This window comes from Brachyistius frenatus, unplaced genomic scaffold (assembly GCF_029030835.1).
Source record: "Brachyistius frenatus isolate BFR_SWC_R1_liver_20210118 unplaced genomic scaffold, ASM2903083v1 Contig_40, whole genome shotgun sequence".
NCBI lineage: Eukaryota > Metazoa > Chordata > Actinopteri > Embiotocidae > Brachyistius > Brachyistius frenatus.
Window position 1 is genome coordinate 3,361,787 of NW_027210639.1, and position 53,450 is coordinate 3,415,236.

General features: G+C 41.8%; 1 protein-coding gene across 1 annotated transcript; it reads left to right on the plus strand.

Moving 5' to 3' along the window:
- The first annotated feature begins 33,160 nt into the window (after positions 1-33,160).
- On the plus strand, positions 33,161-38,020 carry LOC138622987 (enolase-phosphatase E1-like). The gene is made up of 2 exons (XM_069702197.1): positions 33,161-33,547; positions 33,702-38,020. The coding sequence occupies exon 2, from the start codon at positions 33,737-33,739 to the stop codon at positions 37,688-37,690; it is 3,954 nt and encodes a 1,317-aa protein (XP_069558298.1). The 5' UTR covers positions 33,161-33,547; positions 33,702-33,736; the 3' UTR covers positions 37,691-38,020.
- Positions 38,021-53,450: the final 15,430 nt, after the last annotated feature.

Consider the following 53,450-nt stretch of genomic DNA (forward strand, 5'->3'; position numbering starts at 1 on the left):
TTGTGTGTGTCTTTTTTCTTGTAAGCCTTCTTTAAAAACAAATTCCCAAGAAGCACTGAGAGAGCGGCTGCCGCAGCCACTTCCAAGAACTGCACACTTCAAAACACACTCCAGAAAACACACATAAACACACACGCATACATATGCACACATGATTGAATTCTCCTTGACAGTGCAGAACAGCAAGACTTCCATTTTCCCCACTGCCAAAAATGTGTCAGTCATTTCTACCAGACGTCCTTTATTATGTACAAGAGGCCGTACAAGAGCTGAATTAAATAATAGCTCTGCAACAAGGCAGCCTGCTGTCTGAGCTGAGACGGAGTCTAACTGATTATTAGTGGATGGATTGATTTGCCATTATTTGTTTTGTTTTGATTTTATTTGGTACACTCTAATCCATTTCCTGCAGCTTTAACCGCAGGCTGTGACACTGGGTACAAGCAGGGCTTCCTTGGTGAGGCTTGATCAGAGTTTGATGTAAAAGCTTACTTGTAAGTCAGCCCAGATAGATAGTTCTGAATTTATTCACAGGAGGCACAGCTTGTTTGATGACAGAGCCAAAGTTGCCATCAGTCCCATTCTGATATCAAAAGCTTTTCACCAGTTTTGGGGAAATAATTAATGCCTTGAGTACAATGCATTTGGCTCTATCTGCAGTAGATTTGTTATTTGGAACACATTCCCACAGATGGAAATGTTTTTGTCTCCCTACTGGGAATATCTGGTGTTGTCTCCTGTAGTTCTACATTTTCTCATTGAGGAAAAAAAATTGGCTGACTAGCAGCGTTTAATGAAATTGCTTTCTGCCTGAGATATATTGAATATACCCAGTGACCACTGCAGGAGGAATCACTGCCCCCTTTATTACATTTTTAGCATGCCAGCAGATATGAAATTGTACAACCAGCCCTCATTCCCATTCTTTGGGTACAGGTTTGTATAACGGTGGGCAAACAACTTCAGTTTACATGGATAAAGTATGATTTGTATTTTCTATTTAACTAACAAGCATGTCTGAAATGCCTGTGGAGGTCACCTTTATATTGGAGTTGCTGCTCATTCCACCTTTAGGTAAGGCAGCATTAAATCTTTAATCCGTAATATTCTATTCGTATCCCCATAGATTTATTAATTTACTGTCCTGCAGAATATTTTTTGTTGCTATAGTATACTGTCACAGAAATACAAACTCTGTTTAATATATCTGGTAGATGTGGAATTAGTGCTAAACTAGTTTGTTCAGGAATTAAAGAAACAGTTGTTCGATATCTTCGTGTGTTTTTTGTTGGTCTGTGTAAGCAGCACGTTCATCTTGGGAATTACTGCAGGGATCTGGGCGTGGTGCAGGGATTCTGTTTCTCTGCATTGACACACACACACACACACACACACACACACACACACACACACACACACACACACACACACACACACACACACACACACACACACACACACTTGCTTCCTCTCGCTCTGCTCTCTGTTTATCTACATCCTCTACAAACTCTTTCCTAATGTTATCCTCTCAGAGCGGGGTGATTGATTGGCAGATAATCTACTCTGCGTGCTGATTGGCTGGTTTGCGGCTAAGCAGGTAGTTGCCTCGGTGACTAGCTGAGTTTGCAGTACAGTGACTGACTGAAAAGCCAGTTTAAGGTGAAAGAGGAGGTGGAGGAAGAAGAGGTGGGACCATGGGAGGAGCTTTGAACTGTGCGTGCCTGTACACACGAGTGTGACTGAAAATGAGTGTGTATGTGTGCACATGGTGTATCACAGGAACCAAAACAGAGGCGAGTCTCGGTCAGCGGACCTGCAGTGGCAGTCAGAGAAGGAAAGTGATCCAAGAGGGACAGAAAATACTCAGCACTACTAAAACTTCAGACACAGGAATCTTCTCAGACAAGGCATCAGTCCCGTCATCATTTGAGGGGAACGAGGCAAAAACTTTTGAATCTTCCTCAACATTTACAACAATCATTATCATCATTCTTCACAAGGAGGCTAAAAAGTGACAATGGACAACCCCAGGTCTATCCAAAATGAGATTACTTCTCTAAAAGGTATTTTATATTTTGCTTTTGAATTACAGACAAATGCACAGACATGGAATTAACAGGCCAAACAGCAAAGAACAGGGGGACATTTTACAGCGTTATTGTGTCTCTAAAGGAGGGAGGGGTGTCCGACAGTCATTGTTTGAACAGCAGTGGAAGCTCAGAATATCCCCCAGTTCAGACAATTTTTAATTCAGCGTTCACAATTATATTTCAAACTGAAAAGTAACATTTAGGTGGACACAAGCAGAGAATGAGCTGCTCTTGCCTGTTTTACTGTTTTAGATTTCTGTCTGCTACTTTTGGTCTGTTGACAGAAAAGCATGTCACTGTATGCCGCATATGTAAACGGACACATAATGAGGGCGTAAAAGCGTTTTGGTATTTGATGGACGTACATGTGAATCTCGCATTTGCCATGCAAACCTGCCATGCAAAGCTGGAACATTATCTTACCCCTCAAATTTTTTAGAAATTGTGCTAAATGACTGTGCAGCTTGTTGTTCAGTCATCTGTAACTCAACAGAAAAGCGGTGAGTTGTCGTAGGAAGTCATTTTATGAGCACATAATCCAGAGAGTGGAAAGACTGATGCGCAACAATAAGGTGGACTTATTGTTCTTGATGCTCTCGTTAGCAAACATGTTTTGTTTTAGTTTTTTTTGCAATCAGTAGTTTTTTCTCCTTTCGTCACATTGAATATTCTTATAGTTGCGTCTTTTCAAAGTGCGGAGCGTCCGGTTTTACCTTTGAGAACCGGTTATGCGTATGTGCTGCTTCTAGTCTCTGTTGGCATGATGGGTGACATACATGTAGCTCTAGGACCTTAGGAGAGGTAGTTCAAACAAACAGGCTCATTGTGCATTAAAAAAAACAAATATAAAGGAAGCACAATAATGTTTAGCACGCAGACAAAATGCAAGATGCAGCTTTTTTGCAACTTGATTGACAGAAATTAACCAGCAACTATTTGGTATTTATTAATTAAGTTTTTTTTTTTCAAGCTAAAATGGCCAAAATATTCCTGGAAAATACAATTATAATTATTTTAGATTTTTTTTATTTTTTTAAAAAAAAATTTATGGTTCACAAATATCACAATTTTCTGTGTTTCCTCATTACACTATAGTTCATTGTGGGTGACCTTGGTCTTGAGGTTATTGTGACTGGCATTTTTCTCTGTTTCCTAATGTTTCATAACCCAAACAATGAGAAAAAATAATCTGCGCATTGACCTTAAGTCTTTGTTTGCATCCCTTATTAAATATACTTCCAGGGTCCCAAGGCAGAATGAAATGTGATCTGATGGTGAGGTGATGCCACTCCCCAGGTGTAGGGGGTGGAGTAATGTTGGGGGACTGAGGTGGTCACCTTGATTTTTCTGTTGTTAAATGAAGCCGGAAATCATTCACCCACTTGTTTTTTTTAGGCGGCATGTTTTTTACTGAATTAACACTTCGTGATTAAATCATTAGAAATGATTGCATCAAACAAACTTGATGCTCTCGGGTTTGTCAGTGTCCCAGATTAAATCTTAACATCTTAACATTACAGCTTTGTCACTGTCTGACACTTTGGTTCTTTGTGTAGACGGTGTGTGTGTCTTCACACAGTTACACTAATAGGAAACCCTTTATTGGATCTCACTACAGTGCAAACGTTTAAAGAGGAACTCTGCGAGACTTCTGTGGAGATAACCTCAGTGTGTGATACTCATTCATCAGACTTTTTAATACTTAGAACTGTGAGCTCACACGGTTGTACAGAAAGCAGACTTGCTCATATACAGTATCTGAACAAGTGAGTGCAGAGGGAGGCTGTGATTCCAGGAAGCTGTCAGATGTACAGGTGTGTAATTAATGTGATCTCCCCTGTAGCCTCTGCGTGCGTCTCCGTCTCATCTCTGGATCGATTTCAGTCTTGGTTGCACTTCCTGAGGGAAAATCAGCAGCTGTATAAAATCCTCTGTTCTAACTCATGAGCGATGACCACAGACAGCTACTGTGTGCATTAGGATGAGAGCTACAGTTTCCTGCTGTCATCTTATCCCCTTATCATGGCAAATATAGTGTAGCAGCTGGCTTATATAGAGGAGAGGAAGGAGAGGAAGTTCGGTTGTGGACGTGTATTCTATGTCTGGTCCGGCAAACATCTGGTGAATTAAATTCCATTATATATGTGATATTGTGACTTCAAAAGTTTAAGATAAACTGTATTTAAAGACTGCAGTTAATCCTGGTGTGTGTGCAGTTGCACTGTTCGGTCAACATAAGCTGCTTATGCTTCCTCCGACCAATTTCCAATGTCAGAGGTGACTATTAGTGAAGACAACATGAAGCGAGTTGAGGACAAACAACGTTTTCAGTAAAGTGCATCTAGATAAGCCATCTGCCCTCCAAACCTTCTGGTTACCGGGATCACTGCTTCCTATCACAGTAAATAAAACGGTAATGAGAAGAGGGGAATTTGATATTACCGGAGTGCAACCCCAGTTCTGTAAGTTGATGCACGGTCCATTGTTGTGCTTTAAAGAGTGAGGTGAAACAGTTACTGTGAAATATGTCATATAATTAAAACATGATATGGCTGGATTTGATATAGTTAGTGCGTTTAGTGTTGCTATCAAAATCTGATGCAGAACTGCAACGCAACACTGGTGCAGTTGATATTCTTTGCAGCAAGGATGTTAACTACTTCCTTTACATTTAAATCCTCCAAACAAGCCAGTGATGCTGCTGATGGAGGTTTACAGTGCAACATACTGTTTCTCAGGCTAATCTAGCAACACACCAGGCTTTGAAAAAGCAAATGTAATTTTAATTTAGAAACAAGTGTAATAATAATCGTTGCAAACTTGTACCTATATAGTGCAATTTGTATAGAAAGATGACATACATCCGGTTTCAATAGGAATCACATAAAAGATGCAAACAGACATTTATTTGAACAAAAATGATGCACAATATGATGTATTTGACAATTACATTTCTAACAATGACTTATACATTTAAACTAGCTGCTTTGCTTATTGGTCCTCAGCTAAATAAAGTTAAATAGTTTCTCATACACGGATGTATGATCGACTTCCTCTCTGATCAAAAGCAAAGTCACAGTCAAAAACCTAAATGCTTTTATTGCCAATTAGTCAAGTGAGACCTGCGACACAGTAAAGTTAGAAACTGGGTGAAGTCCTTGCGTGCTGCGACCTCCTCTGCTCTATTGTCTGAAGGAAATAACTTTTAGTTTATAAAATGTTTTTCAGATTATAAATGTATTTCCATTTTATTCCAGCATGTTTGGGTAAAGAGGAAATTCAGTCAGTTTTATATTTAAACTTGCTAAACCATGTAGTGTAGGCTTATGACAGTTGTTCAGAAATGAAATATTTATTTGTGTCAATCTATGTTCTCACCTTAAATGAATAATAATAAGCTTCTGGAGGGATGGAAAAGATGCCCTTCCCCTTCCTATTTTCATAGTGAGAGGGAGTATAATCTTGACAGTGTCTGGATGTCCCCGCACTCAGGCATGCACACGCACAGACATTCATTATGCTTTGTACAGACACTAATCAGAGTCAGAGGGAATCCCCTGACCTGTTTATATGTATTCTGGAAATTACTCCACACAAAGACCCCTGCTCTCATTTCCTCGTCTCTGTGCCACGGGCAAAAAAATATATTTTTCCACCGACCCGTCTGACGGACTGAACCCTCATTTCCGACGACGCTTGCGTAGATTTAGTTTCCTCCCGTCGCAGTTTGCCAAACCTCTATTTCCTGGCCAGAGAAGCTGGTGGCAAAGGTGACATTCTGCACTCTGTCATGTCTGATGTGAGGTAGAGTAAACGGAGATGTAGTGCCAGTGGGCTTTCATTTTATGGTGGAATGGATAAATGGCAAACGGACCTCCATCGGGAGGTTTTCCAGCCCTCCTTTAGTTGTTTACCTCAAACCTCTGCGAGATGATTTGTCACCATATCCTGACATTTCTGTTGAGGTTTATTTGGATTTTATGCCCTACTTTAAACCACACAAGAAAAGATGTTTTGTAGCAGACTTTGTAAAGAACACAGCACCTGAGGTGTTGTCCGTGGTGTTTTGGGATACTATTTTCCCATAATCACATGTTGTAGTGTCAGTGTTTACAGGTCTGGGTGAGCTCTCTTTTGAAGTGTGTCTCTATGCTTCATGTGAACACCGTGCAGTGCCAGTTTGCTGATTACAGAAAACACTGTTTGCATTCAGGACAGTTTCAGGTCTGTGTTTACTGCCAGACATGCGGAGGTGCAGCAGCATGGGATCAGAGTGAAGGCATCCTTATTTGACAGCACAGTGAGAGGCAGCACATCCCTCTGCGTGTGTTTACCTTGCCATGCTGCACTTTATAGTGGCGCGAAAAGTGTGTACGTGTGAGGGAGGTGCATACACACCCGCTGCTGTACCTGAGTGTTTGTATACGTGTTTGTTGTGAGACTCATGTCCTGAGATTTGCTAACACTGCAGTGATACTTTCCATGTTGTCTTCACCAGTCTCTGCTTCTGTTTTTTGCCTCATGAGGTCTGCACTGAGGAACGCCTTTAGGTTGAGATGACATCAGTTCACACCTGGCATTAGAATGCGTCATAGTGACCGCACATTATCGTATATCACTCTCTCACTCAATGTAAATGAACACACAGATCAGGTAAATGAACAAGTTAATAAAGGTGTGAACAGGCACAGAAGTACGAGGCTTTTAACAAAATGATATGTTTTGATGTTCTGTCAGTTTGAAATTTATGACATATTTCACATTTGTAAATGTCTGGACACTCGAGTTTGTAATTTACAACCCGAACTGTCTGGCTCGACCCGATAATGTTGCTTCAGGCTCCGATTATTGAATTTTTCCAGCAGGTTTGAGAGGGTCAGACTCTGTGCTGCGGTGGGTAAATGAACTGTGTAAGCAAGATGGAGCTCTTCCACATCTGTGTCGGAAAAAAACCTAAACTCAGGGGAGACTTCAGTGAAACAAGTGTCAGGTAATATTGGATATTTGTATTTCTTTTTCAGAGGCAATCAGTTGAGTAGTTGGCCCAGAACACATTTACATTCACATTGCTGAGAGAATGTGGTCAAATGCATCCAAGACCAGCCCTGATTGTGGTCTGAGTAGGGTTCGGGGTTAGATTTCAATTTGTTGTCAGTGTTGTTTTGGTGCATTCACACCTGCACTTTTAGCTGACCACTTGTTTTCTGATCAACCAGGACATATGTCAATGCCGTTGGGAACAGGACTTATGGCTGAGTGTCACTAATAAGTTGGTCGCCACATGACTGAAGCATCTCAATACCAGTGAAGTAATGCCAGCACAACTATAATGTTCTGCCTGAACTAACACACATCATTAGCTGTCATTTAGCTTTGTCCACCAATGAGCTAAAACATTATAACCATTCACAGAGGAATCGAATGATGAAAGAGAACAGTTGGTTCTTATACAGGAGAAATATAATAACTAGGCTCTGGGGATGCTGCTGCTCAGCAGTGGTGAGTCAACAGTATCAACGGTGGTCTGGGGTGGGAATTGCTTCAACATGTGATTGCAGTGACTCTAACTGGTAACTAACATCTTAGCATGGAATACCGAAGGGCACCTTCAGAGGTCCTGTAGAGTTTTTTTGGTGGCACGCAGAAGCCCGACAACATATTAAACAGGGGTGAAAGTAATGTTTTGGCTCATCACTATATTCTGCATCCTCATACATGAGACACAAGGCTACAGAATAAACACTAATCATACTAATGTCAGGGAATTATTAGGTTGTAAAAAAAATATCCTTAAGCTAATTTTTCTCTCAAGTCTAATGGCAGTTTTTATCTGTCTTTTAGTTTCAGTGCCATCATACCACTTCAGCTTCTCTTTGAATAACATCACTCCCTGATGCTGTAGTGAAAGTTGCTTCTTTAATTTGCTCTCTCAGTAGCAATACTGTTTGTAAGTGCTGCTGTATTGGATCCATGTCTCACATCTCGCTGATAGAACAGAGCACAAAGACGGGAAGCAAACATTTTAAGAGGTTTTTAAAGTTTCAGGAAGTTTTAGCTGCTTTGAAGGAGACTGTTGATGTGATGTAATACATTTTTTTTTTTTTTACCCTGTTTCTGTTGTGCTGCTGTGCAGCCTTTCTCCTTTGTGTTTAAACGGATATATTTGCTTGTCCAGTATTACAGTAGCTTGGATAAAGTCAGTGTAATCCATCCTGGCTGCAGTTCTAAATCCAGGCATGGTGTTACTTTGGCCACAAACATGTAGTCTTTGATGAGATGTAGCCAGCTGCCAAAAATGCCAAAAAAGGCAACAAGCTGTTTGACAAAAGCTGCATGTCAGAGGAATGGAATGAGACTCCGGTTCATTAAAGCTTTCATAGACATAAGACAACATGTTGAGAAAACAGGAAAAGGATTTCTTGCAGTTTGGCAAAGAAAATCTGCTTTTGGACTCTGAACATGAAGGAATGAGCAGCAGCAGGTTCTTTGAACTTGAAGTGTGAAGATAAGTCATAGGTAATGAAGTCAGTATTTCATTTTCCTACAGCTGGCTGATAGCAAAAAGACTGATGACTAAACAGCAGCTTCTTAAACTACAGTAGATGTTAGTCCAGACAGGAAGTGACTCACTGCCGATCTGGGTTTATTTATTTGAATATCTTTGTTGTAAAAGATCAACAAATGACTCGTCGTCGGCCAAATTTCTGACCACAAACAAATGACTTATCTTCTGGGACCTCATGTGACCTGGCAGCTCTCAGCCAACATGAATGTCCTGCTGAATTTCCCTGGTTTGATAACAAACAAAGATTATGATCAGCGATTACAACTTCTGTATTCTGTCAAACCTGTAATGGAGGATAAAAAGAAGGTCAGAGGTCAATCGTAACTCTGACAGACTGGAGATATTTGTTGTTTGTCCCTTGCAGTCGTTTCCAGAAGCTTTTTAGACTCCACAGTAATAACAATAAACGTGTAATGTCACAGTTTAAACAACAAACATTTTGGCAGTAGATATACTGTAGGCAGGGCTATATTACCTCTTATAACCATCTGACAGAGAAACTGAAACATCTTTACAATGAAGTCAGACATGAAATACTGACTAAATTAATCACTTTGTGGACAATTAGTAAACAGCTGTTAAATTTCAGTCAAACTGGAATTGTCCTTTAAAGCAGGCGTCTCCAACCAGTTGCTACTGTTTGAGTATGTGTGTGTTGAGTTTCAATTTGTTATTGTTTACAAAAAATAATCTTATTCAGCTGGTTTGGTGGAGCTCAGCTATGTGAATATACTGTATGCTACAGTGTCAGAGAGCTACGTGAGTTACTCCCAGACACTTCAATTTGATCAAAGTAGCTCATGAAAAAAGATTGGAGATCCCTCCCTTAAAAGCACAATAGTCTCTTTGTGATTTAACAAACTGGAACTAAACAAAGGATACACATGTTCACTTCAGCTTTTCCCGTTTATTTGTGAAACCGTACATTTGCCCTACTTTATATCAAGAATAATTGCTTGTGGCAAATCTTGCAAGTGCAGATAAGTAAAGTTTGATTCATGAACCATTGTTAATGTCCTTCCACATCTCCACACCCACCAAACATTAAGACCAAGCCACAGACATGCAGAGCAGCAGTCCAGCTGAGTTATGATCCCCTCCTTCGCGTTGTAATGGGAGGATCAGCGGTCTGATGTTTATAATGTTTCAATCAGGGACACACAATTCTGCTTGACGGGGTCTGATTATAACCAAACTGTGGAGGTGTGTTGGTTAATGTGTGGTCTCTTCTGTGTGGTCTGTTTTAAAGGACAGGACAGGACAGGACAATAGATGGTGTGACTCTTGTTATTGTTGACTTTCTGCCACTGCATCCTTTCCTCCCAGTTTCCCTCGTATTCCACCTCATGGGAATTATCAAATTCCTCGACTGTTTAGTGCGTGTCAGGCTCTGTGTAGTATGTTACAGCTGTCGGACAACACTACTGACTTCACAATCTCTCTCTCCAAGTGGTATTTATCCTGACATGCTTTTTTTTATTGCACATAAAACGTATACGTTGTCATTGTCTCTTCTGTAATCTGACGCATCAGCACTGTTTGATCTACTTTCACACATAGCCTCATGGCAATTTGGACACAATTCATGACATTCCCGTGACATAGCTAGCCCTGCATCCCAGCTAGGAAATGCATCATGGGTAGTTTCCCCTCTCTGTTGTTGAGCTATTTTTGGTGATGGGGAGGCCCAGGGGAAAGACCTTACTGTATAGTGAGGCAGATCCACAGCTGGGGTTTGACTTAGTGTCTCCCTCACGGTAAACATGACCAGATAGAAGCCAAATGACAGAAACACCCACGCTGCATTATTCACTTCCTCATATTGACTGGATCGGCTCCAGAGGTGAAAGCTGTGTTTGTGTTTGTGTGTGAGCATGTAGCTCTGCGTCCTGAGTGGGTACGGCGATGTGAAATGGGTGGGTGTTTAATGGAACAGGGTTGGATGTGGAGGAGTTTTATTAGTGCAGCATAACACGCTATACATTACTATCACCTTGTAAAGTTGATATAGCAAACATGTCAGCAACATATTTATGAAGACATCCAGCAGATACATGGTCACATAGGCATTCATTCTGTGTTGTGATTCTGGCCAAATTTATTGCTTCTTTTCTGTTTTGGTCTCCACTGAATTCTTCGGGATTTTTTATTTCACCTTTATTTAACCAGGAAAGTTCCCATTAAGATTAAAAATCTATTTTTCAAGCGAGTCCTGGCCAACACAGAGAGGAGGACACATTTTTCACAAGACAAACAGAAAAACAATATATCACATCCCAAGACGTAAAACTGCAATCCATCCACCAACATCAGTCAAAGTATTGTCACCCCAACAACCCCATCTCCTGGTCTCCCAAATATGAATTTAAAAACATCCAACAAAATCAAATCAGTTTTAAACTTGCTGTAATAGCTTCCAGTCTGAAGGAGTGGAGTACCTAAACAGCTTTTTCCAAATCTGAACAAATAACAAAAAGTCAGTTGACCCCAAATAACACAGTCCATCACACTTCTGCTAGCTAGAAGTACATAGATAAGATTGAAGCAACCCAAGAACTGCATTGTATGTAAAAGTACATTAATGTGAGCGCAGGCGGGGTGCCAGAGCAGGAGTAAAGCTCACAGTGGCGAGTCAAGGCTTTAGAGTTTGTGATGAATCGAAGGGAAACATAATCAAGCACATGTAGGTATAAAGTGGCAGCGACAAGTCTCTCTTTCAAATTAAAAGAAAAACACAACTTGTTTCTAAAGAAGAAACTTCATTTAAACCTCAGTTTATTCACCAAGCATTGTTCAATGTTCCTCCATGTTCATCAGCTGGTCGCTAATTGAACTTAACTTAATGCTACAAGTTGCACCTTCTGCATAGAAATCCACTCCTGTTAATCCATTGTTTTTATATAAAAATAATCATGACTGCCACTTTAAATGTATACTATTTACATCACGACTGATATTTAAAGGTTTTTTTTAAACGATATTACTAATATTAAACATGAAACCACTGATTATTACAATGATTTTCTTTCTTTAAGTTGTGTGTGTATTACTACCCTATTTTCTATGGGTAAAGTAAGTATCCAACTTTGTGTGGATTTCTGCAGAACCTTTTGTAATGATTGAAGGACGCATCTATGTATGAAGACTTGGTTTTACTTGAGACAACAGTGTTATCGAGAAAAGGAAGAAAGAACTGGTAGAAAAGGATATTCCAAAATATGTTTTCTCTACATAAATTGAAGTAATCTTTCAGATAGTGGAAGACTATCTTGGTCAACAAAGTGTGTTAGCTGTCCGCATCTGCAACACCATCAGTTTCCTTAGCGAGACAATGCGGAGGCAGAAACTAAACACAGGGGAGTGCATTGAATTGAAAAAAAAAAAAAAAAAAGTATTTATGTGGCACTTAAGGAAAACATGAAAAACAATTGAAACATCAAGTGCAAACAGGCAGGGTAATAACAGACACAACAACATAAAATGTACTCAGTAATAATAGAAGACAAAACAGCAAAAGCACCATTGAAACGAAGCTAATTTATGCCTGGCTCTGGGGACAAGCATGAATAATTCAGACTTTGGATACAACAACTGGAAAATGTGCTCAGAGTCTTTACAATGTAAAGATATATTCTAACATTTTCTATCTGTTTATAAACAATCGCTGCAGTTGTAAATCTCAGAGGAAACAGGAAGGAATCAAACCTAATTTTTTTATATTTTGTGTGATTAATGGTCAGAAGACTCTTCATCGTCTGATTAAACTTTCATGTCCAGTTAACTGCTACTTAAAATAGCTGCAATTTGAAGAGAGCTTATTCGTATCCAGATGCCATTCCTCATCTTTAATAAAGCAATTAGCAAAAACAAACAAAAAAGCCTTTCTAGTCACTTGTAACTGAAACTTTATGGTTGAGATTCATCCACTCCCCTCCCTTCGGTCCACTTTATATCTCCATATTGGGTTAATGTGTGTGAGGCTGCGCTGCAATTTAAGAATACGTGTTAATCATTAACCCCTTGGCTGTGAACACACAGCTTCACACACACACACACACACACCACATTGCAGTATACTGTAACTGAATGCAGGATATAAATCATTGAACACGCTGGACTTTTAGTAGCTTTAATGCTGCCACCTGCAGCGACTCCATCATTACAAGGCGGATGAATTTTAGTGGATGTAGTTAAAAGGCCCAGTTGCATATATATGCTGTATATAACTTTGACACTCTTTAGCCTCACTGACACACACACACACACACACACACACACACACACACACACACACACACACACACACACACACACACACACACACACACACACACACACACACACACACACACACCCTCTCCCGCTCTCTTTGCGGTATATTACACAATGTCATTCCTTCTCTGATGGCTATGCCAGTGAGACTGCAGTATGTGGCAACGGCCCAGTACATTTAAAAGCCGCCGCCGCCCCTCCTCTGTGGGACTCTGACTGTGGTGTTGTGTCTCTTTGATCAGAAAAGACTGCTGTTTTTTGACTACTTGTCACCCAGTATTTTTGTCCCTGCGCTAGATTCTGTTGACACCCTATCACATCCCCAACACATGAGATGGTGAAAATGCCTTTTTATCCTACTCAAAGCTACATGAAAACATAGCATTTAATCCGTAAGAATACTCCTAATGTGACATTAATTATCGAATCAAACGCTGAATCTGTCGATCCAGCAGGGACACCGAACGTCTGTGCCTTGCTTTAATTTGATCCTTCCCCTCGTGCTTCTTTGTTGCCTTTTGGCTTTTTTTTTTTTTTTTTTTTTTTTTTTTTTTAGCTCTTTCTCAAACACTTCAGCTAAACACACACACACACACACACACACACACACACACACACACACACACACACACACATTATGGACGGACAGAGGTGATATTATGGAAGTAGGTGGATCTGTGAAGTAGGTGGAGGTGGTGGAGGGGGGGGAGGGGGGGACTCCCATTCTGTTGATAACAGCGTGACGTGTTTGACAGAGAGAGCGGAGAAAGAAGACAGATAGCGAGAGAAAGCCAAAGATTCAGCGTGACACACTGAGATCAAAAAGGAGAGAGACACTGTTAGCTGTTCAGGAAAGCTGCCTGGGAAAGTCGCCGTAGTAACCCTTGAGGTTCCAAAGTTCTTTGGACTGTAAATCTCCAGCATGGAGTCCTTCTCCTCGAGCAAAGGTAAGCGTCTGAAATGACCAAAAATGCAGCAGAAAGGAGAGAAAGGAGACGGGTAGCAGAGCCATGAGGTAAAGTGATACAGGTGGGGAGCAGACGGAGGGAGGATTTCTGTGGGTGGGACTGCACATGTCAGACTATAACACATAAAGGGTGTCTGTCACTCACATTATGCAGGAACTTCCTGCAATCAGCTAATCTTTTATCATCAACTTCACAAGCACGTGCTAATTCAACTTAAAACTCATTGTCACTCCATTTTCAGAACTCGTTTACATGAGTTTACCTGACTTTGATTAGTTTATTAAACTCATACAATTAAGTTTGCAAATAAACATTATCAACATATTGGAAGAAGTCCTTCCCAGCATGCAGTTTTCCAGAATAAAAACTCCCCAGAGAGCCCACTGTAAATATTTGTAGGTGTATTGAACCATTGCAGGTAGCGTGGCAAGTCAAAGAGCCCAGCTGTTTTATGGCAACATCGGATTTACACATTGGCTTTTTCCTTGATTTCTCAAAGTACACCAATATACTGAACCTTTTGTACACAAGAACCCTTTCCTTCCTCTGTGTTTGTCTCTGGATCAGTGTGTCATCCATATTTTGTGGCCTATTTGCTGTTTTTGTCCATGCTTGCAGGGAACAGAGGACAACATGCTTTAAATCTGGTAATGAGTGTGTAGCATCGAGGAGACTCCACTTTTATTGTCCTCATAACAATCCTTGAAGCAACGTGTCATTTTGTTTTTCTTGTCAGGGGTTTGTTTGTTTTACTCTTCTGGCATTTCATTTAATGAAGAAAAATCACAGTAATAACGTGCGGTTTGAAAAACAGTCCCACACTATTTTTCCTCTCGTTGTTTGGTATAAGTTCCTCTAAAGGTGAATGTTTGAATCTTTTAATTGTCCGTAACATCTTTCACACATGGATTGTTAATTTTTGACAAAAAAAAGTCTGAAACGCTAGCCAGTATAGCTTTATATTAGGATGTTAAGGTACATTTAGGTTCCTTATAGATTTTATACATCATCATTTTATTATGGTTTAATGTAAAGACTATAAATAATCTGCATGTGTCTGTCCCATTCATTAGAATTTGGACAAAGCACATTTAGTTGTAAAAGTGAATGAACTGACCATTCCAGACATTGTTCTTGCTCTGGCTTCAAGTCCTCAATATTTGCTGGTGTTGCTGCAACTGTTTGTATTGCTTCACTTAGCTCTACCTCTGCTGCCATTGTTGGAAACACATTTCGAAACACACAAAATGTAGTTGTTTGCACTTAGTCACTCCCTCTGGTCACTTCTTGGTGGCCTTTCAGAGTGGCTGAGCCAACGTTTATGTGAACGAGGTTTCCAGACTATAATCACAGCAAATACTGAAGCTGTGAGCACGAGGCAGGTGGAGCCAGGTTAAGGCAGCGTGGACCACCGTGGCTGAACAGAAAACAAGTACAGAACCAAGTACAGAAACTTGAAAATCATCAACAAAAAGATGTTACAGTACTTTACTCACCGTTTGACTGACAAGTGATCTTTTCTAAGTGCAGTGCTAAAACAGCACAGACACCATTAATACATGATGCACAAGCACTTCTCAAAGTACCAACAGAGAAGTTTCAGTTCAACCCTCTGGTCTCATTATGAAGCATCAAAGATGTGTCAAACCTCTGGAGGTGTAACCCAGGAGTAAATGGATGCTGACCGGGACCATGTGGTCCAGCACAGATTTACTACCTTGTCTTTACTAGCAGCTCCCTAATTTGCCAGTTTATGTCCCTGTTTCAGCAGCCTGAGCAGTATATTACTCTGCGTGTGCTCTGCTGAGTGCGAGGCTGCTGTGCTGCTGACTCTTAGCCCAGAGCCCACAGAGGAGGAATTTTTCTCAAAGGCCTTTTTTTTTTCTTTTTTTTTTTTTTTGCTTTCACCGTCTCTGGGATTACCGAGGGGAAAAAAAAAAAAAGTCCCCACTGAGCTTCCATCAGGCCGCGGCACGATTCAAATACCTCCCACAGAGTAAGAAGAAGTGCTGCACTGTATGTGTACGTCTGAGTCTTTGGCTGACGGAGGTTTGTCTGTCTGGCAGCGACCAGTGTTCCCAACACTGCAGAACAGAGTTAAAGCCAAGGCCAAGTTCCTGAGGTTGTGTTCACTGATGGAAATGTTTTGGGGTGCTGTTGTTGTATGACAGGGATTCAGTCGGTTGTAGTAACCACCACCTGGTGGCCAGTGGGAGACTATGACTAAACCTGTTATTTTTTCTGTTGCTTAACATTCTGTCCACTAATGACATTGCCAATAAAGGTTAGTTTAGTTTTATAGGTTGTTTTATTCATCCTGTGAAAGCAGTTGTATATTATGCCTCATGGGGAACTTCCTAAAGCATAAGAATGCATCACTGATGATGTCATTAAGGTTACCTTGAAATACTGGTGAGTGACTTGGGATGTCAAGTAGACGCCTAGTGACCCAACTCCATTGTGTTGCATTATGGGAATAGTTTGAACCAGCGTTTTTGGGTCTTGACTCAGGCTAGTTACTGAACTTAGGATTTTTTTGTTTTGTTTTATGGCACCGACTACCAATTGGTTCAGTAGTTTCTAGCATCAAAAAATGTCTGATCATTCTGTACCAAATTTTGATTCCTACTGTACAACCACACCAATGCGCTTTCATTTTAAAATGCGTAACTTTTGCTGTTTACACAGGAGTGATCTCATTGGGTTTAGTGAGCCACTGCAGTTAACGTATGCAGCCTCCACTCGGGTCGCCCGCCCACATCGATAAAATCACTCGGTTTTAACTTATGTAGCTTAAATCTTTCACAAAAATGCCTTATATCACTCTTTTCAAAATGACGTTAGCCCATAAACCTTTGTTTTAGTTGTGTGTGCTGCATTAACAGGAAGCTTCTCTGTATGCAGCCAGAAAGCTCACGTCCACAGTTAGCACGGGACGTTTGTTAATTGTAGCATCTAGCGATAACTTGCGGTGTTAAAGGTACATCGGATGTATTGTAGCTAAAGAAAACAACCTGGGTTACACTCTGCCGAACTAAAATGCATGCAAACTAAACATTTGTAGTGTGTAATGTAATTTTCTTTTTCTTAAAATGGATTTTAAAAAGTGGTATCGAAAGAAGTACTGGTATTGAAGTCAAGGTATCAGTGGTGTACTAGTAGTACTAGTATGGATGTTTTCTTAATGATACCCAGCCCTTTCCTTGAGTTTTTTGAGGCAGAAAGTGTGGATATTTTGGCCTTGTCTGCTTAAAATTTAAGTCTTGTTTTTTTTTTTTTTTTTGTATCGTGTTTACTTCAAGTGCCCCAACTTTATTTAAGTGCAGTACTACATTTCTGGAGTAATACAAGGCCCTCTTACCAGATTTCTCTACAGCTTTCAAGCCCATCTCCTGGTCTTTACTAGCAGATGGAGCATGCTTAGCACTGATTAAACTCCCTCAGCTGATAAGATGCAGTTCAACGCTCTGAACAAGTGCACTTTTTGTTAAGATCAGTTTGTCAAATTGTTGTTTCCAGCTTCCAACATTCTCAACTTTGGTGTCAGCTATTTTTTTGTTTTTGTTTTATTAAGTCATAAGTCCAGTTATGATTATATTGTACTCATTCAGGTTAATTGTTTAGATCTTGGGACACTGTGACCTCTAAACAAAGGTCAAGTGAGTCTATAATCAGCAGTCACAGACACAGGTGATACATACATGCTATGACAGATTCAGTCTTTTCCACTGACTGGATGACATCCACAGGTGACAAATGGAGTGAATAGGAGAGAGTATAATTCAGTAATGCTTCCTTGGCCCATGATGTTGTCCTTTTTACATCACTGTCTGGCAGCAGACTGTTTATCCAGGAAATGTGACCATGTGATGCTCCAGAGGATTCTGACTGCTCTCAGGATGCTTCCTCTCACATCCTGTTGTTCTGTGTTTGAGGGTTTTTGAAATTAGTTTCTCTTTGGTTTGCACATTTATTTCCAACCATAAACCATATGTGACAGAATTTAATGTCATCACATATGATGCAAATACGGTTCTTCAGGTCAAAAGGATTGGATTCTCAGTAAAGCTGAGACGATTATCCAACTATTGAAATGACAGAAAATGAATTGCCCCCAAAAATGCTAAAATACTGTGGTTACGTCATCAGCACCATCTTCAACATGAATATGTGGTGGTTTCATACAGTTGACTGTACAATTTTAAACTTTTAAACGGTCAAATAATGAATCTAAGGGTTTGTGAAAATATGTCTTTTCATATATTTACAAACATTTTTAAACCAAGTTATTTAAATAAATAAGATCATAATTCAAAGAAAAATAGTTAAAAAAAATAACGGTTTGGTCCATGTCGACTTTTATCATCTGCTGTAACATCAACTGAATAAATATTGTATTTTCGCAGAAGACTCAATATCTGGCATCTCTGTCAGCTGATGTTTTGTTTATTTTTTTATCTTGTAAAAGACATGAGCCTGTAAACTGAGCAGCAGGATGTAAATCCATTAAGTCTTAAAACCTGCCCAGTCAAAAGTTACAATCCTTATCAAAACATAGTAGTAATTTACGTTATGTAAAATATTTACTATAAACATTCACCATAAGCAGTCAGCTGTTGAAAACCATACCAGAAGTTGGACAGGTCCTATTTTAGAGTGACATATTTCCCTGACGGTCGATGTCAGAAGGTAATGATTTAACGCGGTGTTGGTTGCACGAGATACACCAGCAGGTCTGATGATTGGTAGCCAGTGCTCGTATGTTAGTCATACACACAGGAGATCGTGCTGCACAGGAGCAGGGCGACGTGGGTGGTGATCAGAGTGGGATGACCTCAGTGTAAAAGACAGTTGTCGAGCTTCAGGCTTCCATTTTAAATAGTCGCTTTGCTGACGAGGCCTGGAATACTTTTTGAGCTGAGAGAGAGAGACCGTGTTTACAGTGATATTTTACTTGCAGTGATACATGAAGTTGTCTGATCCATTAGTTTATTTAAAATATAACTATGGCAAAATGAAAGTCCTGCATATAATTAGTAATAAAGTAATAATTACGTTTTACCAGAAAAAAATTAAAAGAAGTAAAAGTGAAAAAAATATTCATGTTAGATTGCCCTAGAATTATATTACATTATGATGTGTATTATTTTAGTCTATTATTATTATTACTATTATTATTATTATTATTATTATTATTATTATTATTATTATTATTATTATTATTATTATTAGTAGTAGTAGTAGCAGTTGTAGCAGTAGTAGTAGTAGCAGCAGTAGTATTAGCAGCAGTAGTAGTAGCAGTAGTAGTAGTAGTAGTAGTTGTAGCAGTAGTAGTAGTAGCAGCAGCAGTAGTAGCAGTAGTAGTAGTAGTAGCAGTAGTAGCAGTAGTAGTAGTAGTAGTAGTAGTAGTAGTAGTAGCAGCAGTAGTAGTAGTAGTAGCAGTAGCAGTTGTATGATTGATTTTACTGTTGTAGCTGGTTGAGGAAGAACCTATTCAAACAGCTTTATATTTGGAGTAATTTATTCAGTTTTATAACTTAAAAATAAAAATAATTTGTGTATGTAAAATCTGATCCTGTGAATTACATTATAAGCATATTAAAATCCCTTTGAATGTGTCTGAGTATCAGTTGTCCTTATGTTCACTGGCTGCTTGTGTCCTGTCCCTCCAGTAGATGGAGATATTAGCCTGTAAACCTGAGTTTCTTCTCTTATTGTGCCACTCGTTTCCAGTGAAACGCTCTTCTTTAATACTCAGTGCAACAGGATCCACAACATCATGATGTTCTCTTTCTCTCATGCAAAAGTGAGGAGATAAAGCTGCCTGAAATCTGATACATGATAGTATGACTCTAGTCTTTGCCAGGCTGACTATTAAAACCCAAATGTTTCAGCATGCAGAGCAAAATTCCATCTGTTTGTTTGAAGTGTCAGAGGCCATATTCACAACTTGACGTGCACTCTTAATGCAGCACACACGGCAAATCAGTTCCTCCTGTTTAATTCTGATGATTAAAGCCTAACTGATGTGTCTATTAGAAACGTAGTGGAGCATAAATGTACCCACTGTTCTCCTCTGTAATGTAGCTTATCACAACTCTGATTATATTGTTTGTGTCTTTTTGTTTTTCAGGTGAGTGCCCCTCCTCTTCTTCTGTGGTATCTCTGTTGTCGGAGTACGGTGCGGAACATCTGAAGCTCTCAACCAATAAGTACTCTGATTAAATTAATCCAAGAGTAGCATCATGGGAATTCAATAATATGCAGGAAATGCATGTCAATATGTTTATGATGACTGACAGGAAGACTTGTGATGTTTGTTTGTGATGTTTGCTTGTGTCTCGTTTTTGGGTCTGTTTGCCTGACGGGTGAATAAAAGCTTTGTTTTTTTGGGGTGCTAGTGGAGAATAGATGGATGGACATGAGTTCAGTGATATTCTCCATGACACACTTATATCACATACTTTTTCTCCAGGGGTTTGGTTGTTTTTGTGTAAAAAACGTTGAATTACCTTTGATTTATGTGAAAGGGGCTATAAATTCAGTTTGACTTCTACGCTCAGTTTAGGACAGGTTTTATGACGACTTAACTGACTCATAACTCTCGTGAATCAGAGGGTATGGGTCGAGATCTGCCATCTGCTGAAGTACATTTGGAATGTTTTACACCCGCTTTGATCAAACCAGTGGACCGGGGCTGCAACACCTGGACGTAGCCCGGCCTCCGCAATGGAGAGGGTCACTTTATAGTAGCAGCTCAAGGTGTGTCCTGGAAAGGATGACCTGCTTGGAGGCCTCTTTAGTGAAGGAGGAGAAATGCCTTCAAATGAATGTATGGGTGTGTCATTGAAGCTTGGGTGCGGGAAAACAATGCATGCTCAGTTACTCTGAACGTCACTCATAAGGCAAAAATGCCAAGAACGTGTGTGCGTGCATTTGTGTCTGGCGGACGGAAGACAGTTTGAGCTCCACACACACACATTTTTTTCCTGATGTGATGTTTGGATGTGTCTCTCCGGTAGCTTTTGAGTAGTGCACACTGGTTCACATTTCTTTAACCTGAGGGTGAGCGATTTCTCCGATCACACCTCACATGTAAGCCATGGCAGCTCTACAAAGCGAAGTGTGATTGTTAAAGGTGACTCAGCAGGTTTGTATTTCTCTGTAAAGGGCACGCTGGTATTAAGTTAATTTGATATGCTGGTATCCATCACTCCCCTGCAGCCTTCAGCACAGTTTCTGTTTCACCACAAGAGTGTACTGTTAATACAGCGCCGTGTGCAGCGCTGTGTCCAAGCTCCACAAGTGGCCCTCACACCTCTGTCACAGTATATTAATGCATTGGTTAACCACAGTAAACCATTTAAAAGCTCATCATGTGGTTTAGTTGCACAATACTGTTCCATAAGAGGCGGCTTCATAGACATTAAATCATCTCCGAGTTGTCAGGGGAGGAAACTGACAGGCTGTTGGCTGGAGTTAGTTTAGTCCCCACATGAGCCACACACCCTCAAGGACCAACTGTTACCATACTTTAACTAACTGTTGTTGCTGTGGACCTTTTTTTTGTTGTTGTTGGTGTTAAACAAATCTATTGTATTGTTCAGTGTTAGAGCAGCTCCTCCTCCGCTGGTGTTATATTACAGTTGAGGAAGGGGAAGATGTCCCATTGTTTAGAATGTCATCCTGTCTTTAAAGGCAGGAGCTGTAGTCGTAGGTGTCTCAGTGGAAAACAGGATGTGTGTAACCAAACTAGCCCTGCTGATAAGAACGGGCAGTAAAGGAAAGGAGAAATGCCATCTCCTGCAGGAGTGAGGACAACGTGAACTGCGGGCGGGGTCGCAGCCTGCCCCTCATGATTGGTCTAGATACCAAAGCCAAAGAGAAATTGAATATTGCTGTTTATTATTGCGTCCATTGTGTTGTACTTTGAAAGTGATCACCTGAAACCAGCAGCAGTGGAGGTCTGGGTGTGGCGTGGTGACAAAACAAGAACCCTAAGGGCATTATTAGAACTTTACATAAAGGATTAATGCAAAGTAATCAAGTTGCATCTCTCACCCCACCCACTGGGCAAAGCGCTCTAGCTGCATCTGACATTATAATCTTGCTGTTAATGTTGTATAGACACAGGCACAGACATAGTGCTGTGTTTGTGACATGTGTGCCAGACTGAGTTGCTTCATTTCCTCACATCGCTGCATGAGAGAACATGTTGGGAACATTTTTAGCTCCAGAAATTACACTGCGCTGCTTTTACGCCAGACAACCAGAGCATTCCTGAAGCGGAGGTGAAAACTCCACTGGCAGTTTTGTTCTCATCACTTATGGAAGTGTTATCCTTGCAGATTTGTCTGTCGCATTCATTTCTCTCACCAGAGAATGTGTGACTGGCTTCATACCTGCTTGTTGTGCTGCAGGGGTGGAGATCTGTCTTCACCTTCCAGCGCTGGAATGACAGGATTTCAGGAAGTGAAGTGAGATGACCCGAGAGCACAATTCAAACTTCACAAGGGTGCTTTGAGTCTCTCTACTTTCCATCTTTCAGAAATACATTGAAAAAAGCAGCAGCCTGAATTTAAAAATGTCACATTGAACCCCCCCCGGCCATTATTTCCTACATGAAAGAGTTTTCACAGCCCTCTTGTGGGTGCTTCGGCACAGTGAAAGAAAGTTTTTTTTAAAGTTCCAGAGACAATAATGATGGTGAGTCACCGCCGTCTGTAACTGGACTCTAAACTGGACTCTAAAGCTGTGTCAGCTGTGTGCTCGCACACCAAGTAAGTTTACTGCAAGTCTTTCTTTTGTGAAAGGAGCAGCTCATGCAGTCACTTTTTCTCTCCGATCTGAGGAAAGAAAGAATGCAACTGATTCACTCTCCCCGGATTGGAGGGGGTTTATGGGAGTGAGGACAATAAATCACCTTTCAGTGTGTGTGTGTGTGTGTGTGTGTGTGTGTGTGTGTGTGTGTGTGTGTGTGTGTGTGTGTGTGTGTGTGTGTGTGTGTGTGTGTGTGTGTGTGTGTGTGTGTGTGTGTGTGTGTATTGTGTCTGTCAGTATTTTATTAGATGCTGATCGTCATGATGTCTGTCTAAAAATAAGCCCAGCCTCTTCAGGTTACAAGCAAATCTACACATTGTGGCAGACAATCAGGAAGGCCAGAGTACGGATCCTGTGTCGGGTTGTGTTGTTTGATAGCGGGTTGCCCATGGCAACAGCAGCAGCAGCAGCAGTAACAGCAGCCAGTTCCCCGGGATCTCAACGGACAGCACATGGTATTTGCCTAACCTGTGGGCTGTGTTGCTACAGCAACCAAAGTCCAGCAGTGCCACTCCTATATGCGGTTGGCAGACGCTGAGTCAGGCAGAAAATATTCAACAGTTTTTTTTCTTTCTTCCTTTGATTGAAAGAAAATGTGACTTTGTTGCATTGTTTGGGGACATGTTTTTCATATTCTCTCAGATGTTTCCTCTTTTGTTGGTTTTTGCTTTGTTTTGTATTTCATGAATGAGCGTCTGTGTCTCTGAGTGACACAAAGAGACCGGTTGCTGCTGGCTGGCACTGCCAGACCTGGCGCTGCCCTCGGCCATTTTATACCCTCCTCACCCACCAGACTCCAGCTCCATTTTGTCATCGCCAGCTTCCATTTAAACAGGGTTTAAAATACTCACACTCTATGTAAATATTATTTTGTGTTCATACAATACTCACATGCCCATACATACTTTGTGCAAAGAACATTTTAATGTTTTCTTATGTACATTCAAATTTAGTTGAAGCTCTGAGGAGGCCAATAGAGCAGGTAGTCAAAGTTAGTCTTGTGAGACCAAATGTGTCCCAGAACCTTACTGAACCTCGGTGCCTCGAAAACTTCATATTAGTTTTCACATTAACTCCAGAATGCTAATTTTATCCCTTTTCTGAGATCAATTCACAGGCACTGTGGGCAGGATGTATGATCAAAGTGACTAAGAAGTTTTTCAGTATATGTATAGCAGAGTCCGACTGATATTTGGGATGGGAGATTTTTATCGGCCGATAGTGGCCTATTCAGATATCGCAATATTGGCGTATATGTTGACTGATATGAAACCTTTTTTACAGAACTTAATGCTGAAATAGATGCATGGGTTGAATTAGAAATTGTTATTTTTGTGGGTTTTGTTTTTAATTTATTGTAATTTATAATTATTAGAGTCCCAGTGAAGTTTACTATTTCAGTGCACTGATATCAGTGTGGACAATAAGGACGTTTTTCCTTCTCAGTGTCGGAGGGTTTCTTCCTGCTAAAAGAGAGTTTTTCCTTCCCCCTATAGCTCGTGGGAATTGTTGAATTGTTGTGTTCCCCTCTGTGATGTTGGCAGGTTCTGTCGTAAGGACTTTACTATATTAAGCGTCCTGAGATAACTTGTGTTGTGCTTGTATGTCTATATACAGTCAATACTGTATCCCTTTATTGCCTAATACCTGTATTGGACCCCAAAAATCCAGCACCAGTCGGGTCTAATCCTAACATATAGTTCTGCAGGGATCATGAGAACAAATCATTTTAGGATTCAGAGTGTGTGTTTGAATACTTAGTCCTTTGCTGAAAATCTTCACTCAGTTTCAGTACCTTGTCATGTATGTCGAGCCCTATTTAATCGAAAATGAAGGAAGAGTTCAGAGTATAATTGTATCATACCCATCAAATTTTATTAAAAAGCAGGATTCTGTTTTGACAGGTTGAGCAGCTCGCAGATTAGTCTGAACAAAATGATGTTGCAGCGTAATCCTGCTCAGCTCCATCTCAATGTCTTTATTTTACCTTGCAGGATTAACAGCAACCACTGGAAACAAGCCAGAACTAATAAAGACCTAAAATTGTTAGTGGTTCTCTGCTGTGATCTCCCACGTCTTGAATTACTGTTCAACCAGTCGGTTGTCTGCAGGTTGAGAGATAATTTACCTTGCAGCACTACATGGTTGGACTGTTTCCTCCTTTGGTTTGCTACTATCTGAATCCAGTCCTAAGATTAACTCTCTGCTTTTTAACAATTTACAAAAGGCTCAATTGCTCCCCATAAACCAAAGAATAAGTAAGCAGGAGACACAGACTGAGTTGCTGTTGGGTGTATTTTGGGTGCCTCGGTGTTGCTTTTTGTAGACTGACTTTTTTTTTGTTTTCTGTTCTTCTCTGTGAACTTTCCTTGTCCTATGTTTTATTTTTTTCCTTTGTCCACCGTTCATCTTAATCTCTGGAGCTGTAATTTGCTTGGTGTCTTAAACAAGGCGTCCAGTGTGTATCTGGAATAAAGCGTGGGTTGCTTTTCAGATGTATGTGACATGGGGCCGGGTATCCAGGGCAGCAGAGAGGGATGTGTCCAGCTTGGCTTGGCCCTCAGATTTATGGTGTAGATGTTCCACTGCATCTACGGGACACAGATGAAAAGATTCCCTTGTTCTTTTCTTTTTTTTTCTTTTCTCACCAACACCCTCCCTACCCCGAAGGTTCCCCTCCACTCCCATTCCTTCTATTTTTTAGCCCCATCTTGCGTGCCATGTTGATCCGCTGGACGGCCAGTGGGTCTCATCAGGGTGAAAAGGAGTAGCAGCAGTGTGGTTGTGACTGTGGCGCAAGCAGAAAGAAACTGTTTTGTTGGAGGCCTTTGTCTAATATCTCAGATCAAAGCGGTATGGAGAGAGGAGATCCTCTTGGAGATCGGTTCTGGCTCAGCCCGAAAAAAGGTAAGTGCTTAGAATATACAGCACAGGAATCTGAGGACGGCGGCAGCAAGGGAGTGATTGTTGGCATTGGTCAGATGAAAGCCTATGTCACAAAGAGGTGTGGCCACGAGCAGGCAACAAGTCATTTTTCACGTTTTGGAATGGGAATGGACTCATCTTGGACAACACTTAAGCTCCTAAATGGTGTAACACATCTCCTGCATGCTGATTCTGATCCTTGGCTGCCGTTTTTGCTGAGCTGGCATACGACTCTCACAGGAGAAGCAAACAAAAGAGTCGAGATCTGGTTCAAATTTTCTGTCCAGATCTCACTGCTGGAACTTGTTTACAGTACAAAGCAGTTTTTGTAGTCGCTGGCTGTTTGCAGAATTCACCACCACAGTCTGATTTTGATTACTTTTTCCGTCAGAATAAGTGCTTCATGTCCAATATTCTGCTGGAGGAAATGGTAACTCTTCCACAAAAGTGCTGGATAATAGTAGCGAATATGTGCTCTGCATCAGTTATACTGCTTCTGCTTTGAGTCTGGCCCCATTTACCCTCTCCTGGGAGGGCTGCTGTCCAAGTTGGAGAGGCTGCAGGGGGCGTTGTAAGGTCGGACACACCGGGATGCCTCCACCAACACGACAGGCAGCTTCTTACAGAGGCAGTAAGCGAGAATGAAAGAGACTTGGCAAACGTTTTGGGTGCTCCTGCTTATTTTTGGTTGGTGAGGGGAGACATAATCTGTGACTTCATTTCTTTCCACTCTGGAAAAGGAAAAGTCAGTGTGATCTGTGACTCGTGGAGCCGAGAACCCAAGCAGGGCCTGTCATTTTTGCCTCAAGCACACATCACTTTATAGATTTTCCATGTGCATTTATGCGCCGATTGGTAACATGAAAGCCAAGTGCTGGCTTTTCGTACTGCACTCACACAATAGTCTATTCTATTCGTGACGTCACTGCCGTTTTTTATTGCTGAAGCTTTAGCTTTCCCTGAAAATGCCTCTGTGCTAAAGTCTTCTTTCACTTTTACACAGTTACACAGACTTGTTGTCTTGCTCCATAGTTGCTTTTAACAAGCCTTATATAACTCCAAAGATATTTATGAGGCAAGACAAGTTTAGGTTGGCAAAGCAACAAGAACAGCTCCCATAGTGTCTTGATTGATTTCAGAACATGACTTTGTCTATTGTTCTTGCCCCTCAGCTCTGAGCAGAGCAAAGATTTCCCCTCCTTCTACTGTAATTCTCCCCCTACTTTTATCTCAGTTATGTGAGAGCAGTTGATTATTTATTTTTGCACCAGTGAGGAATGCCGAAGACACCTCTCGCTCTCTCCTTCCATGCTCACCAGCTCCGAACACACAGTGCTTCTTTGTCCGCAGCCATGCTGCGGTTTACGTACGTCTGTGGGTTTGTGTTTGGTTGTACAGTTTACAATTTACAATTTACAGTCTTGGGTTTTTCTCGTAGTAATCCCTCAAAGTGTCTCTGGTCCCTTTGGCTATGCACGGTACACATACGCTTACAGTAGGTCATCAATAATTAACCGCACAAGATCATCCCAGAGTTGACAGAGACCAGTCACCACCAGAGGTTAATCCTTCTAACTTCACCCTTCTTGCATTTCAAAGACAAGAAAACTGTGCCAGTTTGAGCGCTAATTGATAATGTTGTTCATGCTGACCAATACAGATATCAGTCAAGGTTGGCGTGATGGTCGTGTGATGTTGGGATTAAGACTTCATATGCTGTCAGTCGGCTTCTTACAACAGTCAAGTCGGATTTATATATAGAGTGCATGACATCCTCTATCTTTGGTCACTTAATATGGATATCGTGAGAAACTATGAAACAATTAGGCTTGCTGTTTTTTTTTTTTTTTTTAACCCGCCACCACATTTGAGAATCAACTGGCGTGCTAGCAGCTCTGTTAGAGCCACGTCAGACCAGAGATTTGTGGAGACATTATTTGAAACTTCTCGCAACTGGCCCTTCTTATACTTCCTAGTTCGCACCAAAGCAACTAGATGGTGTAACATCTCCACAGCGACTGTCTGTACTTCTGTTTTAACTACCAGCATAGCTTCATATAATCTGTAGCATTTTAAAACATGACTGAAAACAGTGATAGTGAGTTACTTGCAACAGTTGCATTTTTAGTGCCGATGAAATGGTGAAAAAAAAAGAAAAGAGATGGTCAAGAAGTTGGTACCGAAATACCCAGGAGGCTTGGCTCCTGGGTATGCTGTCAACTTCAGACCGGAGATCTCCCCTATTTTGTCAATTTCTTGTTTTATTTTTCAGTAGCAGCTTTGTTGTTTCAAGAAGTTGATGTCTCCTCTAATAAGCAGAAACAACACAAGCAACTGTGCCTTATGGCCCAAAAATGCCCATTTACGACTTGATAAGCAGAGTTGTAGGTGAAGTTGTCAGTAGGCTCGAGTCGAGCTGAGAAAGACCAGTGCACACTTCTGCAACTTTCCCCTGCAACCTTTGAAAACAGTTTGGACTTCGGTGTTCATCTTCGATCTAAACTGAGCTGTACTTGTACTGAGCTAATTGCAACATTCAGCATGCTAATGTCCTCACAATGACAACGCCGGCATGCTGACTTTTAGCAAGTATAATGTTCGCCGTGTTAATTTAGCGGGTTCGCATGCTAACATTTACTAATCTCAGCTAAACACAGACTACATCTGAGACTGATGGGAACGCCATTACTACGTCCGGGTTTCGCCACTGAATTCCCGTTTCAATTCAGTTCTGAACCTCAAGGTCCTTTTGAGATATTTCAGTTCCAATACCAATTTTGCTTGGATATGAAAGAGAATCTCTTTATCCTCTAACTCGGCGGTGATGCCCAGGCAGCGTACTGTATGAAGCATGTCATCTCTTCAGGTTACCTTTAAGGTGGGAGGAGCTTTTAGTGGGTGGACAGTTTGATTTACATGGAAATCATTTCTCTGTATCACGAAACAAATGTTTGGACCGTTGACATGCTGCAGTTTGCCTGAAAGCGAAACCGCTTGTAAAACACGGTTATGTGTGTGCATTATTAAAACTCTTAATGTTTACATTAAGAGTAGCCTCCGAAGCAGTTACATTAATAAACTTCATTCGACAAGCATCTACGGTTGAAGGCCATCGAGTGTAAAAGGCACATATTCAAAGATTCTATGAATCATATTGTTCAAGTAAAGATCGTTTTGAACCAGAATTTTTTTTTTTTTTTTATTTTTTAAATCCAGCCCTAGTCATTACTTTGGAAATGTTTAGTCTTGAACTAAAAACAATTTTTTGCAAATAATATTTTGACCTGATAATGGTGCTAGATGAAAGAAACTTTATTACAGTTTCTCCTGAGGAGCACATGTGTGTCTGCCTGGGATATTTTACTTTAAATACATCAACCTCATGGTGGCGCTATTGAATATTCAGGGAATCATCCTCTGGACGCCTTGGGTGATCTTTTTTCAAATACATGCATAGCAATTCATTTTATATTTTTCAAAAGGATTTACATTTAAATGTCTTCAGAGGCCACGGGCAAACTTACGGCACCAGAGAAAAAGACGATGCATGACCTAAGTCAGTAGGCTTCTTCCCCAGGGGATCATGAATGTTTTAACAAAATTGTTCTAATTGTTGTAGAGATGTTTCTGCTTCGACCAAATCTATAAAACGATAAACTTACATACTTAATTTCACCAATCAAATTTAGATTTAATTATTTACTTTAGAATTTGGATAACTATTACTAGAATTTACCTTGAATACTAGGCAAGCCTATTAATACCTTGCTAATAACCCAAACCTCCATATAAAGCTGTTTACAACAATCTCTAACTTTAGCAGATTCCCGGGTCAGGTGGTTGCACTCCAACATGCACCGGTTGTGTCAGAGGGCACAGCTGTCTCCGACTGTGGGGTCACTCGCCTGACCATAAGCAGCCAAGAGACAAGCTCCACAAATAAAAATAGGCTTTTCGTTGTGATAAAAACAGAGCTCTCGTGCATTGCGGAGTGATTCGTCACTACTACAGAAGTGCAAATCATGATTTTGAGGTAGACTGAAGGCATAAGTTTTCTTGGTGCCTTTGTACTTTTTACGTTTTAAAACGTTTAGGGCAACATTGTCGGCTAGAAAGCTTCAGTACTTTCTTACTAAAGCCATAGAGACTTGAAGTATTTTGGTGTTCTGGTTTTATAGCCAGCTGCAAAATTACTCTAAATCTTGATAACCTTATAGTTGTTTATCACTCCTTATACCATATTTTGTCATTTATTAAGGAGGATACATCCTTTTAAAAAGCTTAGACATTTGTTCTTTGTAGTTTGACGCGTGGTTGATTTCAATAACTTCTAATGTAACCACATACTGTACATCGGTGGGTAAGAAAGGGCCTGCTTGACCTTTGCTTTCCCTGGCAGTGGATAGAGTGGCTTGGATCTCATATCAGGAAGAAGGGCACGTGTGAAGCAATAGAGCCATGAGCAGCGGGCCATCTGCCAGCCACCATCAGCTGGTGCCGACAAGTCTATTCTGGGACCGGTGGAGGTCTGAAGCGTAGCCGCAGAAGCGGACTCATATCCAGGAAACTATTCAGATACTCTTCCCCAAAAGTTGTGTTACTCCTTTATCCGTTTCAGCCAATCACATCACCGCCCCATGTCTGGCTGGCCTTCTGTTGCAATGTTTGTTTATAGTCTGAATACAATTAGATTGCATTATAGTGAGCATGCTTCTCAGATCATTAATGAAGTTGCTAATGCTACCTGAACCTCGCAGCCCACAGAGTGAAAAGCAGCAGCAGCAACACAGCCAGGGTTGGCAGGGCTTGACGATACAGTATTTCTTTTGAAGCGGGCATATTTCATATTTGGATGGCTGAAGGGACTTGGCCCGAGGCCAGGATAAGGGTCACTGTTGGAAATGTAAAGTTCACTGAACACTTTGTGCATAAACAGTGCATAAAATCAGACTGATATGCGGCTCAGAGAGTGAGGCACCATTCATGGTGATACCCACTGCCCCAAAATGAGAACATGTAGCTGTGACACATCACTGGTGCTGATTTTCACTGTTTTCACTGTATTTGTTTTCTTTTAATTTGATTAAGTGTTATTTCAAGGAACCTATTAACTGCCAAGTCGTCATTGAACGGTGGACCACAAAATACCAAATGGGCTGAGTAATGAAGTGCCTCAGAGTCAACTTAATGTGATGTAAACGTTCACTTATGCCCATGTGTTACAATCGCCGCAGTCATTCCCCTTCGAGTTTTCATCCTCATTGTGATCTGTTTTGTGGTATACAAATTCCGATATGTGGTTTGCAGCCTGGGATTGACTCTGCTGTTACAAGCCTAAGTGATTGATTGGTGCTCGTTCTTAGTGACTTCAATTTATCAGTTAGATGAAGTGCAACTCTTTTAAATTGTTTGAGGTACTAGTTAAAATACCCTGGGGACTAGACCAGGTGAAGATTGCTTTGTAGAAACAATTTAATCAATAGGTTTGTCAGGCTTTATTATTCATTACTTTTTTCTTTAGGGAATTAGCAGAAAGGTTGACCTTTGTCAGTCTCTTCTGCTTGTATTTGTTTTATAATTTGAGTAGCACCCAATTTGCCCTGTTTCCACTTTTAGATCCCTTCTTTTATTTGTGTTCAAACTGATATAATAAATATCATCTGGTTTCATGCTGCTTCCCTTTCACTAGAACGAGTTAGGGTCGTAACACCAGGTCTGTGGATTCACACATGCACCTACATACGCTTCACTTTCAGGGAAACTGCAGCATGTCAATGATAATACATCTGTTTCGTAATACAGAGGAATGCCTTTCTTGTACAGTCAACCTGAAAATTCCTTTGTTCATCCACTGAAAGCTCCTCCCAGCCGCCTAAATTACTGACTCTGCATACACCTTAAAGGAAACATGAAGGGACGACTTGTCTTACAGCATAACTGCTGTAGGCGGAGTAGACGGCCATGGCCCAGGGCATGTCCTCCAAGTCTGACTAGATGTCAGACAACTATGTTGATTGGGGGAAATCCTTTGTTTTCACGACAGCATTAATAAAGACGTTTGTTAAGTTCACAGCAGGGCTGCTAAAAACTGAAAATAACTAAATTAATATCTGCTTTGTTTTAATACATTCGTATTTATTTTTTGTCTGGTTCTAAGCATATCAACTATGATCTTTGATTCGCTTGATTGCTAATGATAGTTTGACAGAGTGCTAACAGTTTGCTTCTGTTAACAGTGCCTTTGCAAACAGTGCTGTGATACATGGCAGCATGGTCCAGCTGTCCCAGTACGCTATTTATGGCGTACTTCCCCTGAAAGCAGATATGTGGCTGAGTCAGAACTGGCTTACTTCATTTTACTGTTGCCATGGCAAATACAATGAAAACAGTTTTTTTTTCTGCCTGTGTTTGGATGTGTACGAGTGTGTGCGGTTTCAAACACCAGGGGGAATGCGTCATTTCTCTGCTGCCCATTCACCCCCACTATAATTTCACAACCAGATCCCTGTGTGTTTGAGAACAGCGCTGTCTGCTTACTCTGCTCTGGGATGAGTGAACATGTGCTCTTCAGCTCTAGCCAGCGATTGTCAGTTTTCCCGTCCAGTCCGGCTTTCACTGGACACCGGCCATGGAAGAACACTTTCTCTGACACTGAGACGAACAGGGGACAGATGTACAGGAGAGAGACGTGATCTAGGGATAGAAATCTGATATCATGTTCCTGGGAGCACTGGAAAGGTTACCTATAATGCACAGTTCTTTATATAGTTGTGCAAGAGAGATTCTTGTTTCCCAGCTAGCAGCCCTAATGTTAGCCGCCTGAGGCAGCAGTACAACTTTAGGGTGATTTTGCAGCCTGTTGCGTCACTTTAATGAGCTGCAATAGGAAACAGTGATTACTCTATGCAGCCTCCTTCACTCGGCGGCTGGGAGACCCTTCAAACAAACACAGATATGAATAGAATGTATGTCAGTTCTGTTACATTAAATAGGCATGGGCCATATCAGACTACCAGTGTGTTGTTACACTTTTGTCTATAAAAAGCTTTGTTACAGTAAACGTCTCCACCTTTTTAGGATGACCAAAATACATCGTGGTGATTTATGTATTTTCTCTTCAAATGTCACCAGCCTTTACTTACATTTAAAGACTGTGTGACCTGCTATTTAAAAACCACCCCCTGTGTGTAGAGTAAAAGCTCCTCAGTGATATCTGATCAGGAGGTGTATAAAACTAGAGATGTTATACTCGATTACCAACATAGATGCCCAGCTTGTTGTCACAGGACAGGATAGATGTATGGCAAATGGTCGTCTCTCTTTCTTAATAACTAATCTCTGTTTAGAGCAGCCCATTCATTGGACAAGTGTGTATGACATGCCAGAGGGTGTGTGTGTGTGTGTTTAGAGATGTGTATTCGTACGTTGTGTAGGAGGCGTGTTCTTTGGTGTGTGGGCGGGTGTATCCGTAAAAGTGACAGCACTGCACAACATGTGCCTAAACACACTTCACAGGTGTGTGTTGCTGTATTCATTTGACTTTGCTCTTTCTTTATTTCAGTCAGGTTATTGGAGACAGTTTTTTTTCTTCTTCCTACTTCCTCATGCACTGTTTACTTTAGTGAGAATTATTTTCCATGCCAGTTTTTTCCTAAGAAAAAGAGAGCGAAGGTAGGAGGAGCCCGACTGAGAAGTGTGCCTCACTCTCTCTCTCGCTCTCTCTCTCACACTCCCTCACACACGCTGCCTCTCTTCTATTCTGTCATTGCCATCTCGGCCGAACGGAGACCGTTCTTTCCCAGCCACCCTACATGTAGGGGGGGACAGGACACTTTTCACTTGAAGTTACTGAGGAATATTAATTTTCTTCACGACAACTAAAGGATCACCAAGAAGAGGAAGAGACAGTAAGAAAAAATATTACCAGGCTTTGTTCTTACATTTTTTTTCTAATTGAATTGAGAAGCACATGACAGCCGGTTTGGCCACTGGATTCTTTCCCATAACGAGACGAGACGTGAGGTGCGCTGATTTCTCTTTGTTTGATGTTGCCTATTTTAGTTTTACCTTGAGGGAGTTTACTGACGTAAAGCACAATGGTTGCTGGAATGCTGATGCCCCTGAGGGACCTAAGGGCCATCTACGAGGTCCTGTTTCGAGATGGTGTCATGGTGGCCAAGAAGGACAAGAGGCCTCAGATCAAGCACCCTGAAGTACAAAGTGTTAGCAACCTCCAAGTAATCCGTGCCATGGGGTCTCTTAAATCCCGGGGCTACGTGAAGGAAACATTCGCTTGGAGACATTTCTACTGGTACCTAACCAATGATGGCATTGTTTACCTGCGTGACTACCTCCGCCTGCCTGCTGAGATTGTTCCTGCCTCTCTGCAGAGGATTAGGAAGCCAACAGCCACTCTGGCCGTTGCCCACCGGGCTGCACGGGTCCAATCTGTAGAAGGTCCTACCTCTTACGTTCCCAAGCCAGGACACAGGGGTGAGGCAGAAAGCCAACAGGCACTCGTGGAGCGCCAAGGCTACCGCCATAAGATGACTGGTCCTGGAGAAAGAGAGAACTACTCTGATAGGACCCCCAGGTTCAGGGGTCGTCCGCTGACCGCAGAACCAGTCAGGCAAAAAGCATCATGGGAAGTGGAGGATCAGCCTCCTTTCAGGAAGGGCACCAGCTTCAGAAGTGAAGTAACGATGATGGAGGAGAACAGGGTGAAAAGAGTCACTCGTCAGGAGGCCGATGTGAGCTTTGAGAAGCCGGTAACATCTTCACAAGAGAGGAGAGTGTTGGAGGTCCAAAAGGAGAAGGTGTCTAGTCCTGAGCCTGCTCAGACAGCAGCTTTGAAACAGGATGTGTCACAGACCCCTCTGTCATCCTCCAAAACAGCCCTACCATTAGCTGTGGCAGCTGTGGCTGCTGTGGCTGCAGCTACAGGTGCTGCAACATCAAAGATCCCAGCTAAACCCTCTACTCCTGAAAAAAATAGAGAAATAAGGAATAAAGAGAAGCCTCAGACCACTGAGGAAAAAGTTTTAATGAAGTCTAGTGAATTGATCACAAGCAAATCAACTATCACAATGCATCCTGATATTGAAGTTAAAGAAGAGAAAACAAAAAAGGTTATTGTGAATCCAATTAAATCTGCAGAGGTCAATGCTACAGGTAAAACAAGAAATGATAAAGTGAAGCCCAAACCAGTTTCTGCAATGGAATCTGCTCAGGAAACCTCCAAAGTTCGTACCGATACTGCCACCGCCAACACTCTCAGTAAAGGTGTCAAGGAAGAGAAGATTACAAAGCTGATTGTAGATACAATTAAATCTGCAGAAGTCAATGCTTCAGCTAAAGTAGTAAATAAAAAAGGAAAGCCCGAACCAGTTGCTGCAATGAAATCTGCTCAGGAAACCTCCAAAGTCTTAACTGACACTATAACCACCAACACTGTCATCACAAACTCTGTTGGCAAAGAAGTCCAGGAAGAGAAGGTGAAAAAGGTGATTTTGGATCCAATTAAATCTGCAGAGGTCAAGATTACAGCTGGAACAGCAACAGATAAAGTTATAACAGTGGAATCTGTTCAGGAAACCTCCAAGGTTCTTACCGTCACTGCCACCACCAAGACTGTCATCACAGAGGTCAAGACTACAGCAGACATGGCAACTGAAGAAGTGAGGTCTCAAGCAGTTATACCTATGGTATCTGCTCAGGTAACCTCCAAGGTCCTTGCTAGCACTGCCACCCCTGACATCACAAAAACGGAGGGCAAGCTTAAGAAAGTAAAGGTTAATGAGGGATCAATTAAACCCACTGAAGTGAAGACCCAAGCTCCAGTTCAACTTAGAATAGATTCTGATACCGCAGAGACCACCAAACCCAAACCAGACAGCACAAGCAAAGCTGTGGAGTCCACTAATGCAGCAGACGAAATATCCAAAGTTAAAGTGACTCAGGAACCCATTATTGCTAAAGTGACATCAGTGAATCGCTCAGCAAAACCTAAAATGGATGAAGCAACCCTGAAAATGACTACAGAAACTGAGTCTTCAGTTAAAACTACCATTATTACAACGACTCGCTCAGCACCTCAGACCAGTGCTGAAGATGCACAGCCGGTCACAGAGAAAGCTGCAGCAACCGAGGTGATTACAGAGCAGCAGAAAGCAGACGTAAAGGGGATTCCTCATGTCACGAAAGATGAAACGGTACTGACAGAAGAGGCCCCTAAAGTTTCAGGGCAGGGCCCCACAATAACCACAATAAAGCAAGAAGACTCATCTCAACCTGCTCAAAATGCTGTTGTCACAGAGGTGGTTAAAGAGACCAGACAAGTGGTTGAGGGAAGCTCAAAATCAAAAAGAAAGAAAAAGAAATCTCCAGCTGAGATATCAAAGAGTACCAATGGCGAGGAAACACCTGAATCAAAGATGGAGCAGGAAAAGAGTTCTAAAGACAAGTCCCCAGAGAAGGTGGCAGAAAATACCCCGGCAGTTATTACCTCGGAGCCTTTAACTGTGACAGTCGGGGAAAAAAAGGCTGAGAGTGCATCAGATATTGATATGGAGCTAATAAAAGAAGTCCCTAAACAAACTGATAGGAAGCCAAAGCAGGAGGTATTTAAACAAACTATTTCAGAAGAAGCCTCACCTCCATTAGTTCAGATCCCTGCAGTGCCCCTAGTGGATGCCCAAGTAAAAGAGAAGGTTGAGGAAAGCAATGTTAGCACGATCAGACAGGGACCATTATGCCCCAAAGGCGAGTTAAATGCTACGTTGCCCCACGTGGAGCCGGTGAAAACTGAGGAAACAACTGTCACCGAGGTGGAAACAGTGACGATGCAGAAAATAAGTCAAGTGGAACTCCTGAGAGAGACCGCCAACCCTGAACATAAGACCACTGCGCCCCTGTCAGACTCTCAGAAATCCACATTTGAGACTAAATCCCTTATAAGTATGGGGAAGGCAGAGGAGCCTTCAAAGGGAAAGAAGAAAGGGAAAGGGAAAAAGCAGGCTAAGGCACTAGAATCAGAGTCTTCCAGCACAAAGCCTGTTCTATTGCCTGAAGCGGAAGCGTTGGCGTCCACTGACAGGACATCAATGCCCCAGGCCACAGTTACAGACAGCCCTATCACGGCCTCTGAACTGACAGAAACCAACGTTTCTCCAAAGATGACTCCTGAAAGAATGTGCAGCGAGGAAGTCGGGCAGGCAGCAGCTGTGCTCTCTGAGGCCCCGGCAGACAAAAGGGAGGTGGAGCTAGCACTGCCCTGTGCAGAAAAAATCAAGCGGGAGGTTCCGAAAACAGAAACATCCTCCACTGCGAGGGAACCACCCGCAGCCGGAGAATTAGCGTCAGCAGCACCAGCAGCAACAGCAGAGGCAGCTGTAGCTCAGGCTCAGGCCAGCCCCCTCGTCAAGCAAGAGGAGCCTCCCAAAGTTGCACAACATTTGGCCACTCAGGCAGCAGAGTGCAGCGCAGAGGAGAGGCTCTCTGTTTCTGAGGCCTTAAAGCGGGAGGAAGAGAAGAAGAGGGACTCGAAGGAGGACACACCCTCTGTTACTGCCACGCCCGCAGGCCAGCCTGACCAACCTCACCTGGGGGACAACTGTGAGACCAAAAGACCTGACACAGACGAGGCCACCATGAGGAAGAAAATTGTAGTGGTGGAGGAGATAGTTGAGGTGAAGCAGGTTTTTGGTCCTCAGGTGGCTGGGGAGCAGTCACCTCCTCCACCTGTACAAGCCGAGGAGGAAGGAGAGGAACTGGACCTGGATGTTCTGGAGGCAATCGCCATAGAGCGAGCGCTCTTGTCAGGGGCGGCGGGTGCCTCACCTGACGCCGACTGGGACCACTCACTGGAGGAGCCGGAGGAGAAGACGTGGCCTAACTTCGTTGAAGGTTTGTTTGAATGCATGCCAGTTAACCAACTTCCTGCCTTGTCCTGGTCGCCCTCTTCATGTGATGTAATAGCTGGTGCATCCAGATTCCCACCTATGCTTGAAGTGTGGGAGGTCTTAGGTGGGACACCGTTCACATGTACTTAAAGGATTTCATACCCTGAATTCCTATTCTGTAATTGTCTCTAACTTCTCTTCCAAAGTAGTATTTGAGGTGGTTTGATTACAGTTTATGGCTTAAAGTTACATATTACTGAGCTGAGACTGTTTTGTGATGCGGACCAGAGGCAGTCTGTCTTTAGGAATAATCTCATCGAGATGGTGAGAAGAGAGCGTTAAGATGTGGCTGTGATTTAATTATCTGTGTGTTTAAATAGAAGAAGTATCAGCAACGCTGTTGTAACACACCCTATAGTGTGTTCATGCCACTGTCACATTTCACACGGGCATTAAGACAGAGATTCCGATTCCAAACATGATGACAGGTGAAAATTACATTTAAAAAAAACATACAAACTTTTTTTTTTAAGTATAAAACTTTTACTTTTACTGTTGCAAACTTTTTACACGTATCAGTAGTATTTATATTTCTATTAAACCTCAAACAATCGCATATTCTTTTAGGGTGGGGAATTCCAGTTGTGATGAGTAATAAGTTAAACTGTGCACACTGTTGCTGAGAAAACGGTAATCTCTGGAGCCATTTCTGAGCAGGATCATGCAGACCTGGTGTCATTCCAACAAGGTGGGGCTGTTTGGTGAGGGTCAGCCACGCCTGATCCCAGTTGTGTGTGAGTTAAAGTCAGATTGACTGAGAGAGAGGGAGGTATCTTGCTTCTGGGAGCCTTTCTCCTCATTGCTCCGGTAAAACTGTGTTCTTGGAACTGGTTTTATGTTCTGCAGATATTTTCTTGCTTCTCTTTTGCAGCCTGCGATAAGCATGCTCCTGGCAGGGCATTGTGTAATGGCATGCATAAGATATGGGAGTTCTGTGGCGATAACAGTGCTGTTTGCTGTCCTCCTGTGCTGGATTTGAGAAATGAAAATTCCAGAAAGCCCAGATTAAGGTGCCACATGATGCTGCGGTCAGTTTTGCTGAAGTGAAACTTGTCTTGCTCGTTTTAAGTCGTGCTGCCGAAGTCTGCCAACGTGACTCCAGATTTTGGATGATATCTGATATTTCACAACTTTTCAGAAGTGGACTAAGTTGTTATTTCCACTGTCATGTGTATTTTTGCAGCCCTGACAGGGTGTATAGGAAAGGACTTCTCATGGGCGTTGTCTGATGGGGGTGTGAGCAGCAGACAAAGAGTCAGGAAGTTGGAACAGCTCGCTCACAGCTCTATGGGTGTGTTTGTTTGGATCCACACGTGACAGCAGGTCTGGATTCAATTAGCAGTCTGGTAACTTTATTCAATCTGTGGTACTCATCAGGAAAATAAGTCATCCGAGAATTTAAAAAAAACGTTATGACTCACATACCCAACAACGTATACAGTTAATCATAAACAGAGCAGCAGTGAAGTCACTGCAGTGAACTTCAGCATCCATAGAAAACTTGTTCTGAGCACTAATGGCTTCAATGTTCAGCATTCAGAGAGATTTTCACTTGGGTGGTGTCGGTCTGTGTGATGCTTTCAGATACGGACACAGCAGTGCACTGCTGACATCTGCTGTCCATTAACAACCACTTTCAACTGTCACACAGACCACATGCTAGAACTCCAGTCAGACGTGTTTCGATAAAAGTCCAAGTAACACAGATTTCACATCATATAATGAACAGGGTATGTTTTATTTTTGAAACCAGGCTTTGTTGGAGCACTGGACTTCACTTTAGATAAAACCTCATGATGTGTAGTGTTAGGACAATGATTTCAAGAGATACATGTTTCAGTGCCATTACCTTTCTCAGTCAGGTATTCTTGGCATGTTGGCTAATTAAATGGCTGTCAACAGACTCCGTTACACCCTCGGGTACATTTTCAGTGAGGTATGTCTACTTCCGTTCCGCTATAGTTTATGTTTCTTTGTTAATTTGCGTCAGTGATGTGGAAACCAGGAAATGGGGAAGAATTTGGAAAAAAAAAATCTGACTTATGCCACAAAAATGTTGCTTTCAAAACAAGGATTTGGATTTCAGGGGAACACTTTGACATTGCGTGTGCTACTTCTGCTGGAATGGAGGCTGCAGTGCGTGCTCGAACAAAAGCCTGTGCAGCGAGGGCTTTTTGTGTGAGCCGGCTGGAGAGACTGTTTAAAACTCTGCCCACACATGGCACCAGGGGCAATTAGACTAAGTCACATCACAGACATGCCACCGAGGTCCTCCGTGTTTTTTTTCATCTCTGAAATTGTGCCCGCCGCATACTTGTGTGATTGGTTAAATGAACAGCTACAGTGTGCTGCAGCTCTGCGCCTTTCATTATGGTGCCACATGGTTTGATGTTGTGACTCACGCGGGACATTCTCAAATCTCCGAGCTTGAGTTATGCGCCTGACCTTTTTGAGTAAAAGAAAAATGGAGGGAACTAATAAAAGTTTAAGCTGTATGTCAGTAGACTGCGTTGTGAGCTGGCAGATTCAGTAGAATGTCCCTACTGCTGGCCAACCAGTCGTGTTTGGCTCAAAACAAAGTAAATGACCTTAGCTGCTGTACCCTATCTTTTTACTGCTGACTCGGCTCCTGAAATCACTTTGAAATTTTTTTTATGAGTGTCAGAGGATATCGGTTCATAAACTGGGATACAAACATTTAGACCATGAAGAGATGTTGATACAACAGTGTGTGCCAGTGCTGAAAACACAATGAAACTTGAGATCACAGCTCAAGTTGCTTCATGGTTTAAACATTGTTTTTGTAACATTATATATAGAAAAATGCTAAATCTGGATATTTCTGACTTCCATTTAAAACTGATTATGTTCAACATCTGTGAAATCCTTTAAGGCCTTGATGAAGAAAGAGTTGGCAGAAGTAATGAGCAACCAAAACATGATCCTCTCCCATGAGCCGGTTGTTTGTGGACTTCCAACACGGGAGTTTGCCACTTTGAGCCCCCGCATCGGCGAGCACACAGTGTTCGATATTAAGTTTAATAGCAGTCTGTTGAGACACATCAACTCCAGGCTGGACGGTGACACAAAATCAGAAATCTGGTAAAGCAATGTAACTCCCTGCAGGCCAAACCCCGGAAGTAGATGGCCCGATAACATGTGCAATATATTGAGGGTTTGGCCAACATGTCTGTGATGTTAGTCATTTCCCAGGGAATGTTTTATTAGACAGGCTGAGTAACTTCAGTTTTGTAAGAGCTGGACAGGTAGTTTTCTTTACCCTTCAACTGTTCAGCATACAGTGGGAGGTTTTTGCCACATTTGTAAGTTGTGTTTGACCTTTATGTTTTCACCTGTATATCCTCCCAAGGCACCGCAACACCTGCTTCGTCCAGATTAGGTATTACGTAGAGGAGAGCAATGTTTTCAAAACCCAACTTCTGCTCTATTTGGGTGTAGAGCGAGACAAGAGGTATTTCCCCCCGGACACAAGCTTTGAATACCTTTCATCTATGATATATGCATGATGTGTGTGAAGTGCATGTTGAGTTCAGTAGTTTGCGAATACTGCACGTTAGGGATGTTGAATCACCTTCCTGGTAAAGCTTCATTCTACTGTAGGACAACCATCTATAGTGTTTCCTGAGAGAGTCCTGACTCCGCTCATTGCGTGGAGCTGCTTAGAGAAATGGGACCAGTTGTCAACGCTACAATTGACCAAGCCACAAGCAATTATTAGAACTTACTATATTTAGAGAATGTCAGGCATCGCTGGTGATCCCTAAAGCAATAGGGGATGAAGACTGAGTCCTCTGTCTATTTTCTCAAAGTGTCCATCATTAAACTGATTCAGTCAATATTCCATCAGTGTTAGCTCTCAGTTTTCATATTTACTGTTGTTGTTGTTGCTATTTGTGTCCACTTCATGTGACTGCCAGGGATTTTTCCTATAATGAAGGCGAACATGTTCAGTTTAACCCATCTCATTTACAGTTAGAAAACCCATGGACACACAATATAAAAACATTAATTTAAAGTTGAAAAATCAGCCCCGTGTCGGAAATACGGAGTTGTGTTTTCTCTGATTGTACACAACATCAGACATAATTAAACCTGGTACTAGATGATAACGTGTCAGTGTCACGCTTTTTCTCACCTAGGCATGAAAAGTAAGGCGCCTTAGGTTTGGACACCAAAAACCAAGTGTTTCCCTTTAGGGAAAGGGCATGCTGTGGCTCAGATGGTAGAGCAGGTTCCCCACTAATTATGAGGTTGGTGGTTCGATCCCCGGCAGGCTAGCACCTTCAATGGCCTCATGTGTGAATGAGAGTTAAACTATAAAGCACTTTGAGGCAGCTGAGGTCATGATATAAGTGCAGACCATGAACAATCGTCCTTAACACACATTACATAAGTTAAATATGTCACATTATGTCAGTAACTTGCTTTTGTTGCTTAAAGGAAATTCAAGTTGACTTTTCTTTGTGGCACAGGTGGCTGTTGAAAGTGCCGTTGTTGCAAGACACTGAATGCCAAGTTGCTACCAATAGCAGGCAACCACCTTGCATTGTGTGTGATTGTGTGTTTGAATGCGAGGCAAAAATGCATATATTTTGTATCCCGCTAAGGTCGAATGTCATGATATACAACATTGTAAGTGTGGACCATTTAGTGGACAGACAGGTTGTTTTGTTATTGTTGTATTGTATATTATGTTGTGTCATCAGTGAGCCGACCATGTGTGTGGTGCTTCAATGCTTCTTGTGGTACATTAGTGATGAGTCCATTTTTGGTCGTGCTGATAATATTATGTCCAAACGATGACTCTACCAGATGTTAGTCTCTCACATTAGATCTGAAATCTGGCACAGAGCTGAGACTTAATATCACAGAATAAACCCGCCACCTTCATGATCAAAGAGAGGAGCAGGAGGAGGCCGAGGCTCTGCTTGTGTTTGTGTGTAGGGAGGTCGGGTGGGGGTGGGGGTTGGGGGGGGGGGAGGCGTCTCCAGGGGGCCACTGTAGCCAAGTATCCGGCCAGAGCGCTTCTATCAGTTTCTAACTGTGACACGGTGTGATCATCTGGCTCTGGTGGGTATTTATAACCCTCAGTCAGCTCCAGCCCTCTCTCCCCCCCTGATCAACCACCCCTATCAGCCCCCCGCGGCCCCCCCACTCCTGCCCCCCTTCCCCAGGCTTGTCGTGTAGTCCCTCCTCCCCTTGCCCAACAGGAGAGCAGGCTGACAGATCCAAACAGCAGGCGCAGCCTGTCAACATTCAACACAAGAGAGAAACAAGGCAGTTCAGAGCAAACAAACAGGAGCCTCTCACGTCCTCTTCATTCCCCCTCCGTCTCCTCTCCTCGTCCTCCTCTTCCTCTCTGCACCGTCTCTTAGATGAAGATCATACCTGGTAGGTCCACCAGAGTGGGGGTTGCTATGGCTGTCTGTGTCTTAACTGTGTTTGTCTGCCTGGCTGTTGAGTGTCGCTATGTTTTTTTTGGCCAGCGTGAAGTGTTGTTGTGTTCTCCTTCTCACACGAACAGGACTGAGACACACGTCGAACCAGCTGCAACCTTCACCGACTGCCGCTCAGATTGTGTTCCACATTTCAACCAGTCCACAATGTGACTGACTTGAATAACGACTACAGTTGGCGGCCTTCTGTATTTTCTGTTATTTGATGGTATGTGGATGGATGTGGGCGAGGGCAGTGATTGTGGGGGTGGGCAATGTCAACATCTGATTGACTGGTTGTCAACAATCAACTGTGACTTATGAAGATTGTTTTATTCAACATCGTGTGTGTGTGTGTGTGTGTGTGTGTGTGTGTGTGTGTGTGTGTGTGTGTGTGTGTGTGTGTGTGTGTGTGTGTGTGTGTGTGTGTGTGTGTGTGTGTGTGTGTGTGTGTGTGTGTGTGTGTGTGTGTCCATATGTGTCCTAGACAGGCATTTGTGTCTGTCTGGGCTATTTCAAATTGCCGTAAAATCTCAACCACCTGCTTTAGCCCAGCCCAATATCCCAGCATCCCCTCAAGTTTTTTTCTGGCGCATAAACTAAATATAGGAATTTATCTTCCGGTTTTTATCACTATATAAGCTATCTAGTAGGTGTTCTTATGCATATGGTATACCAGCTATACCTTGAATTGAAAAAAAAAATTGCACTTTAGTAGCACTTAAATGACACTTACTTATAGCACTTTGTAGTTTGGCTTTCTTGAAGAAAATTGTACTTTCTTGATTCTTATTGTTCCGGGTTTGTACCCTCATGGTTGAATGCACTTATTGTAAGTTGCTTTGGATAAAGCTAAATGAAATGTAATTTAATGTAATATACAAACAAAAATTAACACACTCATTCTTTATTGTTTCAATATATCAGTAATATGACTTTTAAAGGATGTTGTAGGAGAGTTTTTTATCAAACCCAATAAAGCATTTTTGGGTTTGACGTCATTCTCCAGAAATTACTAATCAGCAGAGAATGCAGATAGCAGGCTGAAACTGTGATGACCTGAAGTAAATGTTAGTTGGAATGAGTCACATAAGTGCATCAGATAATCAGTCAGATCAGAATATGGTACTTTTTCATCCTACAACTCAAACAGAGAAATGAAGATTTGTCAGGATTCTTTGGTCTTCTAGTTTTGTGTATTTGAAAGGGGGGAAAAAATGTTTTAGTTGCCAAAACAAATCCCTGTGACCACTGTTTCTTATGTAGAAGTCACTGTGCAGAGGCCTGGCCTGTGTCATAAATGTCCAAAAACAGCTGAACAATCAGGAGAAGCAGATATTTCAGTCATAGTTTCAGGGTGGGAAAAACAGCAGGAGTCTGTGCTCAGTGGCATCCTCCCTTTTTTAAAAATGTCCCTGCCACACCCATGCCCCCCTCCCACACACACACACACACACACACACACACACACACACACACACACACACACACACACACACACACACACACACACACACACACACACTCTCTCTCTCAGTGAAGGCCCACCTGTCACAACAACCCACACTCATCTCTTCTCCATCCCCCTCTCTCTCTCTCTCTCTCTCTCTCTCTCTCTCTCTCTCTCTCTCTCTCTCTCTCTCTCTCTCTCTCTCTCTCCCTCCCTCTCTCTCGCTCTCTCTCCCTCTCTCTCTCTCTCTCTCTGTCCCAACAAAATGCCTGCAAGCTCCCCAGGACCTCCTCCCCCCACCAGTTTCGGGGCACTTAGTCACCCTGATTGTATTCTTGAGAAATCCCAAGAAGGAAGGTAAGAGAGCTTCAGGTCGCAGGACATAGAAACAAAGTGCTCAAGAAAAGGTGCTGAATGCAAGAGGACGGTTTGCTGTGTGTCCTTTTCTCTCTAAAGCTCATTTAGATGCATATTATTTATGATGTGTCCACCTTAAGTTTGTTTCATTTCCTCTTCTTGTTCTTGATACTGATCTGAGGTCATGGTACTAACTCCAGGAGCTTACGCACAGCTTCACATGTGCCATCTTTACCCTCTGCATTCGCAACCTTGAAACCTGTCAGCCGGTGGTCAAAGGTGCCACCGGGCCTTAACGTGCCAGTTTTATGCCGCCATGTTGCCACCTGCTGATTGAAGTATCTGTTCTTGCCTGCAGCTGCAGAGGGAGTAGCTCTCCTTACGCTCAGACAGCATGGGAGGCCTTCCACTTGGCTCAGGTTGCACTGTCTTGTGCGCCAAGAGTCGTGTCAGTCTGATACACCGTAGATGCAAACTAGTCCCTGCTCCATCCAGCTGAACTTACACTGCCTTTTGTTGCACTGCAGAACAGCTGCAGTGTTGTAAGCTTTGTTGTAGCTTTTGTCAGGTCCCTCCAAAACCTGTCCATTCATGTTTGTTCGTGGGTCAAAGACCTCTGTGTGTGTGTGTGTGTGTGTGTGTGTGTGTGTGTGTGTGTGTGTGTGTGTGTGTGTGTGTGTGTGTGTGTGTGTGTGTGTGTGTGTGTGTGTGTGTGTGTGTGTGTGTGTGTTTCCTGGAGGTTGTCCTACTGTCTCTTCAGTAAGTCTTTATTTCAGTCCACCTGCTAGATTGGAGGCACTGCCAGTCCCCAAACCGGCTGCCAGCCTTTGAACCAACAGATAGCCTTACAAAGGAGATAAAAGTGTGTTTGTGTTGGGTGGCTCTTTGATGACTTTATCTTAGCTTTGCCCTGGGCAAACATGACGTGTTTGTGCGATGAATTCCCAACAGACGATGCACTCTAATACTAAATAATCACTTGTTTGATCGTTGGACGTTTTGTTGGTCTTCGTTGGCAAAATGACTCAACCCATGTAAGCAGCCTGGCTCCCAAAATGCCAAAGTCAATCTGTCTGTTGGTCAGTCCACTACATTGGTCTTGGCTGAAATATCTCAAGAAATGTTTCAAACCTTGTTTGTTTTTTTGTTTTGTTTTTAATTATTTGTTCTTAACCAAAACCTGCTAAACTCATCAACCTTGTCTGTATCTTTCAGTGCTGCTGAGCACGGTAGCCTGTTAACAAACTAAACTTGGTTAGCAAACCAGGTAAATATTACTTTATTTGCATTTAGCCCAAAGCCCTGCTGGGTGAGTCCAGCCTCACAGAGCTGCTTTCAGGACTGCACTCTTGTTTTGTTCCTTACTAATTGCACCACCACGATAAGCATTAATGTATCCTGTCAGTAACATTAAAAGAGCGGTGGTGTCATCGAGGGAAACTGTTGGTGTTATCAAATCTTAAAAAGCTTTGAAAGGAAGGTGGTGAAAGGTAATACGTTTGAGGAAAATGGGCCGAGATTTACTAACCCAAAACATCAAGATACAACGTTTTTATGTTCCTTTCACTTGGCTGAAACGATGCATAAGACAAAAATAAAGAATACATGTTAAGAAATAATAATTTAAACACAATTGAGGTTTTTTCTTTAAAAAAAAAAAAATCGACTGCTTAGATAAACTAAGTAAACATGATTTAGATCAGTGATGACTAATATTTGATGGCAAGTTGCTTCGCATTTGGCTAATTTAGTGGAGTGCGATTTTTGAGGCCGCTACTGATATTAGGAAATAAAAAAAAAAAGAAAGAAAGATTTTGGTTCTATCAACTGAAATGTGGTTATCAAATGTATGACTAGGATATTTAATTTAGGCAATATATTTGACAGGTTAATGATCAAATGTATTGTCCAAAATTACATCAGTGCAATCAGTGAATTTGAATGTGAATGTAATCATTATTAAAAGCTATACATTTAGAAAAAACACAATAAGACCATTTCTAAATGACTCCAAGCATCTTTTTCTGCTTTATGTTCCGTAAAAAAAAAGTTAAAATCGCAAGTCGTACACTGATACTGATATTTATGTGCCAAAATCGGCCGATAAAATCAACTAACCGACACATCGGTCGGGCTCTTTGTTGTTTAGCCTGACACTTACTCTATAGAGTCCTTTCTGCTAATGTATTATTGTGTCAGATACTGCAGAGGTGATGCAGCTGCTGTCCCTGATGATCTGTGCTCTTCAGTCCAGGCCTGTCATGGGGCTTTCTGGTCTTAACTGTCCTCTTTTTCACTGGCACTCATTCTGCTCGATGAAAGCTCTGCGCTCTACCCACTCACCAGCTCCTCGGCTCGAGCTGTCACCTATTACAGCGGAAACCTTCCCACCTCTGAGCACCGTTGGTCCAGCTTCTCGTCAGATACAGTATCCTCTGTAGGGGCTGTGCGTTCAGAGGTGGGAAAGTGGACATGGACACAGCATAATATCCTGTTTGACATGCTAAGGAGCATGGGTGCCATTTATTCACACACACACAAATGCTCCTTTAGAAATGACTGTGGGGCTGTCTCAGAGCTGCAGCCCGTGGTGGTTGGGTTCTGGCCGTGGTTTTGGCCCGGTTTGTGGAAAAGCCAGCATTCTTCCAGGAAACAGCCAGGACTCCCACTCTGGAGCTCTTCAACTGCCACTTACTGTTTTCCAGGACTCATCAGTATATATTAAAAAAAAAAAAAAAAAAAAATTCTAGATGGCCTACCAGTGGGCATGAGTCATCGAATAAACAGTGAACATACACCGCAGGGGCTCATCGAGGCCCAAAGGCGGATTTGGATCCAGTTCTCGTGTCCTCTGGGAATCATGATATGAAGCCCAGATGAGATGGAAAGCCGCATGGAACTCCCTCCTGCTGGGCTCCTCATGTAGAGCTGATTTATTTATGAGCAGCACTGGGACCGTGGAAACACATCCGGTCCTGAGCTGGGAGTTTATTTATGCTGATGTGACCTCCATTACGGATAATCTCAACACTCCTTGGTCCATATAGTACACAGTGACATCAGCAGTTTGCTTATACATGCTGATGTATTTTGTAAAAGTGTCACCTCACGACACACATGGGTCTTTGTCTGTACTTACAGTCATTTATATTTTACTGCAAACATAAATAAACAACGTGTCTAATTTTTGTTTGACTTTTAGAGAAATGTTCACTTTCTAGCTGCGTGTTAGATAAGAATATCAACACCAGGTTAAAAGCTGCATGTTAAATGGAATACTTTGTGGGTTTTTTTCATAGTGCATGCATAAACCAACATGTGCTACATGTACATACTATAAACATGTTAATCAGTGAACTTTAAAGAGGTACTAACAGATTTTTGGCAGATGTTCAGGCCAAACACTGGATTTCTTCCGTCTCAGGATTTCTCGCTCCACGACAGAATTACTGCACGACGTTTTCTGCCACATAGTTCGCTGAGGGTGGACTTATGACATGAGTGAGAGTTTGTGATGTCACAAACCTACAGAGTCCAAACAGCTCGTCCAAGCAGCAGAGTTGCTGAATCGAGGCTGTTTGCGTTTCTTAGTGGACTGAGTGTTTTGACACTTTCACACTATTTATTTAATACTTCAGCCACAGTATTCGGTTTCTTTAGACCAGACTTGGGGATCTTAACACTGTCAAGGTTTACATTTGCAGTTTAATTGTATTCAATTGAATCATTACCCCTAGACGTTGTGAGAGTATGTTAAGACTGAAGATTATCAGACTGGTTCTAGACAGCCCTGGGGACACTGACAAAGTAATTATACAAGATTCATCTCGTTTGCTGTACTAAAACTGCCAAGAAGTAACATACGGTCACACAAACCAACATGCCTGTGGGTGCTCAAACACCTCCCTTCTTAATGCTCGTGTGTGTGCACAAACTGAAAACACTGACTCTGGACAAATGATATACAGAGGAAATTATAGGGCGACGCACATCATTTTTAAATAAGAGTGTAAGACAGCACACAGCACTTTTAGATTCTGCGATAGTTAATACTTAAGAAGTATGTTTTACTGGATGACTGGAAGGCAGCTGTTTATTCTTCACCCTGACTGGAATAATGTGACACACCACTGTCCTTTAATACCTTTTAATCGTATTAAAATACTATTTTAATATGAACAACCTGAGATGGTGTACCATGATACAACAAACAGCTTAATCAGACTGTCGTAATGATGTTGAATTACCTATCATCAATACATGAGGGGGGCAGGGCTCAGTGTCCGGCACCTGTTAGAAACTTGTTCCTGTTTCCACTGCTCACACCAGCTGGCACAGCCTGCTGAGGGCTACCGGGGTGGGTGGGGGTGGGGGTGAGGGGTGGGGTCTTGTTGTCAGGATGGATGAAGTGTGGAAGCTTGAGCGAGGGAATCATCTGCATGAGATGAGGTCATATAGAGAACGAAGCAGATACCTGTACAGTAAAATGTGTTGTGCAGGTGAGTGGTGAGACTTGGATTATGGGACCGGGTGGGGAGGAGTTTGTTTTTTGGTCTGTGGTGTTTTTTGTTTTGTTTTTTTCGATATTTTGCTCCAAATTAATAATAATTAATACAACTGATTTGGAACAGCACTACTTGAATACTAAATGAATTCAGACTGCATGTTTATGAAAGAAGCTGTGCATCTTGAAACATGTTTAATTACAGATTCTGTGGAGCATTTTGTCACGTAAAGGAATTTGTCCTCCGGCTGCTGCTGCAAAAACAATCAAATTAAACAGCAGAGACGTGTCTCACGCAGTACATACACATTACGACCATCTGTGCTATGAATGGGGGGCGAGGCACCATAAATGTGGGAACTGTTACTGAAGTCGAGCAGTGAGGGGCAGGAACATGCCTGAAAGAAAAAGCAGCCCTTTAGCTTGTCCGGAGGTGACAGTAAACATCGGTTTACAGTATCTGAGGCGATATTGGTCAACGCGAAACCTTAAGTAACTTCACTCGATACTGAATGGTCTGTTTGAAGCACATAAGCAGCATGCCTGCAGTGATAGTCAGACTGGGACAATAAATACAAGGCACTAATGCTATCCAGCAGTCCGATCAAGTATGATTGATCAACGGCGACTAATACATTACCAGACAATTCTAAAATGATGCTATACAAAGTGGCTGGATATCAGTTGGTCAATAATTACGCACTTTTTAAAATTAAACCCTATCTGACAGTTCTTATGTTGTTAAAATGAATTATTGTTTAGCTGTTATGTAAAGTTATGTTGTCCCAAACAGCAGCAGTGATGTCTGTAGAGCTGGAAAGAGACGCTACTAGTGCTTACGAGTATATGCAAATTAAGACTGCTTCAATGACGAAGAGAGAAAATATGATTTTTTGTTTTTGTTTCCGTGCTTCTTTTTCTCAGGAAGGTTGTTGTAGTTTGTTCAGTAGTTCTAGTATTTAGTAATCAGTCATATTCCTACTTCTTATATTCATAATCTGGGTGTGTTTTTTAATCTCCCATTAAATCCCTGTTTAAAAGTACTGTATTTGTATGTTGGATATCTGCAGCACGCCTATAATGGTGCTGTGAGAAAACTTTTTTTTTTTTTTTTTTTTTTTTCCCTTTTTAAATGTTTGTTGTTGTTGTTATTTAAAAATGAATAATAACACCTTATCTGGAAATGTTTTTGTTTTACAGCATGATAGCTACAGGGAAGGGGTTGTGTGAGATACCTGGGAAGCGGGTGGGTGTGGTTGTGCTCTGGCACTATCTAGTGGTCGTATTATTTAACTGCCTTCAGCCGGTGGTGGAGAGCAGTGAGTCCTGAGGATGGTGTCCTCCGTTCTACGTCAAAATCGGTCAGTTTTGGAAAACTCTTGTGTCTCTGTGGCTTAAAATACAACCATGAGTAAGAGTCAGTCACAGTTACCACTGAGGCACATGCTACTGTATGTTTATGGGACGTTGTCATGGAAACAGAGCTCAAGTTCCCACTTTTTCCACGTTTACACGACTGGTTGAGAGTCAAGGGTGAGCAAGCATATGGAATTACCACATGTCATGATGATGATTAATAGATCACAAGGAAAATGAGGAACCTTCAGTACGTGAGGACCATAAATCCTGGACACAGCTGTGTGTTTATTACTTATAAAAGGCGCAAGAAACAATTTACTTATTATTGTGACATGAATTAAGTTTTCTATGTGTTTTTTATTCTTTTTTTTTTAGTCAGTCAGTAAGTAATCCACAACTGTTGTTCCCTACTTTATAGCTGATATAGCTGATTGATAGACTCTTCAATCAGTTTAGAGCTGAAACATTTGCTTGATTAATAATTTTTGTTGTATTATCAGTAAATTATTTAAGTCATAAACTGCCGAACATGACCTTGTTATAGTTTATCAGTTATTTGCTTTTCAGGTTTTTCCTGCTTATTTTTATATTATATGGAAGTCAACAGAATACATTTGGATTTTTATTGCACAAAAAAATCTGTTTAAAAACCCCATCTTGGGCTCTTAGAAAATTATGATGAGCCGCTATAATCAATAAATGGATTAATAGTTTAATCAAGCATTAAAATAATAAATTGTTGCAGCCCCAGTTCAATTTATCTAAACTAGTTATTTTTTTATCTGCTGCTGAGGATATGATATGATGAGGATGTGATATGATGAGGATTTGATTTAATGAGGATATGATATGATGAGGATGTGATTTTGTGTTTGTACAACAACATTGTAAAAGTCAGCGGGAATCATTTTTTTATATTGTTGAAGTGGTATTCACTTCAAAGTACAGTAAAGGAGGCACGGAAACTTTGGTGGTAATAATATATACATACATATCCAAACCCTGACCAAACCCTAACATCATCTTTTCAGATGTGGCTCTTTAGATTAGAGCTCTAACAGTGATCTGGTCATATAACTAATAACGAATAACTAATACTCCCCCAAACAAACAATTCATTAGGGAGATCTATTTTGTTAACTTGTTCAGTTTTGAATTCAAATAATGCAATTCAATTTACTCTGAATTTGTGCTAAATAACTTACTTTTAGTTACCTTTATCTAATTTATGTGAAGTCCACTTTTATATGAATTGGCATGTTTTATAACTACATTTTAAGCCAAGTGAGAGCAGCATGGTTGAAGTACCACATTTCAGTGCTTCCACCTGCAGAGGGAGACACATGCCGCTCTACATGTTACGTGCCAGCCAGGCTGCAGCTCTCAGCTATTTCCACATCACCTTGTTGTATTTGGATTCATCCAAATGAAACGTTAGCAACCGACCCAGCCCCAGATGTGGGGGCTTTCCACTGAGGCTTCTGCAGCTCAGCACGGAGCTATTTTAAAACTCAGCTGCTGCGGCTAATCCGAGCGCTTGTTGAGTCTGAGTTAAATTGGGTTTGCAGCTTCATCGCTCTAACCTAATTCTGATAACATCATCGGAGGGCCGCCGTCAGGCCGGAGATCCGTGTGGGTGATAACTGGACGGTGTGTCACGGCACAGCAACGACAAACATCCCTGTGATTAGAAAAACATTGAGAGACTCTTTTGTGTCGGCTGGAGGATATTATTTGAATATTATACATTTTATATAGAATATCAATGAATATTTGATCTGTCAGCATTGACTTAAAATTAATAATAATAATAATAACTTTTCAAAAACAAAAGCTGCAGAAAGGTCCAACATGAGTAAAATAGTATGTTGACTACAGTCAGCTTTAGCAGACTTAAGCATGAATCTAAATAAAGAAGAGTCACAATGTTTGATATACAATTACAGTGGGTACGGAAAGTATTCAGACCCCTTTAAATTTTTCACTCTTTGTTTCATTGCAGCCATTTGCTAAAATCAAAAAAGTTCATTTTATTTCTCATTAATGTACACTCAGCACCCCATCTTAACAGAAAAAAACAGAAATGTGGAAATTTGTGCAAATTTATTAAAAAAGAAAAACTGAAATATCACATGGTCATAAGTATTCAGACCCTTTGCTGTGACACTCATATTTAACTCACATGCTGTCCATTTCTTCTGATCCTCCTTAAGATGGTTCTACTCCTTCATTGGAGTCCAGTTGTGTTTAATTAACCTGATTGGACTTGATTAGGAAAGGCACACACCTGTCTATATAAGACCTTACAGCTCACAGTGCATGTCAGAGCAAATGAGAATCATGAGGTCGAAGGAACTGTCCAAGGAGCTCAGAGACAGAATTGTGGCAAGGCACAGATCTGGCCAAGGTTACGAAATAATTTCTGCAGCACTCGAGGTTCCTAAGAGCACAGTGGCCTCCATAATCCTTAAATGGAAGAAGTTTGAGACGACCAGAACTCTTCCTAGACCTGGCCGTCCAGCCAAACTGAGCAATCGTGGGAGAAGAGCCTTGGTGAGAGAGGTAAAGAAGAACCCAAAGATCACTGTGGCTGAGCTCCAGAGATGCAGTAGGGAGATGGGAGAAAGTTCCACAAAGTCAACTATCACTGCAGCCCTCCACCAGTCGGGGCTTCATGGCAGAGTGGCCCGACGGAAGCCTCTCCTCAGTGCAAGACATATGAAA

Coding starts and splice junctions, on each gene's coding strand:
- LOC138622987 (XM_069702197.1), top strand. CDS start 33,737: ATGGTTGCTGGAATGCTGATGCCCCTGAGGGACCTAAGGGCCATCTAC.